The sequence below is a fragment of the Camellia sinensis genome, chromosome 5, assembly GCF_055761805.1.
Source record: "Camellia sinensis isolate YWXY chromosome 5, ASM5576180v1, whole genome shotgun sequence".
In the NCBI taxonomy this organism is placed as follows: Eukaryota; Viridiplantae; Streptophyta; class Magnoliopsida; order Ericales; family Theaceae; genus Camellia; species Camellia sinensis.
The window spans coordinates 167,048,853-167,120,941 of NC_138965.1; positions in this window are offsets into that span (position 1 = coordinate 167,048,853).

Here is a 72,089-nt window from a genome sequence, read left to right on the forward strand (position 1 = left end):
AAAAAAAGTGCACTTAAAGCCTCTAGAGCCACGGCCATTGCCCGAAAAACTTCCCCCCTCCCATAACCCGGCGAAGTACTGCGCGTTTCACCAACAGCATGGTCATGACACCGACCAATGCTATAGATTGCGTCATGAGATCCAGGATCTCATCGACAGCAAGGTGATTGTGCCTTTAGCTAGAGAAACCCAATGTCACAACCAACCCTCTCCCACCACACAACCAAGCTCCACCTCCCAAGCGCGTCAACTTTATCCAGACCGGGGTCATGTCATACGACCCCAGCATATATATCAACCCATCTCACCTACCCAAGCCAGAGGTGTTCCTTCCTGACAGCACTGACTTATGCATGTTGGACATCTCCCGAACCCAACCCGAACCAATGGTGGTGGCTGTCGAAGACAGAATAGGGATGATTTCAGAGGAAAGTGGTACAGTGGGTTCAGGGACTGAGGAATAGGGGGCTTTGCAGAGGAGGTGTACAATCCGAGTGGCTACATTGCATCAGCGGGTCAGATTAGGCCAAATGTGAAATTGCCAGTAGCAGCAGAAATTTGTGTACTACGAGGGGATGGACTTGATAAGAGGATAAATGACATAGCAATTCTGGAAGGGGACATTGCTGACCTCCAGATTTTCAACGAACAAGATTCGGGGGACATGACAGTCAACCGGTTCGATTTTGACGCATCAGTAGAGGTCACAGGGTGGCTTGACGACTAACCAGATATTGTTAAAGAATCTCAGCTGGAAAAGGGACTGTCTGGGGCAAGGGCATCATTGTGGCCGGAAGGGCCGGGGATCAGAATTCATCGCCGGAGAGCGTCGGTGCTAAGAATTTCGCTCAGGATTTGGGCATTTTGAATACAGGGAATGTTGAACAGCAAACTGTACTGACGCAGTTGGAACAAAAAGGAATCGAGAACTCTGAGAGAGCCAGAAAAGCCAAGACCCCTGTGGGGACGAACCTACTATGTGCACAAAGATAGAGCGTGCTACGAGCACCTGGATGGAAAGTACTGCAAGTACAGGGATAGTTACAACAGAGCTGGACAGGTGTCTATCGGCTGCCGATGGATTGTGGTGAGAGGACAAGGATCTATGTCTTACCTACACAGATGAGGATTGGGGGAGTAACTAGCCGGATGATACCTGGTATATTGGTGAGGTCGACCATATGACTAGGAGTGGGCGGTATTTCAAGCCCTCACACCTAGATCAACCAGAGGCGTTCGGAAAGGACAAGGAGGTGGAGAAGCAGAAAGAGAAGCTGCTTGAAGATGAGGCTGTGCTGAAACAATTGAAAAGATACAAGCAAACATCTCCATCTGGGGGCTGCTTATGGTTTCACGTGTTCATAGACAAGCTGTCTTATCGACAATGGACAAGGCCAAACTCTCAATAGACACCATGCCTGAACAGCTAGTGGGATTGGTTTTTCCAGGAGGGGCTTCCCCGATGTTGACCTTTTCCGACAAGGAACTGCCGCCTGAGGGTGCGAATCAAAACAAACTGCTTTACATCTCTGTGGAATGTATAAGCAAATGGATACTGGTGGTCCTTGTCGACACCGGATCCGCCATTAACGTGTGCCCGTCAAAGACAGCATATGCAATTGGGCTTAAGCCCGCCGACTTTGTGCCGACAGCCCAAGTGATAAGGGCGTATGATAACATAACCAGAGAGGTGATGGGGACTGTCAAAATTCAGACCCAGGTTGGTCCAGGACAACACGAGACCGATTTCCATGTCTTAGACGTTCCTGCAACCTTTAACCTACTTTTGGGGCAACCGTGGTTGCACCAGGTAAAGGCTGTTTCTTCCACCTTGCACCAGATGTTGAAATACCCTCATGGGAAGGGGGTAGCTATAGTTTTTGGAAATTCATCAATCCATCCACCGCCAGAGGTGTCTACACCAGTCTTGGAAATCCAGCACGGCACGAAGGATGTGTTCTTATCAGGGTTTACTCTGGCTGAGGCTCGAGTCGTGCAAAACATCTTGGCTGTTAATGAGGGGGTGTATGTCAGCGCACAATCAATATACCTCATGAGCAAGCTTCAACACGTCCCCGGGATGAGATTGGGAAAGAGTGGCCGGAAGGGCATCGCAGTATCGGCCGAAGTGCCGCACACCCCGCATACCTTTGGCATAGGTTATCTGCCCACCAAAGAGGACTGGGTAAGGAAAGGCAAGGAAATGGCTGGACGAGCCAGAGCAAAGCAGGCAGGGAAGCCATATGAGTTAATGCACCAACCCATCCAGGGTACCCTGAACGGACGCTTTGTCCGGGAGGGGGAGGACTTTCCATTTTACGGCTTCCCAGAGCCATGGCTGAATGCCGAAAAGAGGCGTCTGCCAGGATTTGAGATCTTCTTCGACCTGCAGTTATCAGGGAATAATGTTGCCGAGGAGCAGACAGGCCCATCAGCTGAGGTTAAGCAGAATGAGAAAGTCGATTCTCAGAGCACCAAATTTGAAATGGGGGTAGCACTGGCTTGTCTACTTTCAGATCCTCCGATCGTACAAAAGTGCTTGGGGGATAACTTCTCAGTGTCCATGATTGGGAATGGAATGGCTGCGAGCCCACCTAAAAACATTTTGGATGCAATCATCGCAGCCTCTCTCATCTGGCAGTACGAGGAGGGATTTTTATCAAGCAGCACCGGGTCAGGTAGTGAGCCGGAATCTGATGCCACCGAATCTTTGGAGTCGGAATCAGGTTCCAGCTCGTCTGAGTCTGAGTCCGAGTCCAGTAATCTTGGGGGTGATAACCCGGATACCATAGTCCTGTCCAGGTCGTCTTTTTCTTTCTTTTTTGAGTCTGTTGTAACAGAGGAATCGGACGACTTGGAAGTGATTAATGAGAATGAAGTGGCTGTGGCTTTTGAGTATTTTTCTGTGCCTTTGATTTATTATATTAATCAGGGCTTTCAAAATTTTGATGAAAACGATGAGGAAGAAATTCCTCTGGTTTTACAATAATTAATTGATCAAGAGCATGAGAGATTTGTTAAACCCTTGGTTGATAAAATCACTACAGTTAATGTAGGTACTGAGGAGGACCCGCGGCTGGCCCAGATCGGATCCACGTTGTCTTCGGAGGAGCGCGGGTGCTTAGTCGCTTTATTAAAATATTTCAAATATGTTTTCGTGTGGTCCTACGAAGACATGCCTGGAATCGATCCTGAGATTGTACAGCACCGGATCCCTCTTGACCCAGAGGCCCGACCCGTTAAATAGAAACTCAGAAGGATTCGCCCGGACTGGGCTCTCAAGATTAAAGAAGAGGTCACCAAGCAAATTGATGCAGGGTTCCTGTTGGTATCTAAATACCCAACTTAGTTGGCCAACATCGTTCCAGTGCCGAAGAAGGCTGGCAGGATCCGGGTATGCATGGATTTCAGGGAGTTGAACAGAGCCAGTCTGAAGGACGACTTTCCCTTGCCGCATATTGATGAGTTAGTGGACTTCACAGCGGGGCATTCTTTGCTTTCGTTCATGGATGGATTTTTGGGCTATAATCAGATAGTGATGGCACCTAAAGACTGGGAGAAAACTGCTTTCACCACCCCATAGGGGACTTACGGTTACAGGGTGATGCCATTTGGGTTGAAGAACGCTGGAGCTACATATCAACGGACCGCGACCACAATATTGCATGACATGATCCACAAAGAGGTTGAGGTGTATGTGGACAACATGATTGTCAAGTCCAAAGAAAGAGAGGGCCACTACACCGCCTTGCAAAAGTTTTTCCAAAAGATCAGAGAATTTCAGTTGCGACTGAATCCCCAGAAGTCTACGTTCGGTGTTACAACAGGGAAAATGCTAGGGTTTCTGATTACATAGAGAGGTATCGAAGTCGACCCTTCCAAAATCAAGGCCATCTTAGAAATGCCACCACCAAGGACTGAAAAGGAGGTGCGAGGCTTTCTGGGTAAAGTGCAATTCATAAGACGGTTTATCTCAAAATTAACCTTGACTTGTGAACCACTTTTTGGTCTCCTGAAGAAAGGAAAGAAGTTCCAATGGAACGGCCAATGCCAAGCTGCTTTTGAACAGATCAAGGAATACTTACAGAACCCACCCGTGTTGTCACCGCCCGAGCTGGGGAAACCTTTGATTTTGTATCTTTCAGTAACTAAGACTACAATGGGCTGCATGCTCGCATAAGAGTCTGAGGACAAAGTGGAGAGGGCTATCTACTATCTAAGCAAGAAGATGCTGGAGTATGAAAGTCGTTACACACCGTTGGAAAAGGCTTTCTTAGCCTTGGTATGGGCTACCAGGAAGCTGCGGCACTACCTGTTAGCTCACTCTGTAATGTTGGTTTCAAGATTAGATCCCATCAAATATCACTTTGAGAAACCGACACTTACAAGTAGGCTAGCTCGTTGGTTGCTGTTACTTTCTGAATTCGAACTGAAATATGTGACGCGCAAGTCAGTCAAGGGAAGAGCGGTAGCGGAATTCTTAGCTGATCGTCCAGTGGAAGGAGGTGAAGCAGTTGAGTACTTATTCCCAAATGAGGCCATTTTGCATATCGAAGACGAAACTTGGACGATGTACTTTGATGTAGCGTCAAACCAGTACGGGTATGGGGTAGGAGTGTCGCTAATAGCACCCGACAATTCCCGTATCCCTCTAGCCTTCAAACTCCGGTTCAAAGTCTCGAACAATAAAGCAGAATATGAAGCATGCATTGCTGGTTTAGAAGCAGCCCTGGAACTAGGGGCAAAGCGGTTGGACGTCATCGGGGACTCGAAACTTGTTGTATCTCAAGCAAAAGGAGATTGGAAATTCAAAGAAGAAAAGATGATAATGTATCACCAGACCTTGGACTTGTTAATTCCTTGGTTTGAGAAACTAAACTTTGCTCATGTGTTAAGAGAGAACAATAGGTTCGCAGATTCACTAGCAACTCTATCTTCCATGATAGCATCCCTTTCGGAGTTCGGATGTGTCTGATCATCATTGACCAGAAATTTGCGCCAGCCTACGAGTCAATTGCTGCTATAGATAAGGTTCAAGATGAGAACCCCTGGTACTACGATGTCTAAAACTTCTTAGAAAAAGAGGCGTATCCACCAGGGGCAAATGCCAAGGATAAAAGGGCAATCAGAAGAATGGCCGTTCAGTTCATCATCTGCGGGGATAAATTGTACAAGAGAGGTCATCTGGGAATGCATAAGTTGTGTGTTAATGCCGAAGAATCAAAGCGCTTAATGGAGGCCATTCATAGAGGAGGGTGCGGAGTGCATATGAATGGGGTAATGTTAGCTCAGAAGATCCTCAAACAGGGTTACTACTGGTCCACCATGGAGGAGGATTGTATTGGCTTTGTTCGGCGATGCCACAAATGTCAGATCCATGCAAACCGCATGAACATCCCGCCGTCGAAGCTGTACAATATGACCTCGCCATGGCCATTTTCAGTTTAGGGAATCGATGTGATCGGGCCCGTCACTCCGAAGGGGTCTAATGGGCGTGAGTTCATTCTGGTCGCGATAGATTATTTCACGAAGTGGGTCGAGGCCCAATCTTATGCGGTGTTAAAGGCTTCGCACGTTGCAAAGTTCATCCAGAACAACATCATCTGCCGCTACGGGGTCCCAAACGAGATTATTTCAGATAACAGTTCCCACTTCAAGAAGGAAGTGATTGATTTGTTGAAAAAATACAATGTGGCTTTTCATAAGTCATCCACCTATCGGCTGCAAACCAATGGAGCAATTGAGGCCGCCAACAAGAACATCAAACACATTTTGCAGAAGATGGTGGAAACCTACCGGGACTGGCCAGAAAAGTTGCCATTTGCTCTGTGGGGCTACCGGACGTCAATTAGAACTTCTACTGGGGCGACTCTGTATTCATTAGTTTATGGGATGGAGGCCGTTTTACCTATTGAAATTGAGGTTCCGTCATTGAGAGTGCTGGCTGAGTGTCAGATAGCCGAAGTAGATTAGCAGCAGAGCAGATTTGAAGAACTCATGCTCTTTGATGAAAGAAGACTGAAAGCACTGTACCATGTTCAAGGTTATCAGCGCAGAATTGCCAGGGCTTTCAACAAGAAGGTTAAGTCCCAGAATTTGAAAGAAGGAGATTTGGTGCTCAAAGACAACCGAGCTCCTATCCATGACCCTAGGGGCAAGTTCAGACCCAACTGGACCAGTCCCCACATCATCAAGTCTATCTGGTCATGTGGAGCTGTCATTCTGATGGACCTAGATGGCCTAGAGTTCTCACAGCCGATCAACATGGACAAGTTGAAGAAATATTACCCCTAACAGGCTCGCTAGGCCGAAAACCCGAAAGGACGACCTAGGCAAAAGTTAGAGCATGAAAAAATTTGAAATTACAAAAACTGAGCTCGCAAGGTTGAAAACCTGCAAAGGGCGGTCTTGGCAAAAGTTAGAGTGCAAAAGGTGAGGGTTAATACACGAGTGAACCTTAGCCTGAACTACGTAAGGCTTGATTCCCATCTTTGGGATACGCAGGCAACTTCATCCTGAAGTTCAGCCATAAACTTTTCCCCGATCAACATTGTCCATTTGATCATCTCTGTCATCTTTGTCTATTCAGCATTCAAGAGTTCGGTTGTGATCTCCAGTGCAGTGCTACTCAGACTAAGGGCAACTTTCTAGTTGCTAGAATCCGGGGTTATGCATCTCAGTGACAAATCTCAGGCATGTCCAGTTCTGATCCATGTCAAAAATGGTTTTGAAAAGTTTTAATAAAAGTTGATTTTGATCAAATTAATCTTTTTACAACGTAGACCATTTTTGGATCAAAGCGGAAAATTTCCAGTACCCACAACCTTCAATTTTATTGATTTCAATACAGAGTGCTCTTGCTCTTGCATACAAATTGAAATTGCTTTTGGTTACATTCATAAAGAAAACTTGAAAGTACTAATAAAGGAATAAATCCCGGGCATAGCTGAGTCAGGTGTTCCTGCGCCCCTTCCCAGAGCTGGTCGAAGCCTCTGATGCCAAGCTGGGCCCAACCTGTGCCTCTTCATTGAGCCAATCTATGCATTCGTCAGAAAAAGTGCAACTGAAAGTGGGAACGGGGGCCAGAAGCTCTCTAGTCCTCCACGCTGTGGTATACCGAGCAAGCTGCGTGCCTCGGACTGAAAATGCAACTGGGTATTCTATCCCCTCTACCGGGAAAATCTGATCATGGCCAAACTGGCACTGGAACCGGAAAGGAAAGTAGAACACGCAGTGTGTCAGGCCAATCAACTGAATCCCAGGCCGCCGGCACATGCTTTAGCTCATTGCCGGTAGATTGAGCCAAGGACAGTGCCAAGCAATGCGGTCCGCGAACAAATTGCACATCCAGTCAAACCACCATCCCTCATCCAGGGCGTCGACAAGGCAACATCGGAAGAAGTAGCCGCGAGTTGAGTATGCTGGGCCAGAGTCCACAACCTGTAATTTTTCTATCAACCATACCTAGGGAGGGATGAAAAATGAGAGATTAAAGAATAGAGAGGTGTATGTTGAGAGAAAAGTGAGAAAAGGGCTTTGTGAGAAAAACCGAGCTCGAGGGCCAAGGGATGTGAGCAATATATATGTGAGATAGGATGGGAAACATTACCTATAATAGCAGTGGACTCCCAGCGAATCTGGTCGTCTCTCGGCGATGGAAAGCATCCAAGCCCATCAATGTCTCGGCCAATGTCATGGCAATGCAGCTCTTTCCATCTTTCAAGCCTTGAGCAACTTCGATCAGACGAATGCTAGATCCTCCGGAGCCTGAGGCGAGCAAGAGGTAAGATAGCATGCACAAACAAAGGGCATGTCGCCGAAAGCCTTGCCAATGATGATCACCGCAGTCACCGGCATCGGAAAACCGACAAATCAAACTTGGAATACCCAGCATTCCGTCACAAATCAAAGATCGAGCATTGTGCATAGTGAGCCCACACATTCGCCCTAAGGCTTGGGCATGGCCGAAGCGAAGTTGGGGCAAGATTTCTTCGTTGCACTCGAATTCCATCAAAGCTAGGAAATCTCTGAAGGTAAGACACACCTCTTGCCTGCCAAAGCTAAAGACATGTGTTACCGGATTCCAAAACTTTGCCGCGGCATGGAGGAATGGAAGATGTAGCGGAGTGCGACCCAGCGTGAATAGTGCGTTTATGCCGAAGCCCTGAAAATTCAGCTTTTTCGAGCCGTCCAAGTTGGCAATCCAAGTTTTGAGATTTTGGGTAAGAAACTCTTCCATTTGGTGCAAATCAGTGTTGAAATGAGGAAAACTATGAAGCTGAGGCTTTTGTAGAGGATAAGGTGTTGAGTGGAAGACAGGTGTCAACATTCTGGAGGTCCTAACCATTTTTGGCCAGTCGACCAAAAGTAGTGCCGACCGACCATCTATTTTGGCCGATCAGCTAAAATGTTGGCCGATTCCCATTAGTTTCGGCTGGTGATGTCACTCTTTGGCCGATGGCCTCTAATTTTGCTCTAAGCTGAATAAATGTTAAGCATGCTGAAAAACTGGTGATTGAGACCACTTCCAATGCCTTCTGATGATGTTTTTGCAAATTAGCACCTATTACTTCGTCTTGTTTATCGAGTTGTTGTACATCTGCTTATCGAGTTGTATTTTACATTCTTTAAGTCTTTGCTTTGCTTATCGAGTTATATTTACAGTTGGTTAGCTTATCGAGCTCTTTGTTTTGATTATCGAGTTGTTTTTGTCCTTACTCGGTTCACTACCAGATTATTACGAGGCAAGTGCTTACTTTTCAAACAAAGGTTCAAATCTCATTTACATTGTTATGTAATGCGATACAATGCGATGCATAAAATGTAACACTTTTTTAACAAAATAGTTGTTTCATTTCCATCATGTCTTTTGCAAAAAGTACATAGTTTTGAGAAAGTAAAACCTACCTGAGGCAGTGCAATGTGTTTAAACTACCAATAAAAAGGAAAAGTAAAGTGAAAAGGGGAGAAGGGCAGCAGAGTGTCTGGATTAATACCGGTGGCCTCCCCTTGTGGTCGATGCACCTCTCACGCCCTTGTTCGGGTCAATCATGTGGTTTGGCACCTTCATTACTCAAGACAATGCAAGAAAGCGCACTTTTTGAACCTTAATAGACCATCGTGTTGACCTCGAGCCGTGTCTTCTATGAGCGATGCTCGGTGCATGCGGGGAGTATCCTTTCTCGTATCCTTTTTGTATCTTGCGAATTCCACAAATCACTTTAATTATGTTGTATTACGTTGCTTCATTTTGACTTTAATAAAGCACGCTCGTTACGCGTCTTGCATTGAACGATGCCTCGTCTTGTTTTGAAGTTGCATCTCAACATCATGAAAAACATGCCTCTACCATGCTTCAGTTGAAAAACGTGCCTTTCTCTGTTCCCGCATTGTTACACACATTGCATGCGTTTTCGCGTATGCTTTACTTACATGTATTTATGCACCCTTCTCGCATTGTTACACACATTGCATGCGTTTTCACGTATGCTTTACTTACATGTGTTTATGTACCCTTCTCGTATTGTTATACACATTGCATGTGTTTCCGCGTATGCTTTACTTACATGTGTATATTTGTTTTGCTTTACACATTGCATGCGTTTCCGCATGTGCTTTACTTACATGTGTTCATGCATATTTTCAGGAGGTTACACATTGCATGCGTTTCCGCGTATGCTTTACTTACATGTGTATATTTGTTTTGCTTTACATACTGCATGCATTTCCGCTTGTGCTTTAGTTACATGTGTTCATGCATATTTTCAGGAGGTTACACATTGCTTGCGTTAGTGCGCATGCTTTACTTACATGTGTTCATTCCTGCTATACACATTGCTTGCGTTAGCGTACATGCTTTACTTACATGTGTTCATTCCTGCTATACACATTGCTTGCGTTAGCACGCATGCTTTACTTACATGTGTACATTTTATTCCTTACCTTACACATTGTACATGTTGTCTCATGTGCTTTACTTATATGTGTACATTTTATTTCTTTTCTTTGCTTTACACATTGCTTGCGTTGTCGCGCACGCTTTACTTACATGTGTTCATACTTATCTTCACATTGCTTTACACATTGTACATGTTGTCGCATGTGCTTTACTTACATGTGTACATTTTATTCTTTGCTTTACACATTGCATGCGTTTCCGCGCGTACTTTACTTACATGTGTATACTTTTCCTCACCTTCATACATTGTATACGTTGTCGCCTTTACTTACATGTGTTTGTGCCTTCATAACATTGTTATGCTTGTCCCAAATCGCATTGTTATGCGTCCTACTCGGCTTACGTTGTCACGCATGCCCTCCTCGTATTGTCATACTCTCTTTCCGCATTGTCATGCGTTGCACTTAGGTTGCATTGTTTTGCATCCATTCTGCATTGTTACGCGTCATCCTTAGGTTGCATTGTCTTAAATCCTCCCACCTGCGTTGTCTCGCACGTTACTTGCATTGTTATGCACACTTCACTTGCGTTGTTACGCACTTCTCACTTGCATTGTTATGCATGTTTCTAACAATATTGTACCTGTTAAGTTTTCTTTCTTTTTCAAGCATGATATTGTTTGTACAGTTCATTTGAAATTGGCACGACCAGACGAACCGCACAGGCACGATATTGTATATACGGTTCATTTGAAGCGGGCACGGCCAGACGAACCGCACAGGTATTGTATTCTCCGCGTGAGATGTAGCGAGAATTGAATAATTCTCCTATATCCTTTCTGCATGTAATGTAGATAGATTTGTATCTGCCTGCTTAAAACTGTTGCACTTATTGTATGTATTTGCTTCGTTACAGCTCTCTTTGCATGATCATAAGTTATGTTCGGCATCGTGCATGTTCTTTGCATCTTGCCCCTGCCTATAGGCACATATCTTGCTAGCTTGTATGCTTTGTCTAAGTCTTCGACCTTGTCAAAAATGGATCGTCTCTGGGCTTTGACATTCACTCTCGTCATTGTTATGACTTTCAAGTTTTGTCAAAGAGGGGCAACTTTAGACACCCCATTTTTGACCGTCCTCAAGACTTGGACGTCATCGTTTGAACACTCAATGATCATCCATGTTCGTGTTCGTCTTGAGTTCTCAGAGGTTTCAGTCACGTGCCTTGCCTCAAGACCTCTCGACTTGTTTGTTTTGTGGTTGGTTGTGCACCAAACACTGGTGTTTTTGCTTCTGAGGGCAGGGAATGGCTTGTTGGCCATCCCCACACCTCACCGGCCTTGGCTTCAAGCCACCAGCCTTGTTTTCTTGCTACCGGCCAGAGATTTTGGTCGGTCGGCAACGTATTTAGTCGATCGGCCATTGTGTCAGTCGATCGGCCATTTTTGCTGGCCGAACCCTGTTCATCTGCTTTATGCAGATATTTATTGCCAACTGGCACACACAATTAACCCCCTCCATACACGTGTATGGAGGGATTTGCTCCCTTGTGTTAGCTTCTCCAAGAAGCTTAGGAATTGAATTCTTATTAAAGGAGGGCCTCCCCTCCCTTTCCAGAGGTTAAACAACATGTGATATATGATATATATCACTCTCTCTCTATATCTCCCTCTCTCTATATAGTTGTGTGTGTAATAGTGTTCTAAAGGGGTTTTTGTTCTTAGTTTTGCACTAAGACACCTAGTGTTACACTATACTTTGGTTGCTGAGGCTTTAAGGGGTTGATTTCAGAGTTTTGAGTTGGTTTTTGATCAAAAAGAGGTGCTGGAGTTCGTGTTCTTGAAGTGTTCTTCAAGGGTGAGAACTTACCTTTTTATTCCCCATTTTTTCTTAAGGTTTTAGACCTATTTTCATATTGTTTCGAGCTTAGTGTATAACTCATAAAAGTTTTGTATTTTCATGCTTAAGATGTTTCATTAAGGTCACTTTTGTGTTGGGGGTCATCCACCCCCTCTTGGGCCTTGTTTGGTCTCTTTTTGTGCCTTCCTCTTTGGGCTTTGTAACCCTTTTGTTGTGGCCTTCTCCAGAGGATTTTCAATGGTAGAGAAATGGTTTTGAGGTCTTGTATAGGGGAGGGACACCCCTCTCCCCTTATGACTCATTTGCTTGCATTTAGGGCTCATAAAGGTAGCATGTTTGCATAGCTTTATTTGGCTCCATTTCAGAGGATATTTGGTGTTAGTCTATCATGTTAGACCTCTGTTTCATGTTGGTTCGATGGCCTTTTGTTTGCATCATGCACTTGCTTTGTAATCCCCTCTATTGTCATAACATGTATCATGCATTTAGACCATCATACTTGCATGTTTTAGCTTGACTTCATGAAGCTCTTATCCATGTTTTGACATGTTTAAGCTCTGTTTGGTGTTCATTTGGTCATGTTTGCCATGTTTCGTTTAGCCACCATGTATCCTAGCTTGTTAGCTTTGAGTGTGTGAGTCATGAGCATGCTTTATTTGGGTTATTTCAGTGATTTGGAATCATTTATCATGCTATTTCAGTCCATGCACCATGCTCGTATGCTTGCATTTACCATCCTTTCAAAGCGTTGAAGAGTTGTTCTTTTGTGCCTTAAAATAGGTCATTGTGCATGCCTCTTTGTTTAAGTCCTTGGGCTGCTATATCAGTGGGTTTTGGGGCTCCTTTTGGCATATTATAGTTCTATTTTTCTTTGAATAATCCCTACCATGTGTGGTTGAGGTAGTTATAGTGGAGTGCTCTCTTTGTGGCTTTGAATGCCCCTCTTTTTTGCGCCCATTTCCTAGCATGTTTTGGCCTCATCCCATGCATGTTCTAGCATTATTTTGGCTTGCCGAGGGACTGTTTTGGGTCACCTTGGTCCTTTGGGACTTGGTTGATATGGCCATGGTTCAAGTCTTTTGGCTAGCTTTGAGCTTTAAGTCCATTAGCATGCCATGCTTGTCTTGTTTAGTTGATTTGGCATCACTCTTAACATGATTTCAGAGCTTATTGCATTGTCATATTCTCATGTTTATCACATCTCACTCATATTTGAGGATTGTGCATTATTGCATAGTTTATGGATCAATGTGTGAACATGCATGTTTTGCCCTCTCGGCGCCTTAATTCGTCACTTTGGCTACTGTTTTGGACATGGTTGAGGTCTTCCCACTATGGTCTAAGTCCATCTTTGCATATAGCTGCATACTTAACATGGTACATCTTGTTGCATACTTGCTAGTTTACCTTTTGTCACATGCTTGTGTAGGTTGCTTTGCATTTGGCATGCTCGCTACTTTAGCCTTTGTGTGCATGCTTAAGCCTTGTTGCACTTGGCATATTCATGTTACATTGCATTACTTTGAGTTGGCATGCTCACATTGCATTGTTTGCGCGCATTGCACTATATTTGGCATACTTGCATGCATGGCATTGTGTTTGGTTTGGGGTGTCAAACCAAACATGAGGAATGAAGGACATTCGTACTTGAAGTGACAAAACGTACCTCAATCCTCGGTCATCGACACTCTTGATTCAACATGATAGAGTGTGTAGCATTCATTTGTTTTGTTGCATTCATTCATATTGATTTGCACCTTTGACTCCTTTGGCCATCATGCATCGAAATGCGTGATTGGTGGCCCGAGGGTCGGGAGCCATACTCCCTTGAATTCTTAGTATGATAGGGAGGGTGGTCATGTATACATTTGGCTTGCAAATTCCATGCCATGCACTGTCTATCCTCTGTTGTAGCAAAACCAGTGTTCTGCAGGAAGAAATGGCAAGTCGGCAACTTTCAGTGCCGGCCGACTACCAATATCCAGCCGGTGAGCCCATTTTTGGTCGATGACCATATTTCCATGGTCGGTGGTGTTTTCTCTTGGCCGATGGCATCCCAAAGTGCTCAGGGAGGGGTTCAGAAGCAACCTTAGGATTTTCACAATTATCTGAGGTGCAGAATAGTGCAAACAGAGGCAACAGAGGCATGGCAACGAGTTTCTGAGCAAGGCAAATCGAGCATGCATCATCCAATCATTTCGAGGCGAAGCTGCGACGGCCTTTTCAGTTCCGTACTTAGTTTATTTTGTAATTAATTTGTTAATTAATTAAGGGTCTGTAATAATTAATTAGCTAGAGTAGTTAATTATTTATTTGGTTTGTATTATTCTTTCGATCCCTCACTCGAGAGGGCACAATTGTGTAATAAGTGTGCGTGCGTGTGTGAATGTCTTCCAACCCCACGTCTTTCTCCCTTTTACTTAACCGCTTACGATGGTTAGTTCTAGGGCACGTTTCAATTAGCATCCTTATGCTATGCATGATTGCATCATTCATCTGTATTGCATGCACCGGGCTCGGCGCATCATACTAACTAGTTTCTGTTTTGGCTCGGAGTACTCGGTAAGTGTTTATTCTTTAACATCCTTGCATGCGTGTGAGTGATTTCCATGATGACATGCTTACCATGTGGCTATGTGCTTACGTGATATAAACTGCCTGAATGCCCGTGGGTGAAGGTTGGGTTGCTTGAATTGGAATAATTCGTCGAAACCCGTGTTTTAGCCTACTTGCGAGTAGCAAACTTCAATCCATTTTCAAAACAAACGGATATGCAATGCTTTGTTCCAACTTAGGCAATCTAGTCTATACTTGTATGTTGTGTGCATCACATAGTAATTCTAGGCTAATAACCGAAATAAGAGCACATAATATTTTTAAAACTCGATATCATGGTTAGTAGAGGCCGATCTTTGATCGGGCGAGCGAGGGTGCTCACGAAGTGACCTTCCCCAATCGTACCCAAGTTCCCAAGCCGAGGCAACTTTAGTGATGACGGACACGTGGCCTTAGGCACGAGTCAGGGTTTTCTGAATTCCCTCAAAATAAAATATTTAGGTGGCGACTCTGTATCTGGCAAAGCAGTCCATGTTTGGCACTTCTTTCTAAAATCAGTTTTCCAAAACGATTTGCCGAATTTGGACTCTTTGGTGATTTATCGATCTTGTATTGCACTTTGCGAGATTAGATTCAGAACCGTGACATTTGAGTCCGAACTGTAGTAAGCCCAAATAAACAAAACGGGATTTCTCCCGGGACGTTCGGGGACGTCTACACAGTGGTGCAAACCTTTGGCACTTTTCACATTTCTTGACATAGGTTCTGCATCTTTCTACATGTGGGGCCACCAATACCCTTGGGTAATGGCCCTATGAGCAAGTGATCAGCCCCCAGCGTGGCTTCCATATATTCCTTCCTGCATTTCGTACAAAAAATCTTCAACTTGTAAAGGATGTACACACCTCAAAATGGGTCCAGTGAAGGATCTTCTGTAGAGATGTCCCTCTGCTGTCAGGCTGAATCTTGCCGACTTCAATCTGATCTTGTGTGCCTCTTTGTGATCATCTGGCAATTTTCCTTCTTTCAGGAATGCTATTATTGCATCCATCCAGCTTGGTCCTATGTCCACACACATTGCTTCACGCTCTGTGGTCAGTGGTTTGATACTCAGGCCCGACAAGTAGTCAACCATTATCGTCCCTGCCTTTCCAGGTTGTATTGCACTAGCCAGGTTGGCTAGGGCATCAACGTGACTGTTATCATCTCGGCTAACCTGCTGTAGTCGGCAATTATGAAACAAGGCCACCAACCTGCTGACCTCTTTTGCGTAGGCCGACATCCTCTCATCTCAGGCTGCAAACTCGCCCGTTGTCTGGTTGACTATAAGCTGGGAGTCACAGAAGACTATCACCTCATCTGCTTCTATTGCTACTGCCAGCTTCAGTCCTGAAATCAGTGCTTCATACTCCGCTTCATTGTTTAAGGGTTTGAACCCCAAACGAATGGATTGCTTTATTATCTATCCTTCTGGAGATACCAGTACTACTCTTACCCTCTCTCCTTGTCAGTTTTAACTCCCATCAACAAACAATCGAAAGGAGTCGCCGATGTAAATACTGCAAGGCCTGAGTTTTTCTTCCTTTCTTTGTTCTTTGTCCTCGGCCGGGCTCCTCTTTGCTCGCTTGGACATCGTTCACCTCGGCTCAACGGAGCCCGATGTACGATGGATCCTGGCGTGAACTCAGCCACGAAGTCGGCCAAAACTTGGCCTTCGATTGCTGTTCTGGGTCTGTACTCGAGGTCATCTTGGCCCAAGGCCACTGCCCATCTAGCTATTCTTCCTGTCAGATCTCCCTGCTGTAACAGGGACTTCAAAGGATGTTCAGTTAGCCCCACAATTTTGTGGGCTTGAAAGTAATGGTTCAGCTTCTTTGAAGCCATTACTAAGGCCAGCGTTAACTTCTCCAAGGGTAAATACCTGGTTTCTGCATCAGCCAGGGTTTTACTTACATAGTAAACAGCCCTTTGTTCCCCTTTTTCTTCTCAGATTACCACTGCGCTTCCCGCATGTTCCGAAACTGCTAAGTACAGGAACAGCTCCTCTCTAGGTTCTAGATTTAAGAGAACTGGAGTCATGGTCAGATACTTCTTCAAGTCGGCCATAGCGACTTCGCATTCTTCTCTCCATAAGAAATTTGTGGCCTTCTTTAGTAAGTTGAAGAAGGATTTGCATTTGTCAGAACTTCTGCTTATAAACCTATTCAGGTTGCAGCCCTTCTAGTCAACATCTGTACTTGCTTCGCTGATGTTGGGCTTTTCAGTTCTAGGATGGCCTTGATCTGATCTGGGCTGGCCTCAATGCCCCTTCTAGTCACCAAGTATCCCAAGAACTTACCAAATCCAACTCCGAATACGCATTTTGATGCATTGAGTTAGAGCCGATATGTTTTTAGGATGTCAAAGACTGCCTTTAAGTCTTCCAGATGGTCTTTAGGTTCCCTGGTCATCACGACCATGTCATCGATGTATACATCCATTGTTCAGCTGATTAGGTGTCTGAACATCTTGGTTACCAATCTCTGGTAAGTTACTCCTGCATTTTTTAACCCAAAAGGCATCACTCTGTAGCAATACAGTCCTTTCGGGGTAATAAACGCAGTTTTATCCTCGTCTAGGGGGTACATGGCTATCTGATGGTACCCCCTGTAAGCATCCAAGAAGCTCATCCTTCCATGCCCTGAAGTGGCATCCACCAGTTGGTCAATCTTGGGTAAAGGAAAACTGTCTTTGGGACAAGCTTTGTTTAGGCTGGTAAAGTCCACGTAGACCCTCCATTTACCTTTCTTTTTCTTCACCACCACTGTATTCGATAGCCATGTTGGGTAATTTACCTCTCGAATGGCTCTGGCCTCCAGAAGTCTGTCTACTTCCTCTTTCACTGCCTCAACATGCATCAACGCCGGTCTTCTTGCCCGTTGGATTACAGGTTTGGCCGACCTGTCTACATTCAGCTTATAGCAAGTGACCTCAGGGTCAATGCCTGACATTTCGTAAGGCATCCAGGCTAACACCTCAATGTTTGCTCTTAAGAAAGCCTCCAGATCCTTTTCCTCTTCTTTGGCTAAGCCCAAGCCAAGAAGGAAGAAGTGTTCTTTATCCCACTGCTGGACGAGGATTTTCTTTAGGGCTTCTTCACTCTTCTCGGCTAGCTCCTTCCCGACGTCCTCTAGGACTTCCACATCCTCATCTTCGATCTCTGTCCTTTCTAGTTCCCGTATGTTGCAGGTGGATTTCATTGCTGCCATGGAGTAGTTCTTTGCCTACAGCTGATCCCCTCTGACCTTCTCTATCCCATGCTCTGTTGGGAATCGCAATAGTTGATGCAATGTTGAGGGAACAGCCCCCATTGCATGCAACCATGGCCTTCCCAGGATAACATTGTAAGGGGAGGGTGTGTCGATTATGGTGAACTCTGTCTTTATCTTCCTGGTACCAGCCTGCACTTCCAAGCTTGCTACTCCCAATGGCCACGTCGGCATTCCATTGAACCCGACCATTGGGCCATTGGATTGCTCCATATCGTCTGGGTGAAGGCCAAGCTCCTTGTAACATCTGACATACATGATGTCACAAGAGCTGCCTTGGTCAATTAGGATGCGCTTCACTTGGCACTCCCCAACCTGGAGGGATACTACCAAGGCATCGTTGTGCGGAGGTTGTACCATCTCCAGGTCGACTACAGTAAAGGACACTATTGGTCCTTGGCACTCCTCGGCCCGAGGTCTTTTCTGTCGGACCCGGTACACATGCTGCAAGTGCTTTACCTTCTAGCTCTCCCCCCGTATTTCATTTTTGTTGACCTTTGAGTGAATTACATTAATTACCCGAGGTCCGCCTGTCTGCGGTTGTTGTGCTGGGGGGTGGAGTTGCTGGTGCCTGAGGCAATCTTGCCTGCTCTTCCCTTGTCCTGGCCTCATCTACAAGGTCCCTCAAATGGTCTTGCCTTACCAGGTCTTCTAGGTGTGACTTCAGGGCTCTGCAACCCTGAGTCAGATGCCCATCTTCATTATGGTAAGCACAATGCTTACCAAGGCTTCTTCCCATAAACTCTCCCGGTACCCTGGCTGGTGCTCTGAAATAGGGAGTTCGGATTTTATCCAGGACTTTGTGAATTAGGATTCGGAATACAGTTGTGACTGCCTGTGCAGTTCTTAGTCCTATCTCTTGTTTGTTGGATCCATTATTACCTTGGCCTCACTTCGGTGAGCCGTTTCCTTTCTCTTGCTTTGTCGCCTTAATCCCTGGCGTGTCTTCCTCGGCTCTGGCATATTTCTCAATTCTGGCCATGAGCTCCTCCATGCTTTTTGGCAATGTCTTTGCCAATGACTTTCATAGTGCACAATTATCTTTTACGCCGTTCTGGAAAGACACGACCGCCACCTCTTAGTTGCACTCGGGTATCTGACTGAATACCTCATAATACCTTTTTGCGTAGGCCCTAAGGCCCTCATCCTCACTGATCCTCAGAGCCATTAGGGCATCTACCCTTAATGGCTGTAGTTTGTTTGTCACGAACCTGGCCACGAACATCTCGGCCTGGCCTTCCCAGGTCTTCACACTTCCTTTTGGCAATTTGTGAAACCAGCCTGATGCAATTTCCCCGAAGGATGAGGGGAACACCTTGCAAAGCAATGGCTCGTTCCCAGTGTACGAGTGTACAATGCCATCGAGTTCAGGTATAAACCAACATGAAAGTGAGGGTCTGATTTACTATCGTATATCTGGAACCTCGGCATACTGAATCTTTTTGGGGCCTCAAATTTGTCTAACTCCACCGAGAATGGTGTTCTCGGCTTAACAGGGGAAGTTACCTCAGCATTTTGTTGCTTCCTCTTGAGGTAATCTCTCAAGTCCTCTTTGGTCCGCCCAGGAGCTCGGCTATCTCCTGATTTCAATCTTTTAGGTGCACTACTCTCAGCTTCATTGTGAACCCTTTTCGACCTTTCTCCATTGGTCGCATCGAAGCACAACTTCTGCCTTTGAACATGCTGATGTTCTCTAGGATCTGCTTCCTTGGTACGGTGTGTCCTTCGAGATTCTTCCCTTCTCGACTCTCCTCACCCGACCTCTCTTGAAGGCCGGTGAGAGTGTTTTTCGCTCTTGGTGTGCTGTGGGGCTATAGGGATTGTTTTCTGCCCTCCCTTCTGGCCATTGGCCGCTGGAATCGGAGTGTCCTGCAGCGGGAATAATGGCTGCATGACGTTGTTTTGCATCCTGAAATTGACGACCGATTGCAGGTCTGCCAAGTTATTCTCCATCCCCTTCATCTCTTCGTCCCTCCGTATACATCTTTCTTTCCATACCTGGAGGTTATCCTCGTTATAGTACTTGTTTTGGTCTGATTTCTTCGGTACATCGCCCTCATGGCCGACGTCCTTTCCTTCGTGATTTCTATCACGAGTCTCTTCGTTGAAGTTGTCTTTTTCGATGTCAAGGTCAGTAGGTCTTCCACTCCCCGTAGGAGTGTTGTCCCATGTCGTTGGCCATCTATTCTCCTTTCTTTCCCAAAAACGGCGCCAAATTATGTGTGTTAATTTTTTGACCACACTACCAACTCAATATTCAACTGGAGAGCACTAGCAGAATAGATGGCGCCTGAGTGACCTGCAACAAAAAGAAGAGATTCCGGCGATGGTTCGTCCACCCAAGGGCACTCCGATGATCAAGTCAGTTATCTCCCAAAGATAGATAAAGTGCTTAACTCACTGTTCATAATATAAATTGCGTACCTTAGACCCATTGGGGGTGCCTCTCTTTTATAGCCAACTCAATCCTAGTCCTAATAGAAGCCTAGCTTTAATGGACTTCTGCTCAGTGCTTATCCTGGACTCTCCAGTAGATAAAGATAAACTCCTTAGGAGCTTTATCCTTATCCAAGCTGAGGTCCTTCCTCATTCTAGGATTCTTGTCTCTTATCCGCTTATCCCGAACTCTGATATCTTCGGAGATAACCTTGGCCTAGCCGAGATCACCTTGGTGTCACAACCAGGACACGTGGCACCCCGACTGACACGTCGGCATCACCTTGGCCACGTGTTGGTACTCAGAAAATATATCCCCACAGCATGTAACTCTAATTGTTAACAACAAAAAATAAGTGCCCTACAGGCTTACACCTTTCCAAGTTATCACTTGATTACAACAAAAGAAGAGTCCTAGCTCTATACATATAAAGCCCTTGGCTTGAATTTACATTAACACAAAACAAAATATGCAAAATGGAGCCTTCAGCCCCTAAACCTCCCAAGCTATGTCCTTGGAGGCAGCATGTCACCTATACCTGAAAATGGTTTCCCAAGTAGGGTGAGCCAAAGCCCAGTAGAGATATGCTAAACCATATATCGTAATTAACTAAAACATAAGCATCAGATAAATGTGCAACATTCTTAACCAATACATATTCTTTTCATGGTCATTCAATATAGATAGCCAATATCTCAATTCATTTCCATTCTTTCATTTCGGGTAAATCAATTAACCAAATTCATTATTATCAAGCAACCAATATGAGACTACAACTCAATGGTTCACAATTCAATACATTCATCAATCCAACACTTCTATTTCTTGCCATTTTACGGAACCACGTCCGAGGGAACCAGCACACATAAATATATAAGATTTTGGGACTTTCACCCTGGACACTCTGGCCAACTTAATTATCAACGGAGTACATCCCCTATCTCCTCCCAAACAATGATACGTATATATTGTATTTAAACACGTCATATACAATGACTAATCAAAACACATATTCAATGGTTTAATCAAACCGTCATATTCAATGACAATATTCATATGACTAGTTTCAATTTACGTAGTCCTCATGCAGTTTCTACAACAATCACAACTATCCTCCACCGATAGCCCAAAACAGATATATCTAAACAGATAAATATATCTATCAACAAATAATTTATCAAATTCCATAGGTGAATGATTTATCAAATCCAACTACACCATTTATTTACACATCCTCCCAATTTCATTTTTCCCATAACAATTTCATTATTTAAACAAAATAATTATTTAATTCAAATTAGGGCAATCTTCCCCTATTTCACAAATTTTACACCCAAGACCAAATTTCACCAATTATACCCATGCAATAACATGTTCAAGACCTCTTATACACATATGGTACCAAAATGGAAAACCCCTCTTCAAATATCAAACCCAAACCCTAACTTCACCCAAACTCCCCTCCACCATATATGCAAAAATGACAAGTATCTAGGTTAAAACCCATATTAAATAGTAGAACATCCCTACCTCAAGTGGAGAAGCTCAAAGAGGAAGAAGGAGAAACTTGAAGATGCTCAAAACTCAAACTTCTTCGGATCAAAAGAAAGCCCACGCAAAACTCTATCTTTTTAACGAAGGGAGTAGAGTAGAGAAACCCAAGATCATGGGGTATTTGTAGAGAGAGGGAGAGAGCTTTAGAGAGAGGAGCTGCCGGATTAGAGTTTTGGGTGAAAAAGAGACCAAAAAGTGATGTAAAATCACGTTGCTGCGAACTGATATACGCAGTCTTTGTTACGCCCTCAAAATACAATATAAGTAAATTACTCCTAAGATCCTTCAATGTAAAAGAGATGTTATATTTTCATTCATCAGAGTCTTTTTTACAAAAATATTACAGATAAGCAACAAAACAAATGCCCTACGGGCTTACAGCTTTCTAAGTCAACACTTGGTTACAATAAAAGAAGAGTTCTAACTCTAGTACATGTAAAGCCCTCAGCTTAAATTTATATTAAACACAAATAAAATATGTAAAAAGAAGCCTTCGACCCCTAGACCTCCCAAGCTACGTCCTTGGAGGCGGCATGTCGCCTGAACCTGAAAATGGTGTCCCAAGTAAGGTGAGCCAAAGCCCAATAGAGATATGCTAAACAATATATGAGAATCAACTAAGACATGAGCATCAGACAAAGGTGCAACATTCTTAACCAATATATATATATATATATATATATCTATATATTCTTTTCAAGAGCAGTTAATATAGATAGCCAATACGTCATTTCATTTTCATTTTTCCCATGCCAGGTAAATCAATTTATCAAGTTCATTATTATCAAAACAACCAATATGAGACTACAACTCAATGGTTCACAATTCAACACATTCATCACTTCAACACTTCAATATCTTGCCATTCTATGGAACCACGTCCGAGGGAACCGGCACCCATACATATATAAAAGATTTCGGGACTTTCACCCTGGATACTCTGGCCAACTTAATTATCAATGGAGTGCATCCCCTATCTCCTCCAACACAATAGAGTACATCTTCTATCTCTTCCCAAACAAAGATACATATACAATGACCAAATAAATCACATATTCAATGGTTTAATCCAATCGTCACATTCAATGACATAATCCAATTGATTAGTTTTAATTTTCCTAATCATCATGCATTTTCTACAACAATGATAGCTATCCTCCACCGATAACCCAAAACAAATATTTCTAAACAGATAAATAAATCTATCAATAGATAATTTATCAACTTTTCCATAGGTGAGTGATTATTAATCCAACTACACCATTTAATCACATGTTCCTTCAATTCCATAATTTCCAAGCCAATTTCGTTAATTACACAACTAGTTTATTAAACTCAATTTAGGGCAATTTTCCCCCAATTTCAAAACATTGATCCGAAGATCTAAATCTCACCATTTCAACAATTATACACCAATAACCCCATTTTTAAGACCTCACATACACATATAGAGCCCAAAATAGAAAATCCCTCTTTCGCAAATTCAAACTCAAACCCTAACTTCTCCCAAACATTCCTAATCCCACCCTTTATACAAATGACAAATATCTAGGTCAAAACTCATATTAAAGAGTAGATTATCCCTACCTCAAATGGAGAAGCTCAAAGGAGAAGAAGAGAGAAACCCAAGATGCTCCAAATCTAAACTTTTTCGGATCAAAAGATAGCCCACGCAATGCTCAAGCTTTTTAACAATGAGAGTAGGGTAGAGAGACTCTAAATCAAGAATATTTGTAGAGAGAGAGAGGGAGTATTTTGGAGAGAGAGGCAGTTATGCTAGGGTTTGGAATGAAGAAGAGGGCAAAAAGTGATATAAAATCACGGTGCTACGAACTGATATATGCGAAGCTCGCTCGAGCAAAGGAGTTGTCACTCGAGCAACCAGACTTAACAAGTGGCCTCGCTCGAGCGCAAGAAGCGTTGCTCGAGCACACAATGCGAAGCTTCAGGTCTGCCACCAACGCAGACGCACGCTCAAGCGCAAGAATGCTCGCTCGAGCGAAGGAACACATAACACAGGTCTCGCTCAAGCACAAGAAGCGTCACTCGAGTGAAGAATACCAACCTTCAGGTCTTACAGAGACGTAGACGTATGCTCGAGCACAAGAATTTTCGCTCGAGCGAAGAGACACACACCCAAGGCTCACTTGAGTGCAAAAAGCCTCGCTCGAGCGAAGAGGCCAAAACCTGGACAGCAACCACTTGTATCAACTCACAACCAACCTGTTCCAAACTCACCCAACACGTTCCAAAACTCAAATACAAAGAGTAAAAGGAAGGAAACAAGACAAAGACAACAACATACAACCACGAAAACCGAGTCCGGAGCACAACAAGGTCGGGGTAAAAACCTAGATCGCTATAATCCTCGCTCGAGCGAAGGAGTCGTCGCTCAAGTGACCAAACACAACAGTGACCTCGCTCGAGCGCAAGAAACGTCGCTCGAGTGGACAATGCAAAGCTACAGGTCTGCCACAAACACAAACGCACGCTCGAGCGCAAGAAGTCTCGCTTGAGCAAAGAAACAATTTAACTAGGCTCGCTCAAGCACAAGAAACCTCACTCGAGTGATGCACTTTCACCATCCCATAAAAGTTGTGTCTGGGAGAAAAACCTGAAGACCCTCATTTCTCGCCCGAGCGCAAGAAATCTTGCTCGAGCGAAGAAGCAATACAAGGCTCGCTCGAGCATAAGAAGCCTCGCTTGAGCGAAGAGGCCAAAATCTGGGCAACAACCATTTGTACCAATAGACAACCAACCTATTCCAAACTCACCCAACAAGTCCCAAAACTCAATTTCAAGGAATTAAAGGGAGAAAACAAGACATAGACAACAACATACAATCACGGAACCCGAGTCCGGAACACAGTAAAGGTCGAGGTAAAACCGGGATCGCTATATACATGGGGGAAAGCAGCACGCAAATCTCACAAAATTATTTTTCTTCACTTTATTTATAAAAGGCAATAATTTGATATTCTTTCTATTAGTTATTAAAAATAATTTGCATTAGATTACTGTTATGTTTTTTTTTTTTTTTATAAGGCTGTCATTCATTATAGTATTTCTTTAATCACATCTCTAAATTCTCTCTTTGAAATTTTTGTTTTTTCAATAATTAAGTTTAGAATCAATTTCTTATCAAATTTGTTTGCTTGGTCCTTATTTATTGAAGGATCGAGAAAAATAAAACTTTCATATAATATATGAAATTAATGAATATAATACAAAGATGATAGGGAAGTACTACATATTTGTGAATATCTCTATGTTATTATTAGTTGATTTGCTAGATTATACTATCAATTTATAGCTCATATGATTTAATTCAATGTCCATGACTTTATCTGTATTCGACCATTTTTTAGTTGAGTAACCGATATAATTTTTTTTTTTTTTAGGTATATAATGATTAAAGCTTTCATTTGTTATATTTCTTCAAGTATAATTCAAATAATTTTTCATCATTTTTTTATCAGATAAACAAACAAATAAAATTAATAAATTAGATTTTTATTTATTCAGTTAAAATATTTATTTTGCCTCTCAATATCCAATTTTAAATTTTAAAAAGCTATAAAGTCTATCTCAACAAATCTGATTTGAAAATATTTCCCACTATCATAGTTTAAATCAATAAAACTCACATATCTATCGCACATTTAACTCGCATTATAACTTACCTAAATAATAATAATTAAAAACAAATAGTAACCACAGATAAATTAAATTTTAAAAAAAATAAATAAAAACCCACAACTCCGTCTAAAAAAATTGAAAAAAAAAAACCACACACAAAAAAAAAAAAAAAAAAAGATAAGAATTTAGTTATGGATCTTGTAACGTCCTCAAAATAAAGAGGATAAAACAACCCAAGAGATTCATAAACATGATAGGAAATGTATTACTTTCATTCATCAGAGTTTATATTACAAAAAAGATTACATGCATCATACTTTCATAAATATTCATTCTGAAACAACAGCATGTAACACTAATTGATTACAACAAAATAAACGCCCTACGGGCTTACATCTTTCCAAGATATCTCTTGGTTACAACAAAAGAAAGAGTCCCAGCTCTATACATTTAAAGCCCTCGGCTTGACTAAAAATTTAACACAAAACGAAAAAACAAAACGGAGCCTTCAGCCCCTAAACCTCCCAAGCTATGTCCTTGGAGGCAGCATGTCACTTGTACCTAAAAATGGTTTCACAAGTAGGATGAGCCAAAGCCCAGTAGAGATATGCTAAAACAATATATGAGATTTAACTAAGATAAAAGTATCAGATAAATGTGCAATATTCTTAACCAACACATATTCTTTCCAAATCCATTCAATATAGATAACCATACCTCGATTCATTTCCATTCATCCATTTCGGGTAAATCTATTAATCAAATTCATTATTATCTAATCAACCAAAATGATATTATAACTCAATGGTTTACAATTCAATACATTCATCAATCCAACACTTCTATTTTCTTGCCATTTTACGGAATTCACATCTGAGGGAATCGGCACCCATATATATATATATATATATATAAGATTTTGAGACTTTCACCCTGAATACTCCGGCCAACTTAATTTTCAATGGAGTCCATCCCCTATCTTCTCCCAAACAGTGGAGTACATCCCTATCTCCTCCCAAACAATGATACATATACAATGTATTTAAAAGCGTTGTCATATACAATGACTAACCAAATCACATATTCAATGGCTTAATCAAATAGTCATATTCAATGACATAATTCAAATGACCAGTTTCGGTTCACCTAGTCCTCATACAGTTTCTACAACAATCATAGTTATCCTCCACCGATAGCCCAAAACAGATATTTCTAAACAGATATGCAATTTATCAAACAAATAATCTATCGAATTTTCATAGGTGAGTGATTTAACAAATCCAACTACACCATCCATTTATACACCCTTCCAATCTCATGTTTCCCACATCAATTTCATTATTTATACAAAATAACTATTTGACACAAATTAGAGCAATTTTTCCTTTTTCCCAAATATTAACCCCAAGACCCAAGTTCACCAATTATACTCAAGTAACATCATGTTCAAGACCTCACATACGTATATGGAGCCAAATATAGAAAACCCCTCTTTCAAAATTCAAATACTAACACTAACTTCACCCAAATCTTCCCAAATCCCACCATTTATACAAAATGACAAATACCTAGGTTAAAACCCATATCAAAGAGTAGAATATCCCTACCTCAAGTGTAGAAGCTCAAAGGAATAATGGAAGAAGGCTCAAAGATGTCCAAACTTGATTTTGCTCGGATGAAATGAAAACCCACAAAATGCTCTATCTTTTTAATAAAGGGACAAGTGTTGAGAGATCCCCAAATCAAGTTGTATTTATAGAGAGAGAGTTTTAGAGAGAGAGAGAGAAAGAGAAAGCGAGTCGGATTAGGGTTCTTAGGGAAAAAGAAAATCAAAAGTGATATAAAATCACCCTGCTGCGAACTGATATACGCAACCTTCGCTCGAGCGAAGGAGTTGTCACTCGAGCGACCAGACACAACAAGTGGCCTTGCTTGAGCGCAAGAAGTGTTGCTCGAGCATAGAATGCAAAGCTTCAAAAATTTCACAGACACAAACACTCGCTCGAACGCAAGAAGCCTCGCTCAAGCGAAGCACTTTACCTTTCCAGAAATTCTGTGTCTGGAAAAGAAACCTGAGGACTCTTAATTCTCGCTCGAGCTCCAGAAACCTCGCTCAAGCGAAGAAGCAAATTACACAAGGCTCGCTCGAGCGAAGAGGCCAAAATCTGAGCAACCATAATCTAAACCAACTAACAACCAACCTGTTCCAAACTTGCCTAACAAGTTCCAAAACTCAAATGCAAAGAGTCAAATGAGAAAAACAAGACATGGATACAATATTCAACCATGGAACCCGAGTCCAGAACGCAATGAAGGTCGAGACAAAACCGGGATCGCTATAGATCTCGAAAAGATATAACAATATTTAAATTTGAATTATGATTTAATAATATAATTATTTTTTTTTTGATGTATATCTATCAAAATTTTAAATCACTTAATAGGACTAATTAATTAATTTAAAATTATTGATTTTTCAATTTATAAAATAGATTTTTTTTTATAAAAAAAACTAGACTAATTTAATTATTTAATTATTTTAGAAATAATAATTATCTTTTAATTTATGAATTTCAAATGGAAAGATATCAAAAATATTTCATAATCCCTCCATCCTAATCTCTCTCACCAATTTTCAAAAAAAATATTAAAACTTGTTTGTCTTCTCTCTTCCCAAAAAATCAGATAATATTTTTCATAAAAGTTATGAATATCTATCTATATCTTATATATTAAAAACAAAAAAAACAAAAAAAATGAAAAAAAAAATAGATATACAAACAGATAAAATTAATAAATTTGATTTTTATTTATTTAGTTAGATTATTTCTTTTGCATCTCAATATCCAATTTTAAATTTTAAAAATCTTTGAAGTTTATCTAAACAAATCTAATTTGAAAATATCTCCTACCATCATACTTTAAATCAATAAAACCCACATGTCTATCACATATCTAACTCACATCATATAGCGATCCCGATTTTTTTCCCCGTCATTTGTTGTTGTTGTCGTTGTTGTCTATATCTCGTCTCTGCCCTTTAACTCTTTGAATTTGAGTTTAGAAATGTCTTGGGTGTGATTTGAACAGGTTGGTTCAATTTTAGTCTCTAATCTGGTTGCCCAGATTTTTGATGATCAGCTCGAGCGGGTCTTGTTGCACCCGAGCGGAGTTTGCATCCTTTCAGCATTTCGTGCGTCTGCAAATATACTGCAGGAGTGTTTTCCATGCTCAAGCGGAGTTTCTTATGCTCAAGCGGGTTTGAGCTCCAGCGGGACTATTTGCGCTCAAGCGGGTGTCTGAAGTCTGTAAAAGTACTGGAGGAGTATATTCTACGCTCGAACGGGTAGTGTTTTGCTGTTGTGCCTTGGCGCTTGAGCGGATATATTTGCGCTCAAACGGGTTAAGTTTTTGTGTCTTACGCTCGAGCGTCTTATTATCCGCTCGAGCGGACTATACGTATATCAGATCGCGACTGTGTCATTTTAAATCACTTTTTCCACACACTCTCTCTCTCTAACTTTCCAAAACCCTAATTTGAGAGCTCCTCTCACTACAATACACCTTCTCTCTACGAAATCATCTAGCCCTAGTGATCTTCCACCCTAGTCCCTTTGAAAAAAGTGTAGAGCTTGGCGCAGCCTTTGTTTTGATCCGAAAAAGTAGGTGATCGGAGCATCTTGAGTTTTGTTCTTCTTCTCCTTTGAGCTCTAAAATTTGAGGTAGGGATAACTACTCATATTTATGATCTTTGACATGAACATGTGGTCTTTTTGATGTAATGTTGAAGTTGGGAAATTTTGGGTGTTAGGGTTTCAAAGCTTGGAATGTGTAAAGAGGGGTTTTTGTTCCTTTAAACTATACATGTGTATTTGGGTCTTAAAATGAGGTTATTGATGTTTATTGATGATATTTGGACCTTTGGGCCAATGTTGAGAAAAGGAGGAAAATGCCCTAGTTGGGTTTAATCGGATCATTTGTGTAATAAATGAAATTCATTATGGAAATGTGAAATTGGTTTTGAAATAATGAGATTGGGCAATTGAGAGATGGAATGGTGTAGTTGGATTGATTAATCACTCACCTATGAGAATATTAATAACTTATCTGTTTGAGGAATTTACTATATGTTTAGAAATAATTGCTTTGGGCTATCGGTGGAGGATAGTCTTGATTGTTGGAGACATTGCATGATGATTAGGCGAATTAAAACTAATCAATTGAATATGTCATTGAATATGACGGACGGAATAACACATTGAATATGTGCTTTGCTTGATCATTGTATATGATAAGTGTTTAATACATTGCATATGTATGTTGTTTGGGAGGAGATAAGGGATGTACTCCATTGTTTGGGGGGAGATAGGGGATGTACTCCTAAACCTGTTTGGAAGGATATAGGGGATGGACTCCAGTGATAATTAAGTTAGCTAGAGTGTCCAGGGTGAAAGTCCCGAAATCTTGATTACGTTTGCATAACGTAGATAAATTGAAGTGTTGAAATATTATTGATATGAGTTGTAGTCTCATTTTGATTTGAAGTATGGAAATGTTAATAATGTGAGTTGTAGTCTCATATTAAGTGATTATGATTGAAGTAGTGTTAACATGAGTTGTAGTCACATTATAAACTGTCTGGGTGAATAGAGAACCATATCTATGAATTGGTTTGAATAATGAAAGTGAAAAGGATTGATATATATATATATATATATATCTGTGTGTGTGTGTGTGAATATGAATTGGTTATGAAAGAGATGTACGTCTATTTATATGAGTTAAACATTTATCAAATGCCAATGTTTTAGTTATTGCTCATATTATGTTTAGCATATCTCTAATGGGCATTGGCTCACCCTATATGGGACATCATTTTCAGGTGCAGGTGATATGCCGCCTCCAAGGCCTTAGCTTGGAAGGTTTTGGGAGTGAAGGCTCTTTTAGTTGTTTAGTTATTTTGGTGGTACATGTAAATTCAAGTCAAGGGCTTATCTTGTATAGAGAGTTAGAACTCTTCTTTTGTTGTAACCAAGTGTTGACTTGGAAAGTTGTAAGCCTATAGGGCATTTACTTTTGTTGTCAACATGTATTACTTTTTTGTAAGAATACTCTGATGTATGGAATATGATATCTCCTTCTTGTATCATGAATGTATGATTTATGGGTTTATTTTGAGGGCATTACAACTTGGTATCAAAGCGTACCAGGTTTGAATACTTTGGGTACGTGGGAAGTGGTTAGTACCACAGTGGGTTTGTCTCGCTTGTTAGAGACTTAGATGTAATGTTATGTACTTATGTGATAACATGCTTATGTGACTATATGGGTGTGGGATTTAGTTTCTAGGATGTTGATTGGATCCTTGGGTTTCTGGGAGTCCTGTTGGAAAAGTACTTGATCAATGCTGTTTCTAACCAGAACTCTAGTAACGCCACGGGACTGTCATTATCTGGAAATGAAAATTCGTAAGTGCTTATGTGATTATATGCTTACGTGGAGTGAATTACAGTTGTCCATTGCATTAGGACGTGAGTGATATAGCTTCGGCACATTTATGAATGTGCTAATGTCTTCGTTACCTTTATTAGGATGTTAGGACGAGGACGTGGTGGTAGGCATGGTAGGCCTAGGAGGCACGAGATGCCTATACCGGATAAGATTTCGGTGCAGCAGGAGAGGGTTGGTCAGACCAATGTGGCCGAGCCAATAGGTTAGCAAGCCATGGGCACCTTAGCCCGCGAGATGGCAGGAGCATTGAGGGAATCCATGGACATTCTCAGGGCTGAGAATCAGGTCCAGGCCCATGTGGCTGAGGCACGGCCGTCCTTTTTAAAGAGGGAGTTCTTCCGGTCGAATCTGAACGAGTTTGTGGGTGATCCAAAGGAGCCACTGAAGGCTGATGAGTGGCTTGAGCAGATGATGAAGACGTTTGACATGCTAGGCATCGAAGACGGAGCTTTAAGGGTGACCTTGGCGTCCTTCCAACTGAAGGGAGACGCAGCTCAATGGTAGAAGTTTGTTCGGGGCCGTATTGGAGGGACTTGGGAGGTTTTCATTGATGCCTTCCAAGAGAAGTTTTTGCCTCCCGCTGTTAGGGAGAAGTTGAGGGATCAGTTCTGTCAACTCAAGCAACTGAATACACCAGTAGCCTAGTTTGAGACCGTATTTACTAGTTTATTAAGGTTTGCACCTGAGCTAATGGCGTCTGAGGAATGCCATTATCTTGAGTTCGAAAAGACGTTGAGGACCGGGCTCAAGCTTAGGGTTGCGGGGTCCATGACTAGGGAGTATGGGCGCCTTGTGGATGCTGTGGCCCATCTTGAGATTATTATACGTAAGGAAGAGGAGAGGATGAGGGGCTCCAAGAGGAGTCAGGATGGTTAGGGGGATGGTAGGAGGCAGAGGGGTTCTAACCCTCAGCAGTCTCAGGGTGCGTTTGAGAGATCTACCTTTCCAGTGCCGAGCTCAGGTTCTTAAAGAGGCAGTCAGGGAGACTTTACTTGTTACAAATGTGGTCAGCTGGGCCACAAGTCTCCAGCTTGCCCGCAGAGGGGAGGAGGGCAGAGAGCAGCTTCATCTTCGGCTCGTCCTCAGAGCCAGAGTTAGGGCAGAGGCCAGCCGCTCTCTTGTTACCAATGTGGTCAGGCGAGGCACCTGAAGAGGTTTTGCCCGCAGTTGAGTGGCACGTCTGATGCATCTGGGTCAAGGCAGAGCTATCATCCAGCTCAGTCAGTTCGGGCCTCGAGGGCCAATCAGGGAGCCTCTTCGGCTCAGTCTGTGCAGTAGTCTTTTGCTCTGAGAGGTGAGCAGGTAGATCAAAGGCCTTCAGGGTGCATGTATGCCGTTACAGCGCAGGATCTTGTACCGGCTCCATCTGTTGTGAGAGGTACCTTTTTGTTTTGTAACTCTGTTGCTAATGTGTTGATTGATACGGGTGCATCCCATTCCTTTATATCAGTTGCATTTGCATCTGTTTTGGGTTTGGAGTTGACGCAGTTAGCATCTCCTATTTATGTTGTATCACCTGTTGGGGGTGAGTTGATTTTGAAACAAGGGTGTAGAGGTTGCGATATAGAGGTCGCTGACCACTGGCTTCCATTTCCTTTTGTAGTAATGGTTATGTCGAGTTTTGATGTGATTTTTGGTATGGACTGGTTATCGTCATACCGGGCTGTTATTGATTGCTATCGCTAGAGGGTTACTGTATGTACCTTGTGCTGATATTGTTTTCATTTCTTGGGAGATCGGGTTGGTAGAGTTTTGCCACCAGTGTATGATCCGCGAGGGCAGAGTGAGCTTAGTTGCCTTCTCGCTAGCTGTATGAGTAGTTAGTGTACTGAGACCCAAGCTGAGTTGCCGAGAGTGGTTTGTGAGTATTCGGATGTTTTTCCTGAGGATCTTATTAGTTTACCACCTCATCGAGAGATCGAGTTCTCTATTGACTTAGTGCCTGGCACGGCATTGATTTCCATGGCACCATATCGCTTTGCCCCAGCCGAGTTGAGTGAGTTAAAGATTCAACTCCAGAAATTGCTGGATAAGGGCTTTATCCACCCTAGTACTTCGCCGTGGGGAGCACTGGCCCTCTTTGCTAAAAAGACAGATGGGGCTTTGAGACTTTGTATCGATTATCAGAAGTTGAATCGGGCTACGGTTAAGAACAAGTACCCTATGCCCCGTATAGATGATCTATTTGACCAGTTGAAAGGGTCCCGTTGTTTCTCTAAGATAGACTTGATCAGATTACCATCAGTTGAGGGTCAGGGAGGAAAATATCCAGAAGACGGCATTCCGTACGCGGTATGGCCACTATGAGTTTCTGGTGATGCCTTTTGGGCTCACCAATGCACCAACAGTGTTTATGGATTTGATGAACCCGATATTCCAAGAATTCTTAGATCGTTTTGTGGTCGTTTTCATAGACGACATCCTGATTTATTCACCTTCTAAGGAGGAGCATGAGGAACACTTGAGAGTGGTGCTTGAGTTGCTTAGAGCCCATAAGCTGTATGCCAAGTTTGGGAAGTGTGAGTTCTAGCTAAGAGAGGTTAAGTTCTTAGGCCATGTAGTCTCCGGGGAAGGGGTGTCTGTTGATACATCCAAGATAGAGGCAGTGCAAGATGGGGCACAGCCTAAGAGTGTTTTTGAGATCCGTAGTTTTCTGGGATTGGCCGGTTATTACCGCCGGTTTGTGAAAGATTTCTCCAGGCTAGCTTCACCTTTGACTAGATTGACGCGGAAAGGTCTCAAATTTGTATGGGGTGAGACTTGTGAAAAGTCGTTCCAAGAACTTAAAGTTAGACTTACTACTGCTCTACTTTTGATTATTCCGGAAAGGAGTTTGGGTTATGCAGTGTATTGTGATGCCTCACGAGAGGGTTTGGGTTGTGTATTGATGCAGGAAGGGAAAGTAGTAGCCTATGGCTAACGTCAGTTGAAAATACATGAAAAGAACTATCCTACACATGACCTGGAGTTAGCGGCTATAATTTGTGCCTTGAAGATTTTGAGGCATTACCTTTATGGTGAGAGATTCGAGTTATTCTCGGATCATAAGAGTCTGAAGTATCTGTTTGCACAGTAAGACCTGAATTTGAGGCAGAGGCGGTGGATGGAGTTTATTGAAGATTACGACTTTGAGTTGCATTACCATCCCGGGAAGGCCAATATTGTGGCCGATGCCCTTAGTAGCAAATCCATTACTGGTGTAGCTTGTATAGCCTTCCGGGAGTGGGAAATGTTGGGTGCACTTGGCAAGTTTGATTTGCTTCTGGGTGAATCTGTTGAGTTTGCAACTTTGTTTTCTGTAGTTGCGCAGCCTACACTTGTGAATCGGGTGTTAGAGGCACAGGGGAGTGACCTTGAGGTAGAATCCCTCTGAGAGAAGATCTCCAATGGGTAGGTTGAGAAGGATTTGACTATGTATCCCGACCTGAGTGTGAGGTACCAAGACTGTTTGTTTGTGCCGGAGTCTTACTGAAAGGAAGTACTCCGAGAGTTTCACCATTCACGCCTTGCGGTGCATCCGGGAGGCACTAAGATGTATCGTGATTTGGGTCGCCAGTTTTGGCGGCGGGGTATGAAGAAAGATGTGGCAGTTTTTGTATCTAAGTGCTTCACTTGTCAGCAAGTGAAGGCCGAACATCAGAGGCTAGCGGGTTTGTTACAACCCTTGCCTATTGCCGAGTGGAAGTGGGAGCATGTCACGATGGACTTCGTTGTAGGTCTTCCGAGGACTCAGCGAGATAGTGATGCTATTTGGGTGGTTGTAGACCGGTTGACTAAGTTGGCGCACTTTATTCCTATGCACGTGAAAGATTCGGTAGATCATCTTGCCGACTTGTATATTCGGGACATTATCAGGTTGCACAGGGTCTCAGTGTCGATCGTCTCAGATAGAGATCCACGTTTTACTGCTAGGTTGTGGCAGAGTTTGCGGAGTGCCTTGGGCACTAGATTGACCTTTAGCACGGCTTATCATCCTCAGACTGACGAGCAGTCCGAGCGTACTATTCAGATCCTTGAGGATATGCTTCAAGGCTGTGTCCTTGACTTTAGTGGATCATGGGAGAGGCACTTGCCCTTAGTGAAGTTTGCCTACAACCACAGTTTCCAATCGAGTATTGATATGGCACCGTTTGAGGCCTTCTATGGCTGACCGTGTAGGTCTCCAGTGTGTTGGGCCGAGGTGGGTGATGCACCTTTATTGGGCCTGGAGTTGGTGCGGGAAACGATGGAGAAAGTTGAACTTATCCGTAGGAGGCTTGTTACAGCTCAGAGTCGCCAAAAGAGTTATGCCGACCGTAGGAGGAGGCCTTTGGCATTTGAGGCGGGTGATCATGTCTTTTTGAAAATATCACCTAGGCGGGGTTTGATGAGGTTTGGAAAGAGTGGGAAGTTGTCCCCTCGGTTTATTGGCCCTTTTGAGATCCTTGAGAGGATTGGCAAGGTTACCTACCGTTTAGCATTGCTGCCGCAGTTGTCCATAGTGCATGACGTGTTTCATGTTAGTATGCTTCGGAAATACGAGCCGAATCCGTCGCATGTATTGGATTGGACCGACTTAAAGGTAGATGAGGATGCCTCGTATAAGGAGAGATTAGTGCGGGTCTTGGATAGGCGGGATCAAATCTTGCGAGGCAAGACGATACCCTTGGTAAAGGTTTTGTGGAAGCATCACGGAGTGGAAGAAGCCACTTGGGAACGAAAGTTGGAGGTCTGTGGGAAATACCCGGACTTGTTTGTTAATGTTTAACCATGTATTGGGAATTTTGCTTTGTTAATGAATTCTGGAAACATTATATATGTTTTAGATTGTGGAAATGTTCTAGCCATTGAATATGGTTCGGAAATGGAAGTTTACTTTAACATTATATACGTTAATTATGTTTTAGAAATGTAAATATATTGGTGACATTGAATTTGTTATTGAACTATGGAATACTTGTGTTGAAATTGGTGAATTTCAAAGGTATGCATGTTGATAATGCATGTTGAAGGTCATATTGTAAGTTGCCTCTTGAAAAGAGATGGGATGACCGGTAATGGGTCAGGATGTGGAATGTTGAATCGTAATATCATTGATAATTGAGAATCCACAATTTTGAAACTTATAACTAATTTCGGGGACAAAATTCTTTAAGGGGGGGAGGTTATAGCGATCCCGGTTTTTTTCCCTGTCATTTGTTGTTGTTGTCGTTGTTGTCTATATCTCGTCTCCACCCTTTAACCCTTTGAATTTGAGTTTAGAAATGTCTCGGGCATGTTTTGAGTGGTTGGTTGAGTTTTAGTCTCTAATCTGGTTGCCCAGATTTTTGATGATCCGCTCGAGCAGGTCTTGTTGCGCTCGAGCGGAGTTTGCATCCTTTCAGCATTTCGTGCGTCTACAAATATACTGCAGGAGTGTTTTTCACGCTCGAACGAAGTTTCTTACACTCGAGCGGGACTATTTGTGCTCGAGCAGGTGTCTGAAGTCTGTAAAAGTACTGGAGGAGTGTATTCTACACTCGAGCGGGTAGTGTTTTGCTGTTGTGCCTTGGCATTCGAGCGGGTATATTTGCGCTCGAGCGGGTTAAGTTTTTGTGTCTTACGCTCGAGCGTCTTATTCTCTGCTCAAGCGGATTATACGTATATCAGATCGCGACTGTGTCATTTTAAATCACTTTTTCCACGCTCTCTCTCTCTAACTTTTCAAAACCCTAATTTGAGAGCTCCTCTCACTACAATACACCCTCTCTCTACGAAATCATCTAGCTCTAGTGATCTCCCACCCTAGTCCCTTTGTAAAAAGTGTGGAGCTTGGCGTGGCCTTTGTTTTGATCCGAAAAATTTGGTGATCGGAGCATCTTGAGTTTTGTTCTTCTTCTCCTTTGAGCTCAGAAATTTGAGGTAGGGATAACTACTCATATTTATGATCTTTGACGTGAACATGTGGTCTTTTTGATTTAATGTTGAAGTTGGGAAATTTTGGGTGTTAGGGTTTCAAAGCTTGGAATGTGTAAAGAGGTGTTTTTGTTCCTTTAAACTATACATGTGTATTTGGGTCTTAAAATGAGATTATTGATGTTTATTGATGATATTTGGACCTTTCGGTCAATGTTGAGAAAAGGAGGAAAATGCCCTAGTTGGGTTTAATCGGGTCATTTGTGTAATATATGAAATTCATTATGGAAATGTGAAATTGGTTTTGAAATAATGAGATTGGGCAATTGAGAGATGGAATGGTGTAGTTGGATTGATTAATCACACACCTATGAGAATATTAATAACTTATCTGTTTGAGGAATTTACTATATGTTTAGAAATAATTGCTTTGGGCTATCGGTGGAGGATAGTCTTGATTGTTGTAGACACTGTATGATGATTAGGCGAATTAAAACTAATCAATTGAATATGTCATTGAATATGACGGACGGAATTACACATTGAATATGTGCTTTGCTTGATCATTGTATATGATAAGTGTTTAATACATTGCATATGTATGTTGTTTGGGAGGAGATAGGGGATGTACTCCTAAACCTATTTGGGATGAGATAGGGGATGGACTCCAGTGATAATTAAGTTGGCCGAAGTGTCTAGGGTGAAAGTTTCGAAATCTTGATTACGTTTGCATAATGTAGATGAATTGAAGTGTTGAAATATTATTGATATGAGTTGTAGTCTCATTTTGAATTGAAGTATGGAAATGTTAATAATGTGAGTTGTAGTCTCATATTAAGTGATTATGATTAAAGTAGTGTTAACATGAGTTGTAGTCACGTTATAAACTGTCTGGGTGAATAGAGAACCATATCTATGAATTGGTTTGAATAATGAAAGTGAAAAGGATTGATATATATATATATATATATATATATTTGTGAATATGAATTGGTTATGAAAGAGATGTACGTCTATTTATATGAGTTAAACATTTATCAAATGCCAATGTTTTAATTATTGCTCATATTATGTTCAGCATATCTCTACTAGGCGTTGGCTCACCCTATATGGGACATCATTTTCAGGTGCAGGTGATATGCCGCCTCCAAGGCCTTAGCTTGGAAGGTTTTGGGAGTGAAGGCTCTTTTTGTTGTTTAGTTATTTTGGTGGTACATGTAAATTCAAGCCAAAGGCTCATTTTGTATAGAGAGTTATAACTCATCTTTTGTTGTAACCAAGTGTTGACTTGGAAAGTTGTAAGCCTATAGGGTATTTACTTTTGCTGTCAACATGTATTACTTTTTTGTAAGAATACTCTGATGTATGGAATATGATATCTCCTTCTTGAATCATGAATGTATGATTTATGGGTTTATTTTGAGGGCGTTACACATCATAACTTACCTAATAATAATAATTAAAAACAAATAGAAAGCATATATAAATTAAATTGGAAGAAAAAATAAAAACCCACAACTCCATCTTAAATAAATTGAAAAAAAAATAAACCAAATAGAAACCACACAAAAAATAAAAAATAAATGGATAAGAATTTTGTGGGACCATGAAATATCCTCTCACATGGATGTTGTGGAGATCCAACGAAGAGAAGAGCTTCACCCCTGTAGATCTGCAATGATGAACATAGTCGGTGCCACCTAACCGGGGTTGCCGGCCGGGGACTCTCCGATGATGATGTCAGTCATTGAATCAAGGAACAAATAGTATATACATTTGAAGGGGTGTGTAGGGAGAGATGAGAACATACCTTCCACATGGGATGGCCCCTCCTTTATATAGATGGGGGGGTGTAATATTTGTTTGGGTTGGACCCATTGTAGGCTTTGTTTGGGTTAGGTCCAATAAGCTAGTACCTATATTTTTCTGGCTCCCACAATTGCCCCAAAACTTTCATTGTCCTTGGTAGAAGGAATGAGAGTTTTTATTGCCGAATTAAGCTGTTCAAATAGATGTTAGGTCCTTTGACAAAGAATACATTTGATAAATGAATAACATAAATGAATGAATGGCTAGATGAATGCATGTATGTATGAATGTATGTACCAATATATGTATATAGAGGAGAGAAGTGAGCTAAAGCTCAGTGAGTAATACTATCTCTACAACGATGGGTCACGATATTATAACCCCCGGGTAAGGGTGTAGGCCGCGGTATTATAACCCCGGGCAAGCGTGTAGTATATTGTCGAGTGCAAAGATTGCTTCCAAATATGGACTTTCGTGCCGAGCTAGAAATATTCTATATGCCGAGCACAGAAATGATTGCCTGAACAAAAGAAGGCAGATTAAATAAGGTAGATATATTAGCCAAAAAATAGACCACGGTATTATTACCCCCGTGTGAGGGTTTTGACCTGCGGTATTATAACCCCCAGGTGAGGGTGTAGGCCACGATATTCTAACCTCCGGGCGTAGGTGTAGGCCGCGGTATTCTAACCCTCGGGCATAGGTGTAGGCCTTTGCTGATAGCGCTCCATGCCGCGTGCGAAGATTACGCTTACTCAAAGACTTTTACTGATTTTAAGTGGCGACCAAGTGCCAATATGGCAAGGACTTTGAATAATGTATCCTGTACTGAATAAGGTGGACGTGTTTAATCACCAATAATATTGCTCCGCTTATATAGAATTGCCAAGTAGATATTGGGCCAACTATTTAATTGCCGAGTTGCTCGGTTTGTGTATTGCTCCGCTTATATGGAATTGCCAAGTAGATATTAGGCCAACCATTTAATTGCCGAGTTGTTTGGTTTGCGTTTAGTCCAAGGTAGACTTGCCCCATTGCTTTCGAATGCAGGTGTTAGTTAGAAGGAATACAGATTCCCATTGCCCTATGTTGCAGGGAAGATTCGGCTTTGGTAAAATGACAGCGCACAACGATGTGCAAACTGCTGTCAAATGCGAATTGCCGACTACCAACTACTAACGGCCGGCTGCCAAGTGTGTAATGCGTTGCCCCAAAACTGGCGCTTGCTTGAAGCAGTGTGAAAAGGAGCGGGAGTGTGTAACTCAAGTAAATGTCGTTGTAATGTTTGTAGCAAGTTGGTCGAGTATGTATGTATATCAAAGGTACCGAGTTAATGATCGGCTGATGTGCCCCAATTGGAAAGTGAAAAGTTGACTAAGATGTCCCAGTAGGCAATTGTTTTACCAAATGATGTTGTTAGGCGAATAAAGTTAATGCATGGCCGAATAATGAGTGTTGAATTAATAATGGTGCCGAATAATCTTGCCGAGTGAATTTGATGCACTGTCGAGTAACTAGTGTCAAAACATCGGTGCCCATTTTATATATAATGTGATCTTGCCGAAAAGTTGGTCAGCTACACTTGGGTCAGTGATTGTGCTGATCTTTTGGTCGGCGATTTTTCCTTAGCTTCGTGGTGTGTCGGCATCACTTCGGAGTTGGATTTGCTAAGAACTTGGTTGGCAATGGTTGCCAATTTATTGAAATTGAGATTCTTGTCTAACGCATATTTGCCCCATTGCTTTTGAATAAGATCAGTTATTCGGAAGGAATAAAATTGACTTGGGACAAAATTTCCCGAGTAGGCCGATAACAATTTGAAACGGATTTCGCGCCCCTGTTCGATGCCGTCGCGAAATCAGAATGAAGCCGAGACAAAGTAGGGTACTTGGTGATCTGCAAAGTGAGTCATTGCGCTCAATTTTTGAATAAAATTTGCAATTTATTTATTTATTTATTTTATTTTATTGAGCTGAATTTGCAAATTCTGACTGTACGGATGGACCCGGAATGCGTCAAATAGCTGGAAAGGACTATTGCATCGCTGTGATCAGACTCCTGATGGCGTAATTATAGCCAAAATGGATCTAACGGCTCAAATCAACAAGGTGTAATGCAACCGCGAAGCACATGATCATTTCTTTATATCTTGCTGGATCGTCTTCTCCAGAGGAAGAACTTATTTTATGGGCAAACTTTGAACGGCCCGTACGGCTTAGTTTGAGCTCCGATTTTGACGCAGTTTGTTGCGTTGGACTCGTCTCAATGAGTACTTCACGTTAGTATGGGCAAAACTTGAGTTTGACAGTTTTGAAAATTTCAATTGTCGAAAAATGTGAGCCGTATCGTAATTTTCGGCATACTGTGGTTACTTCTGGACTTCTCGAGTTGGTGGGTTTGGACTTTTTGAGCCGATACGAATCCTCTGGTATATTCGGAAGTTGATTTTGGCAAGCCGAGATGTTAGTTCTATGCCGAGATAGCAGCGCCGAGCAATATTGCACTTCCCAAAAATCATGAGATTTTTGCCGAATAGGTAGTTAAAGTAATAATTGTAATTGCTCCGAGAATGTCCGTTGTTGACGTAGGTGTGGCCGAGTAGTCTTGCCGAGTAAGCAATTTGCCGAATATTGTTGCCAAAAATGTTAGCCGAATAATGTTATTCTACTGCCGAAAACTACCTGGCCCAAGAAATCGGCATTTGATGTTTTGTGCCGAGTAAACTTTTGATGTTTTCAAACTCTCTTTTTGTTGCATTCAAAACTATAAATAGCTATATCTAAATCTATATAGACATATACTCTGAAATTTGCAAAAATAATGTGACCGAATAAGGTTGCCGTAACCGAGTTGATAATATCCAGAGTTTACAATGTTAATGTGCAGTGGATAATATGCCGAATGGGAAGCCGACTAGCAGAGTTACTAAGCAATGTTGCGGAGTAGTGGTGAGCATGGTTGCACAATGTGAGTAACTCGGCAAACTTGCTACGGTTAATGATTTAAGCGGGTGGTGATTGCCGAGAATGGAAGTGTTGCGGTCCGATCCTCCATTGCCGAGCTTTGACCAAAGTGGCCAAAGACATTACTAGAAATAGTTCTTGCATGATGACATGGTCGAGTGCCATAGGTGAGCTCGCTGAAGAACCTTGGTGTGGTCGGAATGAGCTTCGATGTAAAGCATGCTCGGTGAAACTTATTCTCGGCCTTTCACGAGTCCGTTTGGCAAGTTTGGAAAGTTGGCGGTGATCCGAAATAGTGAACGAGCTACTTAGTATGTTGGAGAACATACTTTGTTGCCACATTGGTTGCTCTTTGTTGCCAAATTAGTCACACTTTGTTGCCCCACTTTGGTTGTGCACTTGGTGAATCTAATTTGATCTTTTAGTGCCAAGTTGTATTGTAATGATGGTGGGTAGCTTGGGTGAGCTGTAATGATGCTGAGGATTGGAGGGATGCCGAGTATTGTATAATTTAGTTGATAAGCAATGCCGAAGTCGATATGTTAAAGCCGAATAAGTTTTCGTTGCTAGACGATGCGGCATTGATATTAATATGTTGATATGCCAAATTGAAATGCCGAATAGATTGTGAGTTTGCAGAGTTATGCCAAATAATAAACTGAATAAGTTGTCTAAGCCGAGTTGTAGAGGTGCCGAATAATCTTGCGACGTTGATAATAATGTTGATATGCCAAATGAAATGCAGAATGAGTTGTGAGTTTGCAGAGTTGTCATGCCAAATAATAAGCTGAATAAGTGCAAAGTAGCTTTAGAGCTTTGCCGATCGATTGATTATGAGTTATGGCACTGCCAAAATGCGAATGCATGGGCTCGAACGCCGAATTTTGGGTTTGTCTAGCCGAGCACACCTGTGCAGCACTTCCCTTTTGTTCTTGACTTGCCGCATACTTGGTCAGCAATCGGAATCGTGGTGTATAGTCAAAACTTGGGTTTGACTGCGTCGGAAATTTCAGTTGCCGGATAAATACATGATGTGTAGTGCAACTATGAAAATTTTCCTGTGACCGAATAATGTCAACCGTATATTAAACTTGAAAATATAATGATGTAAGGTAATGAAATATTTGCCGAATAAAATTAACGCAAGGTAATGAATTGTTTGCCGAATAAAATTGAACTTCAAAATATAATGACGTAAATAAAATTGAACTTGAAAATATAATGACGTAAGGAATAAAATTAAACTTGTAAAATTTGCTGAATAAATTTGCCTATGAAATTCACATTGTCGAATAAAATATACGGTTTTTTCAAAAGCCAAAAAACAAATTTTCATGGCCACAACTTTTTGTATACATCCTCATTTGGTTGCCAAATAACTTCTTGATTAGCCGACTGCCGAATTTTCGAACTTTATAAGAAGCCGACTACCACAAAAATTAGATTAGTAACTCATGGTGGAAGTATATCTCAAGAATCAAAGAGTGTGAATCCATTATATAATGCCGAAAAGAAGCTAGCAAAAATAAGAGTGAAACCAATTTTTAGAGAGAGAATAAAAATGCAAAAGTAAATCCAACTAAAGGCATTTCAATGGGGTTAGTATGTGCCGACTATATTGAACAAATGTTTGGACCAAATCTATGAGCATAAATATATACACATATATATCTATATATATGTATATGCATGTAGATAGTAAGATTGAATTTCCAAGATCAATTAAACAAAGAGAAAAAAGATAGGATTAACTGTGGGTCATGTTTATAGTAACATATGTAACAATGATCTGAGCATCTTGAGTATGGTATTTGTTGTCTTCTTCATTGAACTCTGTCAGACGTTTCCCACAAACGGCGCCAATTGTGAGACCATGAAATATCCTCTCACATGGATGTTATGGAGATCCAATGAAGAGAAGAGCTTCACCCCTGTAGATCTGCAATGATGAAGATAGTCGGTGCCACCCAACCCGGGTTGCCGGCTGGGGACTCTCCGATGATGAAGTCAGTCATTGAATCAAGGAAGAAATAATATATACATTTGAAGGGCTGTGTGTTTTGTAGAGAGAGATAAGAACATACCTTCCACTTGGGAGGGCCCCTCCTTTATATAGATGGGGGGTGTAATATTTGTTTGGGTTGGACCCATTGTAGGCTTTGTTTGGGTTAGGCCCAATAAGCTAGTACCTATATTTTTCTGGCTCCCACAAATTTAGATATGGATCTCAAAAAAAATATGACAATATATAAATTTGAATTATGACTTACTAACATAATTATCTATTTTTCTTATGTATATCTATCAAAATTTTACATAACTTAATGAGATAAATTAATCAATTTTTTTAAGTCTTATTTAAAAAATAATCTGATTAGTCATCTCAACTCTTAGACTTCACGGGTACTGCCAGATGAGCTAACGGATTGGGTTAGGTGAGGTCTAAGTTGTTGGAGGTAACATTCTTTCATTCTATAAATTTATTTGTTTTTTAATTTTATTTTTTTCCATGTGTGATTCTCTTTCTCTACTATAGGTTTGGTTTGGTTTCAATTTTCGTTTTAATGAGGTTTATGTGTTTGTTTACAAATTTGCATGGTTGAGAAGAATTATTGGTGATTATGGTTGCAATCAAAGTATCTATATCTGTTTTGTGCCAAGGATTTTGATCAGATTTTGTTTTCTTCAATGAAGAGCATAAAATTGATGTAAAAAAAAATGGTTATCAAAATTTTTTATTTTTTATTGTCATTTTATTTTATAGAAAATGTGAAAATTTATTGAGAATTCAAGATTTTACTATAACATTAGGTAAATTTAAAACTTTTAAATATCATTGTGTTATTTATTTTTATCCTCTTTTTATCCCATTATACAATTACAGCTATTTGTTAGTTTGTTAATCATAATTCAATTAATTGAAAATAAAAGCTTAATATAATTTTCATATATATTATAGTTAATTTGTTATAGCTATAGTTGTATATAATAGCATAATATATAGGGATAATCTCTAAATATAATTTCAATTTTTTTAAGGGATTAAATAGTATATAGAAGAGTTAGATGATTTCACTTCACATTTAATAATAAAATTGTATATTTGTCTTAATTATAACTTTTAAATTTGTATATTTTCATAACAAGAAAAGGCATGTCATAACTCATTTAATCTCATTTAATTAGGTTTAACTTTTTTTTTAATACAAATTATCAAAATTGCACTAATTAGACTTAAATATATATTTATTAATTTTTTTAAACTAATAACTTAAAAAGTTATAAATATAAAAGTTAACTTATAAATTTTATGTATACTACGAGACAAAATATTAAATTATTTCAAGATAATTATAATAATTGTTTTTAATTTATAAAATCCCATGCATAGCACGGGTTATCACTATTATATCTATATATATAAGAAAAAGGGGGGTTTTAACCCACAAGCCTGGTGAGAGCTCCAATATCTCAATCTTAATTTTCTAATTTTTTGATTTAAAAAAAAAAAAAAAAAAACTCAGCATTTATTAACTTTTCCCAACCCCTAAGCCTTTTGGGAGATTTGGTCAAAACCCCATCATAATAAAACTTTAATGCATTAAAGGTAAGCCAAAAAAAAAAAAAAAAAAAAAAATTCTTAAAAAGTCCAACACATAATTATTATCAAAATATTAAACTTTAATATAATATAACTTTTGATGCAGATATCAGTTTGTAATAAAATTACTCCCTCCGTCCCAAAATATTGGTCTCTTTTGGGGAATCCAACTTTTTTTGGTAGTACACTTATTGCATTTGAAAAAAGTTGGTTTTCCAAAATTACCCTTTTGATAGTACATTTTTTGGGAATATTAATGTCATAATTGTACTTTTTAAATTGTTTATTAATTTAAAAGAAGGACAAAATAGGAAATTTACATTATTTTTGTACTTGATTTATAAAGAGGGACTAATATTTTGGGACAATGAAAAATGGAATAAGGGACTAATATTTTGGGACGGAGGGAGTAATATTTTTATAATTCTCTCGTCAAGATCTATTATATAAGATCTATGTTAACTATAAAATTCTTTTTAAAAAAATTATTACCGTTGAAATTAATGTAAACAGTAATATGTTATTCTGTCTCACAGTAACATGTTATTTTGTCTGATAGTAACATTTTACACTAGTTCATAGTAATATGTTACTCTGGTAACATTGTTCAAAAAAAAAATATATATATATATATATATATAAAAGACATTTTACTTTATCCTTACTCAATTATGTATTTTCTCCTAAGGGGTTTATGAAGAAAAATAAATTGGGCTGTCCTTTTCACTAAATAAGAGTCCAATTGAGGGGTTTTGGCTAAATTTCTCAAGCCTTTTTGACTTTTTCCATACTATCACACCCTTTTCAACTTCTCCCATACACTATGGTTAGTGATGAGATTGTTAAATTATTTTTACAAAAATAAAAAAATAATTTGCATATTAAAAAAAATCAAACAAATATAAATTCTTATTAAAAAATAATAGGTTGCAATTGCGAAAAAAAAATTACACTATGCATTTCATTAATAATGCTCAAAAAATGTGCCAAGTGTTTATTTAAAGGCTTGACACGTGTCCACTCTCAAATTATCAAGTGAATATAGATGAAATCAAATAATCAACTTCAATGGTTAACAAATATTAGAAACCCGACCATTCAAACCTAATAACTATTGATTAATAGAATTCATCAATTGAAAGGCCTCAAACCACCTCTCTTTGTCTTCTCAAATGTTTCCTTATTTTGGTTCATGCATTCACTATACTATTGATATAGAATTAGACATGTGGAAAAGTGAGCGACATTAAAATTATATATTGAGATACGTAATTGTTATGATGAAAAATAAAGATTATCTTCCTTTTATAGCGATTCTGGTTTAGCCCCAACCTTTATTATGTTCCGAACTCGGGTTCCGCGGTTGCTTATTGTGTCTGTATCTTATTTTCCCCCTTTGACCCTTTGTGTTTAAGCTTTAGAACTTGTTGGGCAAGTTTAGAACAGGTTGGTTGTTACTTGGTCTAGGTTGTTGTTGCCCAGATTTTGGCTCCTTTGCTCGAGCGAGGTTTCTTGCGCTCAAGCGAGGTTTGAGGGTCTTCAGGTTTCTCTCCCAGATGTAATTTTTCTGGGAAGGGAAAGCTCTTCGCTCGAGCGAAGCTTCTTGCGCTCGAGCGAGTCTGGTGAAATTGCGTCTTCACTTGAGCGAGACCTCTTGCGCTAGAGCGTGCATGTGCGTCTGTGGCAGACCTAAAGCTTTGCATTCTGTGCTCAAGCAACGCTTCTTGCGCTCGAGCAAGGTCACTTGTTATGTCTGGTCACTCAAGCGATAACTCATTCGCTCCTGCGAGGGCTGCGTATATCAATTCGCAGCAGAGGATTTTGGTATCACTTTTGTATCTCTTTTCACTTAAAACCCTAATCTGGTAGCCTCTCTCTCTGAAACTCTCTCTCTCTCTACAAATACTCCAAGATCCAAGCACCTCTACCCTGCTTTCTTTGAGAAAAAGGTAGAGCAACTCGTGACCTTCCATTTGATCTAAGAAAAGTTGAGTTTTGTGCACCTTCGAAGTTCCTCCTTTTCTTCTTTGGGCTCCTACATTTGAGGTCGGGATATTCTACTCTTTAATATGAGTTTTAACCTAAGTGTTTGTCATTTTGTATAAATGGTGAGATTTGGGAGGATTTGGATGAAACTAGGGTTTGGGTTTGAGTTTTGAAAGAGGAGTTTTCTATATTTGGCTCCATATATGTATGTGAGGTCTTGAACATGATGTCACTTAAGTATAATTGGTGAAATTGGGACTTGGGGTTAATGTTTGGAAAAGGGGGAAATTTGCCCTAAATTGGATTAAATAAATTATTTTGTATAAATAATGGGATTGTTGTGGGAAACATGAAATTTGAGGGGTGTATAAATGAATGGTGTAGTTGGATTTGATAAATCACTCGCCTATGAAAAATTTGGCAAATTAGCTGTTTGATAAATTTGTTTATCTTTTTAAAAATATTTGTTTTGGGCTATCAGTAGAGGATAGCTATGATTGTTGTAGAAACTACATGATGATTAGGTGAATTGAAACTAATCATTTGAATTATGTCATTGAATATGATGGTTTGATTAAACTATTGAATATGTGATTTGGTCAGTCATTGTATATGACAACGCTTTTAAATACATTGTATATGTATCATTGTTTGGGAGGAGATAGGGGATGTACTCCATTGTTTGGGAGGAGATAGGGGATGGACTCCATTAAAAATTAAGTTGGCCAGAGTGTCCAGGGTGAAAGTCCCGAAATTTTATATATATATGGATGCCGGTTCCCTTGGATGTGATTCCGTAAAATGGCAAGAAAATGGAAATGTTTGAATAATGGTTGTTATTGAAGTGTTAATAAATGAGTTGTAGTCTTATTTTGAATTGTTTAGATTACGATGAACTATATCAATAAATTGATTTGGATAAATGAACAGAAATAAACTGAAATATAGATGTCGATATTGATTGGTCATGGAAATAGTGTAAGTTGGTTTGCAAGTATTAAACATTTATCTGATGCTGATATCTTAGTTAATTCTCATATATTGTTTTAACATATCTCTATTAGGCTTTGGCTCACCCTGCTTGAGAAACCATTTTCAGGTACAGCCACCTCCAAGGGCATAGTTTAAAAGGATGGGGCTAAAGGCTCTATTTTTGGTTACCTCCGTATTTATATGTTTTCTTCTTAAGCGGAGGGCTTTAATTGTAAAGAACTTTTGACTTTCACTTTTGTTGTAACCAAGTTATCTATTGAAAAGATGTTAGCTCGTAGGGCATTTATTTTGTTGTTATTAATTAGTGTTACATGCTGTAATTTCAAAATGAATATTTATGAAAGTGTAATGCATGTAATCTCTTTTGTAAAATAAACTCTGAATGAATGAAAGTAATGCATTTCATATTATGCTTGTGAATCTCTTGGGTTGATTTATACTATATTTTCAGGGTGTTACACCTTTTCCATGGCGATTTATCAGGTTATATCTCCAATTAAAACGTCAAGTGTGCTTCTACATCATCATTGAACGTTGCTTTTATTTTTTTTAGACACTGTCTCACAATTGTTTGTGTTTTGTGTAATGAAATTTATCACATCTGTGTTTACTAAAGCTATTAGATGGACCTAATGCAAGAAGTGTAGACTATTTTAATGTCATTCTCAGGATTAGAAATACAAAAAATATACACAAAAAGTATATGAATAGATAAGATTTTACAAAATTTATTTGTGAGTCTCACTTCTGGAAAATCCTATAATGCATTTATTTTTTATATTATATTTTATGTTTGATTTCTGTACTTTTTTTTTATATTGTGTTCTTTAAAAGTTTATTTTTAAAAATTAATAAATAAATAAGTAAATCATTTTCTATTTCAAACAATTTCATTTTGGTTTTTATTTTTTATTTTTTCTTAAAGTAGTTTTAGTTTTGAGCAGTTACTTACTTTTTTATATATATTATAATTTTGTGCATTTTAAATGTATAATGTTTTCACTAATACACTCAGAGATGCATTATAAAAAAAATATCATGCGAAAATCAAGTAAGAAGAAAAATAAATAAATAAAACAATACGATGAATGTGGAGCAAAGATAAAAGATCAAAACTTCCAAAGCATGCAAGTAAACAAACAAGCAAATAGAATAGAATGTTTAACAATAGACATTTAAAAATTTGCAACAAAATTTTATAACTTTTCTTTTTGCTAAGAAAATTCTATTTGGTACTAGCTAAATAAAATGCTTTTAAAATAGCTTCTTCTTTTTTTAATTTGAAATTAAAACTATAGTAAATTCATATAAGTATAATTGCTAATCACATTTTTTTACTTAATGTATAATATTATACTGACTAACTTTTTCAGTTTTTTTTTTAAGTATTTATATTCAAGTAAAAAAAAATATCGCTAGGAATAAATTTTTCCTTAATTTAGTCATAAATTTTGCCCATATATAATTTTTAAATTTTGAATAAAAACAAACATAAAATAATTGATCGAAGATATGCTACAATTGTTATATTTCTTTTTCTGTGTGCAAAAAAAAAATTTAAAAATCACAATTCATATATATATAAATAATTGTAAACACTAGTATTATATAAGGAAAATGTGATTTCTAATGAGAAGCCTCCTAAGAGTTTTAAACTCTCATTCTAAAATTTTTAAATTTTCAATTTATAAAATAGATTAAAAAAACCTATTGGTTGATTTATTTATTTAATTATTTTAGAAATGGGAAGATAACAAAAATATTTCATAATTTCTCCATCATAATCTCTCTCACCAATTTTCAAAAAAAAAAAATATTAAAACTTGCATTCATTTTCTCTCCTCAAAAAATCAAATAGTATTTTTTCATGAAAGTTGTGGGAATCTATCTATATCTTATATATTATATTATAACATAACCAAAAAAAATTAAAAATTAAATATGCAAACAAATAAAATTAATAAATTTGATTTTTATTTATTCAGTTAAAATATTTCTTTTGCCTTTTAATATCCAATTTTAAAATTTTAAAATCTATAATGTCTGTCTAAACAAATCGGATATGAAAATATCTCCCACTATCATACTTTAAATCAATAAAACTCACATATTTATCACATATTTTGTCACGCCTCACTTTTTATTTTACTCGAAGATATTACCAAATTCATTACTTAATTCAGTTTCAGAGATAACATGCGGAAATAAACTCATTAGTCCGATGAGTAGAAATAAATAACCATTCTCTCATTCGAATGCAAATTAAATACAACATGAGCATACAGAATAAAATGCCCGCAGGCTTATATCATTAAAGAATCAAGAAGAAGGGTGTAACTCTTTTACATCTATGGCATTCCGCCAACAAGAAAGAGGCCCCGTGGCCAACAAATAAGAAGATCCAAAATCTTGTAGCACATCCTGCTTATTACCTGAAAAAAATTCAATAATGTGAGATGAACATAAAGTCCAGTACGGATCTCAACATGATCCTTAACAATAACAACTTACAGATAGCTATGATCATGAATGCTCAATATCATACTACGATAGTAATGTGGTACTTTATAAAAAAAAAAATTAAGTATGAACTTTTCTCGAAAACAGCCATTTCATTCGACGCTATAAGCGATACATCTTTCTTTTCCTTTCAATACCCCCGGTTCCCAAACTTTCGTAACAATAACAACTTCTAAGAAAAAACAATTTCATTAAGCCCATTACTTTCCTCCCATTTTACATACTTACAACAAATGTGCTTATTCTCAAAACATATTTTCAAAATACTCGATTTCCTTCACACTTTCCAAAATCTCAAAATAGCATTTTGGTTTGTTCCCAATACATTCATATCTATACATGCATGTCTTTAATAAAAGGGAGACAACAAATCATCAACATGTATATAATTATCAAATGAGGCAACTCGGCCTTTCAAAACTGTAACCATCACAACCGAAGCTACTCAGATACACTGAGGCATTAACAATAAAACTCTGCTCTACCGGCTATAAGCACAGTAAGCCAAGGATATGTCTCCCGACAAATGACTAGCCACATTCTCCAAACACAAGCTGGAAGGTGATGGTACCCCATCCACATTCTTCAGGTGCTAGCTGGAAGGTAATGGTACCCCTCATTATAAGCGCGGTATATAACATCAACCAATTCAATACATGCACATGAACTATCAAGATACATAATCAATATGTTAAAATATATGAACACATAGGTGTGTGGAGTACATCCCCTATCTCCTCCCACACACTGGAGTACATCACCTTTCTCCTCCCTAACAATTTATACATATATAATGTACAAAAGCACTTCATTACATACAACGTTCAATCAACACAGGTGTAATGCATACACGACAATTCAACACAACCATGTCATCGTCCACCGATGACCAAGGACAAAATCTCTAGATGCATGATTTTAGTACATCTATTATAAAGACTCAACTCTCATGAGATCTTACACCCAACAACAACGCTAGGATGATACGTAAAGGTAAAATCTCAAATGTGTATATTCAATACTCAAGATGCAATATTCCAATTCTCATATTCATTTTCTAAAACTCACATGGAGTTAACATTACACTACCCATTTCCAAGATCGACTTCCAGGATTTTCCAATTCTAAAACCTCTTTTTCATTTCATAAAATCAATATCATTCCTCTCTTTTCACAAAACCAATTTCATTCTTTCTTAACTTTCCAAATCAATTATGCACATTAGTTCATAACAGTAAAATTAGGGCTTTTCTCCCTCTTTCTCAATATTGACCAAAAAGGCTCAAATACCAACAACGAATAACAATAACCTCATTCGAGACCCAAAATACATATGTATTGGCCCAAAATACAAAACCCCTCTTTTAATTTATCAAATCAAATATAAATTGGGGCTTTTTCTTCTTTCAACAATAATGTACTAATTTACACCCCAATTAGTCCAAATCACCATCAATGATAACAAACCCATTTTTAAGCAACCAACCCTAGGTTCACCCTCATGATTTTCAAACAAACCTAACATGGATATGATTTTCACGCAATACAAAACTACCACATGTCTATCTATAGACGAAACATTGTAGAAGAACAAGGAAATCCCTACCTCAAATTCAGAGCTTAAAAGGAGAACATGATGAAAACTCGAAGTGCTCCAAATCCTAAGATTTTCGGATTGATCGGAAGCCCACACCGAGCTCTACACTTTTTGTAAAGACACTAAGGGAGTAGATCACTCAAGATAGATCAATCCCTAGAGAGAAGGTGAAATGTAGTGAGAGAGGCTCTCAAAAATGGGTTTTTGGAAAAGTAAAAGAGAGAGTGGAAGTTGAAAAGTGATCTAAAAAGACCTAGCTGACATCTGATATACGTATGACCCGCTCGAGCGAAGAATAGGACGCTCGAGCGTCAAACACAAAAAACTGGACCCGCTCGAGCGTAAGAATACCTGCTCGAGTGCCAAGACACAATTGCAAAACACACCCGCTTGAGCGCAAAGGAGAGCCCGCTCGAGCGTAGATTACACTCCTCCAGTACTTTTACAGACAATGAACTACCCGCTCGAATGCCAAGATACCTGCTCAAGCGCGACCCGCTCGAGCGTAAAAAAATCCGCTCGAGCGTGAAAAACCCACCTGCAGAAGTTTTGTAGAGGCACAAAATGTTGAGAGTGTGTAAACTCCGCTCGAGTGTAAGAATACCCGCTCGAGCGGACAACCAAAAAAAACAAACTCCGCTCGAGCGCAAAGGGACCTGCTCGAGCGTACCACCAAAATTCTGGGCAATAAAGGATGAGACAAAAGCTCAACCAACCTGTTCGACACATGCCCAAAACATCCTAAAACTCAAACACACGGAATTAAAGGATAACAACAAGATATACGACCACCACCTTCACGGAACCGAGTCCGGAATAATAAAAAAAAAGAAAGGGAAAAAACGAGATCGCTATGTATTAACTAGCATCATAACTTACCTAAATTGATAATAATTAAAAACAAATAGAAATCACAAATAAATTAAATTTAAAAAAAATAGAAACCCATAACTCCATCTAAAATAAATTGAGAAAAAAAATAGAAATCAAACAAAAACAAAGAAGATAAAAATTTAGATATGTGTTTCAAAAAGATATAACACTATCTGAATTTGAATTATGATTTAGTAATACAATTATCTATTTTTTTGATGTATATCTATCAAGATTTTAAATCACTTAATCGGACAAATTAATCAATTTTCTAAAATTATTGATTTTTCAATTTATAAAATAGATTAAAAAAAACTATTGACTGATTTATTTATTTAATTATTTTAAAAATAATAATTATCCCATTGTCACGCCCCCAAAATATAATACAACAATTCATTCCATAAGATCTATGAACATAATAAAATGATCTACTTCATTCATCAGAGTTTTTATTACAAAAGGGAATTACATGCATTATACATTCATAAACATTTATTCTGAATCTACAGCATGTAGTTCAAATTAACGATAACAAAATAAATGTCCTACAGGCTTACATCTTTCCAAGATATCACTTGGTTACAACAAAAGAAAGAGTCTTAAGCTCTATACAAGTTAAGCCCTTGGCTTGAATAAAAATTTAAACACAAATATAAAAAAAATGGAGCCTTTAGCCCTCAATCCTCCCAAGCTACGTCCTTGGAGATGGCATGTCACCAGTACCTGAAAATATTTTCCCAAGTAGGGTGAACCAAAGCCTACTAGAGATAAACTAACACGGTATATGATGTTTAACTAAGATATAAGTGTCAAATAAATGTTTCATAATCATGATCAATTTACATTCTTTCCTTAACCATTCAAGGTAAACGACCATATCTCAATCCATTTCCATTCATTCATTTCGGGTTAATCCATTAACCAAGTTCATTATTATCTAATCAACCAAAATAAGATTACAACTCAATAGTTCACAATTCAATACATTCATCACTCCAACACTTCTATTTTGCCAGTTTACGGAACTCTCATCCGAGGGAACCGGCACCCATATATATACAAGATTTCGGGACTTTCACCCAGGACACTCCGGCCAACTTAATTTTAAATGGAGTCTATCCCCTATCTCCTCCTAAACAGTGAAGTACATTCCCTTTCTTCTCCCAAACAATTATATATATACAATGTATTAAAATATCGTCATATATAATGACCATCCACAACTCATTCAATGTCTCAATCATACCGTCATATTCAATGACACAATTTAAATGATAGGATTCAATTTACTTAATCCTCATGCAATTTCTACAACAATCATAGCTATCCTCTACCGATAGCCTAAAACAGATATTTTTAGACAGATACACAATCTTTTAAACTGATAATTTATCAAATTTCCATAGGTGAGTGATTTAACAAATCCAACTACACCATTCATTTATATATCCTTCCCATTTCACATTTCCCATATCAATTTCATTATTTATACAATTTGGTTATCCAACTCAAATTAGGGCAAATTTCTCCATTTTTCAAATATCAACCTAAAAGCTGAATTCACCATTTTAACACTAGAGAATCTCATATACAAGCCTCATAGTCATTTTGTAAAAACAACATGGAAAACCCCTCTTTCAATTTTGAACTCAAACCCTAACTTTACTCAAATCCTCCAAAATCCCACCATTTATACAAAACAACAAATACCTAGGTTAAAAATCATATTAAGGTGTAGAATGTCCCTACCTCAAAGAAAGAAGACGAACCAAGCAAGGATGGAACTTCAAAAGTAATGAAACCAACTTCTACTCGAACCAAAGTAAAGAGCTTGAAGTGTTCTACCTTTTTAATGAAGGCACAAGGGTGTAGAGATCAAAGGATCTAGGTTAAAATGTAGAGCGAATGTGAGTTTTAGAGAGAGAAACTCTCAACTTTAGGGTTTTGGGTGAAAAGATATGAAAAAGTGATGTTAAAAGTGCTTTTCGCGATCTGATATACGCGCAGTCCGCTCGAGCGGAAAGTTTGAAGCTAGCGTCAGACACAATCTTTTGTTCCGCTCGAGCCTAGAACACATGCCTCCAGAACTTTTGCATACGACAGACCAACCGTTCGAGCTCAAGAAAGGACGCTCAAGCACCCACCCGCTTAAGCATAGGAAACACCGCTCGAGCGTGAAAGAGACTCCTCTAGCACTTTTGCAGACGTGCAAAGTACTGAAGGTTTGCAACTCCCGCTCGAGCGCAAGAAAGTCCGCTCGAGCGGAGGACTAAAATTTACATACCCCGCTCGAGTGCAATAATGGCCGCTCGAGCGGAAGACCAAAAATCTAGGCAACACAAGGTTGGAAAACTAAGTAATCCAACTATTCCAAACACACCCACAACCACCCAAAGACCAATTTCAAAAGTATACAAGGGAAGAAGGAGATACACAACAATACAAAGGCACTAAACCCGAGTCCGGAACATCACAAGAGTCGGGTCAAAACCGGGATCGGTATACCCTTAATTTATGGATTTTAAATGGAAAGATAACAAAAATATTTCATAATCTCTCCATCCTAATCTCTCTCACTGATTTTTTAAAAAAATATATTAAAACTTGCCTTCCTTCTCTCTTTGTCAAAAAATCAGATAATATTTTTCATGAAAGTTGTAGATATCTATCTATATCTTATATATTATATTATAACATAACAAAAAAACTCTAAACTAAAAATCAGATATACAAATAGATAAAATTAATAAATTTGATTTTTATTTATTTAGTTAAAATCTTTCTTTTGCATCTCCATATCCAATTTTAAATTTTAAAAATCTTTAAAGTTTATCTAAACAAATCTAATTTGAAAATATCTCATACCATCATACTTTAAATCAATAAAACTCACATGTTTATCACACATTTAACTCACATCATAACTTACCTAAATAATAATAATAATTAAAAACAAATAGAAACTATAGATAAATTAAATTAAAAAAATAGAAACCCACAACTCCATCTTAAATAAATTGGAAAAAAAAACCAAAATAGAAACCACACAAAAATTAAAATATATATATATATATATATATAAGAATTTAGATATGGATCTCAAAAAAATATGACAATATCTAAATTTGAATTATAATTTAGTAATATAATTATCTATTTTTCTAATGTATATCTATCAAAATTTTAAATCACTTAATGGGACAAATTAATCAATTTTCAAGTCTTATTTAAAGAATAATCTGATTAATCACCCCAATTCCTAGACTTCACGGGCACTGGCGAAGAAGTTAACAGTTTATTGGGTTATGTGAGGTCTAAGTTATTGAAGGTAATATTCTCCCACTCCATAAATTTATTTATTATTTTAATTTTTTTTCTCCCTATGTGATTCTCTTTCTCTATTGTTGGTTTGGTTTTGGTTTCGGTTTTAGTGAGGTTTATGTGTTTGTTTACAGGTTTGCATGGTGGAGAAGAATTATTGATCATTATGGTTACAATCGAAGTATCTATGTTCATTCTGTACCTAGGATTTTGATCGGATTTTATTTTCTTCAATAATGACCATAAAGTTGAAGTAAAAAAAAATGGGTTTTAAATTTTTTATTTTTTATTGTCATTTTATTTTATAGAAAATGTGAAAATTTATTGAGAATTCATTAGATTTTTGTATAACTAGGTAAATTTAAAACTTTTCAATATCATTGTGTTATTTATCTTTATCATCTTTCTATCACATTATACCATTACTGCTATTTGTTAGTTTGTTAATTATAATTCAATTAATTGAAAATGAAAGCTTAATATAACTCTTTCATATATATATATTATAGTTAATTTTGGTAACGCCCCCAAAATAATACAATAAATATGATCCAAAGCATAATTAACAATTACATCAATCAAAGTGTAAATAATCCTTTCATTATATGAAGTTAATGATACAAAAGACTTTAATATAATTAAATGCCCTATTGGCTTACATATTTCCAAGCCTTGACTTGGTTACAAAAAATTGAGCTTCGCTCATTACATCTTAAGCCATTGGCTTTACAAAATATACAATCAAAATAAGAAGCTCTTGCTCCCGAAAATCTCTCCCACGCTATTGCCTTGGTGAGGGCATTCCATTATTACCTGAAAATGTTTTTCCCAAATAGGGTGAGCCACAGCCTAGTAGAAATCATCTAACACAATATATGAGGTTTAATATAGATATAAGTGCAAAGTGCATGTACAGTGCTTGTGGAAAAACTTTCATGAATTATATACTCATAAAATATCAAATTCAAGTCTTAATTGATTCTCTTTCAATTCATATGTCGTTCTCTTATTTTTCTCAATTCATGAGTCAATTTCATTATTTCTCGACAACTGAACTGAGAATGCAACTCAATGGTTTTCAAATCATACAACACATACACGTAAACACTTCAAACTTCCATTTCACAGATATTTCATCTGCAGGCAACCGTCAAACAGGACCCATGTAAACGTAGGCTATACAAGCACCACAAGTGTCATTTTACGAAAATTTCGTCTGCGGGATCGGCACTCATGTATAATTTCGGGACTTTCACCCAGGACACTCCGGCCAACTTAATTATAATGGAGTCCATCCCCTTTCTTCTCCCAAACAAACATTCATACATATACAATGTATTCTAACACATACTTATACGTGGAGCACATCCCTTTTCCACTTCTAATTAATCATACATATACAATGTATATAAACACATAATCATATTCAATGATAACCAACCATGGACTAGTTTCAATTCACCTAATCCACATGTAATTTCTACAACAATCATGTCTATCCTCCACCGATAACCAGTATAGTTATTTCCAAACAGATATACAATCTCATGACAGATAATGTAGCACTTGTATCTTTCAAAGCTTTTGGGGAAGTGTATTCGAATCCTTTATTTTTATTTTGGACATCTTTGGGGTTGTTGTATGTTGGTTTTGGAGGAATATAATCCGATTTAAACTTGTTGGGTTTGGTTGTTCGCACTTATTCTTGTCAAAAGTTCCTTAGAGACTTAGAAATTCTATTCTAGGGTCGACACCAGCCTTCCAAAGGGTTAACCCTTACCTGTTGGTGAAGTTTCTGGGAGTGTTGCTGGAAAATAGGGTAGACACTAGATTGGAGAGGGTCGACTCTCTTATGTCTGTGTGTTAGTTGCTGGAAGATAGGGTAGACACCAGACTGGGAGAGAGTCGACCTTCTTATGTCTGTGTGTTGGTTACTGGAAGATAGGGTCGACCCCCTTCTGTCTAAGGGTCGACCCCTACGTGTTTTTTTTCAGATTTTTGAGATCTGAATGGGCCTTATCTAAGGGGGTTTTTAGGCCTATTATTTTATATGACCTTAGGGCTTTTCCTCACTACTATAAATAAGTCCAAACTATTTTTTCTCTCATGATTTTCCTTCTCTTTTTCCTTTTAAACCGTGATTCCTCTATTCTCTCTCTAAAACTCAACTTTTTCACTTAAATCTCTAGATCTACTTACCTAGAGTGATCTTTTCACCTTGCTCCTTTGAGATAAAGTGTAGAGCTTGTCAAGAGCTTCGTTTTGATTGGGGCAAAACGTGGTTTCATTGGCATCGACTTTTGAGATTTCTCTCTTCTCTGTTATCTAAGCTTGAGGAAGGATATTCTACTCTTTAATATGTGCTTTAACCTAGATATTTGTCATTTTGTATAAATTGTGGGATTTGGGAAGATTTTGGTAAAAGTTAAGGTTTGGGTTCTAAACTAAATGGGGTTTTTCATGTTGATTTACAAAGTAACCTCGGGGGTTTGTGTATCAGGTTCTTTATTGTTGAAGTGGTAAGATTTGGACCTATAGGTTGTTATTTTGGAAAAATAGGAAATTTTGCCCTAAGTTGAGTTGAAATAACTATTTATATAAATAATGAAATTGGTTTGAGAATTATGAAATTTGGGGAAATGTGATTGAATGGTGTAGTTTGGTTTTATCATCTGTAGATAGATTTATTTATCTGTTTAGATATATCTGTTTTGGGCTATCGGCGGAGGATAGCTATGATTGTTGTACAAACTGCATGAGAATTAGGATGATTGAAACTAATCAATTGAATTATGTCATTGAATATGACGGTTTGATTAAACCATTGAATATGTGTTTTGATTTGTCATTGTATATGACAAAGTGTTTGAATACATTGTATATGTATTTTTATTTGGGAGGAGATAGAGGATGTACTCCATTGTTTTGAAGGAGATAGGGGATAGACTCCATTGATAATTAAGTTGGCCGGAGTGTCCAGGGTGAAAGTCCCCAAATCTTATATATTTATGGGTGCCAGTTCCCTCGGACGTGGTTCCATAAAATGGCAAGAAATAAAAGTGTTAGATTTGATGAATGTATTGAATTGTGAACCATTGAGTTGTAGTTTCATATTGGTTGCTTGATAATAATGAATTTGGCTAATTGATTTACCCAAAATAGTAGAATAGAAATGAATTGAGATATTGGTTATCTTTATTGAATGACCTTGAAAAGAATATGTGTTGGTTTGTTGCACATTTATTTGATGCTCATATTTTAGTTAATTCTCATGTATGGTTTTAACATATCTCTACTGGGCTTTGGCTCACCCTACTTAGGAAACCATTTTCAGATATAGGTGACATGCCACCTCCAAGGACATAGCTTGAGAGGCTTAGAGGCTAAATGCTCTACTTTTGATATTTCATTTTTGTGTTTATATGTCTTCTTTTAAGCTTAAGGCTTTAATTGTAAAGAGCTTCTAACTCTCTCTTTTGTTGTAACCAAGTGATTGCTTGGAAAGATGTAAGGCCTTAGGATATTTATTTTGTTGTTCTAAACTAGAGTTACATGCTATGGTTTCAAGATGGATATTTATGAAAGTGTAATGCATGTGATATCTCTTGTATTATCAACTCTGATGAATGAAAGTATAACATTTCTATTATGTCTCTAGACCTTATGAGTGATTGATTTGTATAATATTTTGAGGGCGTTACAGATAATTTATTCAAAATTTCCAAAGGAAAAACGTATCGCCTATTCAATTTCACCTTCTATTTCAACACTAGTCCAATTCCATGTTTACAACATCAATTTCATTTATTTATACAAAGTAAATATAATACTTATTCTAGGGCAAACTCCCCATTTTCTCCCAAATCTCAATCAAGTGCCAAAATCAACAATCTTGACATTACACAGCATCATTTTTAAACCCCACAATCATTTTCTTCTCATTCATCAAAGCCCTCTTTTTATTTTATACCCAAACCCTAAGTTTTACTTAAAACATCCTCAAATCACACTATTGTTACACAAATGACAAATATCTAAGCTAAACATCATATGACGGTGTAGAAGAATCCCTACCTCAAAGAGAAAAGACGAGTCAAGCAAGAGTAAAACTCCGAGAACATCGAAACCCACTTCTAATCGAATCAAAATGAAGGTCTTGATGTACTCTACCTTTTTCTCAAAGGCACTAGAGTGAAAAGATTAACGGATCTAGATAAAACCTAAGAGAGAATGTGAGTTTTAGAGAGAGAACGTGTAGATCTAGGTTTTTGGAAAGTTTTAGAGAGAGAGAGAAGTGAAAAAAGTGATATAAAACATTATCTTCACGGACTGTTATACACGCAGTCCGCTCGAGCGTGGAAAGTGACGCTCGAGCGTCAGACACAAAGGTTCGCTAGAGCGTGAGACTGGACGCTCAAGCGTCCAATGCACTCTTCCAGCATTTGTAGATTTGCAAAAATACTAAAAGTTGACAAATCCCGCTCGAGCGCAAGAATTCTCGCTCGAGCGGAAGAGCCAAAATCTAGGCGTCACAGGTTTGGAAAAACACGCAACCAACTTGTTCCGAACACACAACCACAACCCGATAACCAAAATAAAGAAGAAACATGAGAAACAAGATATAAATCATTATTTAGAACTATACAACCCGAGTCCAAAACACAACAAGTGACGGGCCAAAACCGGAGTCACTATAAATTTGTTACAACTATAATTGTATATAATAGTATAATATATAGAGATAATTTCTAAATATAATTTCTATTTTTTATGTGATTAAATAGTTCATCTTAATAAAGTCAGATGGCTTCTTTTATCTCTAAAAAACCCAATCAAAATTTTTTTTTTTAAATTGAAACATCAATTGTTTATATCTATAAAACAAAACTGATAAACACATATCCAAAAGTTACACATTTTTTTTCTTTTTCTGTTTTTAATATGTAGGATATTTACAAATGAAAAATGTTTGACACCTCATGTAATGCCCTCAAAATAATACATCAACCCAGTCACTATATGCATGCATTGATACAAAAGAATTCAACCATTTCTATTTATCAAGTGTTTCTTACAACAGTATCACATGTTAACAACAAAAGTAAATGTCCTATGGGCTTACAGCTTTCCAAGTTAACACTTGGTTACACAAAAGTAGAGTACTAACTCTATACAAAATAAGCCCTTGGCTTGGTGTACATGTAATACAACAAAATAAACAAAAAAAAAGAGTCTTCAACTCTCATCATCATCCAAGTTATGTCCTTGGAGGTGGCATGCTACCTGTACCTGAAAATGATGTCCCATATAGGGTGAGCCAACGCCCAGTAGAGATATGCTAAACACAGTATGAGCAATAACTAAGACATCAGTAATTGATAAATGTTCAGTTCCCATAAATCAATTTATAACACATTCCCACGACATGACCACAATGTCCATGTTTCATTTCATTTTCCATTTCTTATCAATTCCGCAATTTACATTAACGGCTTAGAGCCTAGTCATTCACTTATATGAGACCATAACTCATATTAAACATTCCCCATTCTACAATAGATAAACATATTAGTTGCATCAACATCTCAACAGATAAGCATACAAGCTGTATCAACACTTCCAAAGATAAGCATATGAGCTGTATCATCACCTCCATAGATAAGCATATGAGCTGTATCATCACATTATCTGACAAGCATATGAGCTGTATCAGTGGAGTCCATCCCCTATCTCCTCCCAAACAACATCCGGTTTAGAGGTCCATCCCCTATCTTCCCCTAAACCGTAGAGTACATCCCCTATCTCCTCCCACACACACACAAAGTATATACACATTGGTCATATACACAATCAATCAATACATAACGTAAATGTATTCTATCAGCCGTCATACTCTATGACATATCCAATTGATTAGTTTCAATTTGCCTAATCATCATGCATTGTCTACAACAATCAAAACTACCCTCCATCGGTAGCCCAAGCAATTATTTCTAAACAGATAATAAAAGCTCCAACAGATAGAATATCAATGTTTTCAAAAGTGAGCGGTTTATAAATCCTACTCCACCGTTTCACAACATAATGAGCCAATTTCATTATTTCCAACTTAATTCCATAAGTCCACAATTTTTCCAAATTAATTATATCAATTAACTTATATAACAAATTAGGATTTTCTACCCCATTTCCCAATATTGACCCAATGGCCCATATATCAACAACCAACAACGATAACCTTATTTTGAAACCCAAAACACATATTTTAGAATCAAAATAACAAAACCCTCTTTTAACATTTTGAAACCCTAGGTCCCAAAATTTACCCAACTTTAACACTTTATCAAAATAACCAAAAATCTATGTTAAAGACCATAAGAGTGAGTAGGAATCCCTACCTCAAATTCGGAGCCCAAGGGAAGAAGATGAAGGAACTCAACGTGCTCCAAAACTCAAACTTCTCAGATCAAAAGAAAGCCCTCGACGATCAACAACTTTTTTGTGAAGGCCAAAGGTGAGGAAACAACTCCTATTAGATCAATACCTAGAGAGAAGGCAAGGTTCTAGAGAGAGAGGCTCAACAATGGAGTTTTGGAGAAGTAAGAGAGAGGAATGGATGTGAAAAAGTGATTTAAAAATGCCCCACAGTCAACTGATATACGACATTCCCGCTCGAGCGGAAAACACAACGCTCGAGCGTCAAGAACAAAAAACTAGGTCCGCTCGAGTGCAAAAAGGTCCGCTCGAGCGCCAAGACACAAGAATAAAGTACATCCGCTCGAGCGTGAAAACCAGTCCGCTCGAGCGTAGATCTCCCCCTCCCAGAACTTACACCAACCAGGCGCCACCCGCTCGAGTGCGACCCGCTCAAGCGCAGGAAACCCGCTCGAGCGTAAGAATCACACCTACAGGAGTTTTTGCAGGGACACGAAATACTGGGAGTATGCAATCTCCGCTCAAGCGCCAAACGACCAGCTCGAGCGGAACGACCAAAAACCTGGCGACAAGGATTTAGGCCAAGGCTCGACCTACCTGTTCGAAACATGCCCAACACATCCTAAAACTCAACATAAGGAATTAAAAGATGACAACAAGGTATACAACCACCAACTTCACGGAACCAAAGTCCGGAATGCAACAAATACAGAAAGAGAAAACCGGGATCGCTATACCTCAAATTTTTTTTCATAATTTGACTTATAATGATGTAGTCATAAGTGTCAATTTTTATACAAATATGAGAAAAGAATTAATTAAATTATACATTTCAACCAACCACATACTCAAATTTTGACTATTTTAAGATGTTATTTCACTATAATTCCAATTAAGAGAATCTTCAACCCTTAATATTTTTTTTTATCAAATTATAATTTGATAAAAATTTAAAAAGGTGAAACAGTGGAAATTATTATTTTTTCCATCAAAATTGGTGAAAAGAAAAAAATTGGGATAAGAATGAAAGTTCTTTTAAAATTGATAAAAATTTAATAAAAAAGTTAAAGTAATTCATATCAAATAAAAAAATTTATTCAAATTTAAAATCAAATTAGATTAAAAAAAATTAAAAGAAAATGATAAAAGTTTGAAAATATTTTGAAACCTTCTTATTCTTAAAGATTAGAAATCCGTATGTGTTTTATATTCATATTGTATTTTTAGTTATGAAATTGAAATCAAAAGAAATGTAACTTAAATTATTGAATTAATAATAGAAACATAATATTAATTATTGTTAAATATCACTTCACTTCACATTTAATATTAAAATTGTATATTTGTCTTAATTATAATTTTTAAATTTGTATATTTTCATAACAAAAAGTGATATGCCACAACTCATTTAATCAGGTTTAACATTTTTTTAATACAAATTATCAAAATTACACTAAATAGATTTATATATATATATATATATATATACATATATATATTTTAATTTTTTTAAACTAATAATTTAAAAAGTTATACACATGAAAGTTAACTTATAAATTTCATGTATACCACAAAACAAATTATTAAATTAATTCAAGATAATTATAAATGATTTTTTTTTTTAATTTATAAAGTCTCATACATAGCACAGGTTACAACTAGTTGTGCTATGACAAAAAAATGAATCTTTAAGTTTCATTTGAGAAGTGAATTAGTTTTTTGACTTTTTAGTTATTTTAGTCTAGGCTAAAAAGTCTTATTTGGGATAAACTTTTTAACCTTTTTTATTTTTATGAGTAAAAAAGTAAAATAATTATGATTTAAATGTGATATTTTTAATCTTTTTTTTTTGTTGTTTGTAACTATTTTATCTTTTTAACTCCAAAAGCCATGCCAAACAGGGGATAAGTATTTATTTGTGTAAAATTTAATACAAATTGAGATTTATTTATAAGGGAAGCTCGTAAAAAACCAACTGTTTTTTTAGCTTTTTTGGATCACATCACATCTTTATTTTTTTATGCAAAAAAGTCAAAAAAGTCACAAAGTCATCTTTTTACCAACTTTTCAAAGTACCACGTTGTTAAATAAATTTTCAATGCTTAGTGGATATTTTGAATTAGCGTGAGTTTTTTTTTTTTTTTTTATAATGTTTTTAATGAATTTTTTGTTTATGATTTTAAAAAAAATTAGAATTTTAGGTTTTACTCAATTAGATAATTCAGAAAAGTAACGGTTAAAATTTTTTTCTAAAAAAAAAAATTCACTAAAGACAATATATATAGCAGTTGGCTTTTGTAATTCTTTTTAGGGAAAATTGGTCTAGGGTCCCTCTCCCACTTTTCATAATGGAAGAGATCCACAAAATTATTTTTTGATGTCTAAAGTCCCTCCCATCTATCACAGAGAAATTCAGCCCCCTTCCCCTTCTTCAATCACGTGTGAAGCTTGTTGAAGAAGAAACAAGAGTCTCAGTGGGGGCTAGAGTAGAGACCGAGGAGTTGGAAGAGAGAAAAGGAGGTCTTGGAATCAAAGGAGAAGATCTCGATGAGCGAGGATTGATCACGATGCCTGGCCTTTCCCACCTCCACGAGATGGGCGTTTCCGGCCGTCTAATCCACGAAGCATATGTCACGGTGCCCTGTCTTGACGAACTGTCCTCCATCCTTTTAGAGAGAGAGAGAGAGAGAGAGTTCCTGGAGTTGAAAATGGTGGTGTTGAAATATTATATCAATGTTCGGAATGTGGATTCTAACTGCTTTAGATGCGGCGTCTTGGAATTGCATGACTTGCTTGAGAGTTGAATCGGAATGTGGATTCTATTCAAATGGTGCTAACCCAGTAAGTTTTTTTTTTTTTTTTTTTTTTTTTTTTGGCTTAGTTTGCAAACCAGAGAAATTTGTGCAATCCAGAGAAATTTGCAAGCCAGAGAAATATGGGCAAACTAGATGGCACAGTGTTTGATTCTAACCCAAGTGTTGAGATTTGTGTAGCTAATCAAATTGTTGTTCCAAGAACAAATGCCAGCAAATTTTAATGCTTGAACAGTTGATGTGTTTCTGCAGGCTAAGAAAATTGGGTTAAATCCTAGTATTTTCTCTGACTTGAAAATTGGGTTAAATCCTAGCAAATTTTAATGTTTCCAGATATATCATTAATGGTGGTGTTGATATCAGGTTGTTCTTGTTTTTTCTTTTTTAATTCCCTTGGCCTTGTGTTTGTTTGTTTAGTTGCTGCCAAAACTAGGGGAAATTGTTGAAAATTTTTTAGTCTTATGCTATGTCTTGTTCTGATTCTGAATCTTGGAAGAAAGATATAAAACAAGAAACAGAGAGAGAGAGGGAAGGGGAAGGAAGAAGCCAAGCTAGATGAGTCATAGAGTTGTACTAGGCTCAGAGAAATTGAAATTTTCAAACCAGAGAAATTCATAGAAAATTGAATGTTTTGAATTTTTTCTAGTTTGAATCCAGAAATTTGTTTTGGAAAGTCTAGAATTTCTCTGGTTTGAAATATTAAAATTTTTTCTAAGCATTGAAGTAGTACGCAAAATAAAAAAATATCCAGAGAAAGAGTCCCCCAGGTATTTCAATTGACAAATTGATCAAATCAAAGTTTCATAGTTCCAGAGAAAATTCAGAATTTCTCTGGTTCAACCCAGAGAAAATTCAGAATTTCTCTGGGTTCAACTCTCTGGTTTTAACAACCAAAGACGGATTTGCTAATAACATTTATGTAATAAAATTAAATCAATACTGCAGGGAAAACATTCTGCATAACTTGTGCAATTGTGATTAAAAATCCAACCTCTAAAATTGTTAATGACATTCTGATAGAATTAAGGAACAGCTGAATATTAGTGTATATGTTTTTACACAACATTACCTGGTGAATCATCCATGGCTGGACAATTAATTTCAGCATGATCTTCAATTTGCATTTTCTCTTCCATTTACACTTCATCCAGTGGCTTACGGTTTTTAATAGTATGATCATCATGATCTTTCATCTCATCATAAGACTCCACAACTGCCAATACATTAACAATTGAAACTGAAAGCTTTGAGGGTTATGGGAATTTTCTCTGGATTTTTCAAATTTCTCTGGTTTTTGAACTAAATTTTCTCTGGATTGGTCCAGAGAAATTCTTCCCAGAATTTCTCTGGACCAATTTTCTCTGGGACTGAAATTTCTCTGGATTGGTGTTGAGGGACCTTAGACATCATGAAAATATTTGATGTCCTTTCTACTATAAAATCATAATATCAGGGACCTTAAAAAAAATACCCCTTCTTTTTTTTTAGTGACTTTTTTTATATTTTTTAATTTATTTATGTTTACTTTTTAGACTTTCCTACACTAGATGGAAAATTAAAAGATTTTGACATAAATTCTTTTTTTAAAAAAATCACTAAGAGTATGTTGGAGTACGGATTTGGGTAGAAATTTGAAAATGGAACAAGAAAATATGTGTGAAATGTAGGTGATATATAACTATATTTTATTCACATTTTATTTATTTTTTTTCAAAAAATTTATATCTAAATCCATAATCTAAATATAGCGTAAAGATAGATAAAAAAAAATTAAAAAAAAAAGTGAATTTTTAACTAGTTACCAAACGACACCTTGCTTTATTTTCCTAACTGTGTGTATACTGAAAAACTCTTACACGTATTTGAATTATGAATTTATAAAAAGGAAATGAAAAAGGAAAAAAATGTTATATTGCATTTATATTGCTTTTACGTTTTTTGATTCCCTTTCCAAATATCTACTTTAAATTCATAATTAAATACAAACTTATGATATGTTTGTTTTATTATAATAAATTAGAATAGAATAATTATTCCATCAAAATGTCTATTTCAAAGTTTGATTTACTAAAATCATTATAAAAAAAATGATCATTCCATTATTGACACTAAACAAAATAAAATTTAATTATACTAATATTTCAAAAGTAAAAGAAAATAAATCAAATAAAAGAAAGTCTGTAATTTATCTTATCTTTTTTTTTGAATCAGAAAGGAATTAAATTTTGGGTAAATTACTAATAGATGGTAATATTTTGATTTAATTCCCATCAAGTTCTATTTAAAATAAGTCATAGTAAAATCGTTGCAAAAAATAATTAATATATCGCTAAAAATTAATAATTAATGATTTTTTATGATGATTTTTATAATTGTTATTAAAATTTACTAGATTGACGCGGAAAGGTGTCAAATTTGTATGGAGTGAGACTTATGAGAAGTCATTCCAAGAGCTTAAGGTTAGACTTACCACAGCTCCAGTCTTGGTTATTCCAAAGAGGGATTTGGGCTATTCAGTGTATTGTAATGCCTCACGAGAGGGTTTGGGTTGTGTACTGATGCAAGAAGGGAAAGTAGTAGCCTATGCCTCACGTCAGTTGAAAACACACGAGAGGAATTACCCTACTCACGACCTAGAGTTAACAGCTGTGATATTTGCCTTGAAGATTTGGAGGCATTATCTTTATGGTGAGAGATTCGAGGTGTTCTCGGATCATAAGAGTCTGAAGTATCTGTTTACACAGAAAGACTTGAATTTGAGGCAGAGAAGGTGGATGCAGTTCATAGAAGATTATGACTTCGAGTTACATTATCATCCGGGGAAGGCCAATGTTGTGGCCAATGCCCTTAGTAGGAAGTCCAGTAGTGATGTAGCTTGTATTGCTATCTGGGAATGGGAGATGTTGGGTGCTCTTGATGAGTTTGACTTGCGTCTGGGCGAGTCTGTGGAGTCTGTAGCCTTGTTTTCTGTAGTTGCACAACCTACACTTGTGAACCGAGTGTTAGAAGCACAAAAAGGTGACTTTGAGGTAGAATTCCTCTGAGAGAAGATATCTAGTGGGAAGGTAGAGAAGGGTTTGACGGTGTATCCTGACCTGAGTGTGAGGTACCAAGACTGCTTGTTTGTGTCGGAGTCTTGTCGAGAGGAAGTACTCCGAGAGTTTCACCATTCACGCCTTGCGGTGCATCCAGGAGGCACAAAGATGTATCATGATCTATGTCACCATTTTTGGTGGAGAGGTATAAAGAAAGAACTGGCAGTGTTTGTGTCAAAATTCCTTACTTGTCAGCAAGTAAAGGCTAAGCATCAGAGGCCAGCGGGTTTGTTGCAACCCTTGCTTATAGCTGAGTGGAAATAGGAGCATGTCACGATGGATTTTGTCGTGGGTCTTCCGAGGACTCAACGGGGTAGTGACGCCATTTGGGTGGTAGTTGACCGGTTGACTAAGTCAGCACACTTTATTCCCTTGCGTGTAAGAGATTCGGTAGATCATCATGCCGACCTGTATATTCGGGACATAGTGAGGTTGCACAGGGTTCCAGTGTTAATTGTCTCAGATAGAGATCCACGTTTCACTGCTAGGTTGTGGCAGAGCTTGCAGAGTGCCTTGGGCACTAGGTTAACTTTTAGTACGGCTTACCATCCTCAGACTGATGGGCAGTTCAAGCGCATTATTCAGATCCTTGAGGATATGCTTCGAGGCTGTGTCTTTGACTTTAAAGGGTCGTGGGAGAGACACCTACCCTTAGTGGAATTTGCCTACAATAACAGTTTTCAATCAAGTATTGGTATGGCACCGTTTGAGGCCTTGTATGGCCGACCGTGAAGATCTCCAGTCTGTTGGGCTGAGGTGGGTGATGCACTTTTGTTGGGCCCGGAGTTGGTGTGGGAAATGACGGAGAAAGTAGCACTTATCCGTAAGAGATTGGTTACAACTCAGAGTTGCCAAAAGAGTTATGCCGACCGTAGAAAGAGGCCTTTGTTATTTGAGGTGGGTGATCACGTCTTTCTGAGAATATCACCTAGGCGGGGTTTGATGAGGTTTGGGAAGAGTGGGAAGTTATCCCCTCGGTTTATTGGCCCTTTTGAGATCCTTAAGCAGATTGGGGAGGTTGCTTACCGTTTAGCATTGCTGCCGCAACTGTCCGGAGTGCATGACGTGTTTCATGTTAGTATGCTTTGGAAGTATGAGTCGGATCCATCACATGTGTTGGATTGGACCGACTTAGAGGTAGATGAGGATGCTTCGTATGAGGAGAGACTAGACCAAGTCTTGCGAGGCAAGACGATTTCCTTGGTCAAGGTATTATGGAAACATCACGGAGTTGAGGAAGCGACTTGGGAACGTGAGATGGAGGTCCGAGAGAAATATCCGGATCTGTTTATTAGTGTTTGAGAATATGTTGGAAATCTTGTTTGGTTTATGAACTCCAAGAACATTGAATATGTTTGGGTTGTAAAACATTGTGTATGTTTAAATTATGAGAACATTGTATATGTTATGAACATCTTGGAAACACGAATTATTTGTAAACATTGCATATGTTTGGGAATATGGAATATAACATGTATTATATTACCTTGGGAGCATTGTATATGCCATGTACATTTCTTGAAAATTTGAATTTTGATTAAACACTGTTAATGTTTTGGAAATTGTGAATTTCGTTTCAAATTGGGGCTCGTGTATTGAGTCGGTAAAAATGAATGGTCGAAGGATGGGTCATGATGTTGGGTTTGTGAGACTAAAATGGTTAGGAATAACCAAATGTTGATTTTGAACTTAATTTGTAATTTTAGGGACGAAATTCTTTAAGGGGGGAAGGTTATAGCGATCCCGGTTTCTAATTCGACCTTCATGGTGTTTCGGACTTGGGTTTTGTGGTTGAATGTTATTTTCTATAACTTGTTTCTATCCTTTAATTCCTTGTATTTGAGTTTTGGGATGTGTTGGGCGAGTTTGGAATAGGTGGGTTACTAGTTGGTCTAGAACCTTGTTGTCTAGAATTTTGGTCTTCCACTCGAGCGGGGTTTGCAATCTTTCAGTATTTGGTCTGCATAAATGTTTTTCACGCTCAAGTAGAGCTTCTTATGCTCGAGCGAGTCTAAGCTCGAGCGGCCCCTATGGCGCTCGAGCGACTGTCTGAAGTCTATACAATACTAGACAAATGTATTCTACGCTCGAGCGGGTAATGCCTTGCTGTTATGTCTTGGCACTCGAGCGGCCTTTGATGTGCTCAAGCGGGTCGAATTTATGTGTCTGACACTCGAGCATCAAGCTCTCCGCTCGAGCGGACTGTACATATATCAGATCACGAAAGTGACATTTTAAATCATTTTTTCTGTCATTTCTCTCTCTAAAACTTTCCAAAACCCTAAGTTGAGAGTTTCTCTCTCTAAAATGCACTCTCTCTCTACATTTTGGCCTTAATCTAGTGATTTCCAACCTTTGTGTCTTTATTAAAAAGTTGGAGCATCTCAAGATCTTCCATTTGATCTGAGTAAAATCAAGTTTGGGCGTCGTTGAGGTTACTCCACTTCTCCTTTGAGCTTTTACACTTGAGGTAAGGATGTTCTAATCTTGTATATGGGTTTTAACATAAGTATTAGTCATTTTGTATAAATGGTGGGTATACGGAAGATTTGGGTAAAGTCAAGGTTAGAGTTTTGTCATTTGAAAGAGGGGTTTCCTATTTTGGGGTTCCACATGTATGTGAGGTCTTGAATATGGGAATATTTGGGTATGTTGTGTGAAATTTGGCCTTGGGTGCAATGTTTGAGAAAAATGGGAGAATGCCCTACTTTGTGTTATACAAATTATTTTTTAAATAGTGAGATCATTGTGGAAATATGAAATTGGTTTGGAAATTATGAAATTGGGGGAAATTATGATTAAATGGTGTAGTTGGATTGATGAATCACTCACTTATGAAAAATGTGATATATTATCTGTTGAGAAATTTATTTATCTATCTAGATATATTTGTTTTGGGCTATCGGTGGAGGATAGCCATGATTGTTGTAGAAAATGCATGATGATTAGGTAAATTGAAACTAATCAATTGGAATGTCATTGAATATGATGGTTGGATGTAAGCATTGTATATGTGATTGAATTGGTCATTGTATACGACGATGTGTTTAAATACATTGTATATGTATCTTGTTTGAGAGGAGATAGGGGATGGACTCCATTGTTTGGGAGGAGATAGGGGATGGACTCCATGGATAATTAAGTTGGTCGGAGTGTCCAGGGTGAAAGTTTCGAAATCTTATTTATATTTGGGTGCCAGTTCCCTCGGATGTAGTTCCGTAAAATGGCAAGTTCTGGAAGTGTATGAATGATGTATATGATTGAAGTGTTAATGAATGAGTTGTAGTCTCATTTTGAATTGTCTATATGATAATGAATTATGTCAATGAATTGGCTTGGGTAATAACTGGAAGTGAATTGAAATGTGGGTATCAATGTTGATTAATTAATGAAAAGGTTTATGATGGTTCATAAGTGTTAAACATTTATCGAATGCTAATGTTT